This window comes from Pleurodeles waltl, chromosome 2_2, assembly GCF_031143425.1.
Source record: "Pleurodeles waltl isolate 20211129_DDA chromosome 2_2, aPleWal1.hap1.20221129, whole genome shotgun sequence".
NCBI classification, from domain to species: Eukaryota; Metazoa; Chordata; class Amphibia; order Caudata; family Salamandridae; genus Pleurodeles; species Pleurodeles waltl.
The window spans coordinates 441,141,488-441,213,576 of record NC_090439.1 but is presented as its reverse complement, the minus strand read 5'-3'; positions in this window follow the sequence as shown (position 1 = coordinate 441,213,576).

The window sequence follows — 72,089 nt, the reverse complement described above, 5'->3', positions numbered from 1 at the left end:
TAGTCTCTCCCTCTCTCTCAGCCATGCTACCACAATAGCCATTCTTACAAGGTAGCTGCTGTTTACCCAGCCACTGGGTAAATAGATGAATTTCTGTGGCTATTTACTCACACAGGCAGGTTGCTGACTAAATAGCAGAGATCGTATATTATTTGTCTGGATGTCACTCAAACAGCAAAGACGCTTCACCATTTGGGCTGCTAGCTATATAGCAAAGCTCACGTACTACTTGGCCAGTCACTGTGTGAACAGCAAAGAAACTTCCCTTTTTATGTAGCTGACAACTAAAATAATAAATATCATAGGCCATTTTACCAGTGATTATGCAACCAGCTAAGAGACATCACATTCCTCCTGGCCTCTGAATAAACAGCAAGAATTATGTACTATATGTCTAAATAGCTAAAAAACTTCACTGTTTACCCGGTGACTGACTAAGTAGCAGAGACTCCGAACAATTTGACCAATGGCTGTTCAAATAGCAAATGTAATTCACTATTTAGCCAGGCACTGACTAAATGGTGGAGATCATGTGCTAGTTGACCAGCAGCCATGCAAACACCAAAAAAGCTGCACTATTTACCAGGCCAAAAACTAGATAGTAGAAATCATTTAGTATTTGACTGGCAGCAGTGCAAACAGAAAAGAAAATTCACTCTTTACCTGGCCCTCAACTATAGAACTAAGATTGGGGACGCAATGTCAGGGGATTTCGAATCCCAGGCTTTTGTGAGATCCCCAGGAGGCAGGGGAACTAGCTGCCCTGCTGTGTGGGTGCATTTAGAAGGCTGAGGGCTTCTGCTGCATGGGGATTGGCCAGCTCATGTGCCTGGGTGAAGACAGGGCCAAGAGTGGGCCCAGCTACACACATTTGAGTCCAAAGGAGGCCAGCCATACCTCCCACCATTGCATGTCTTGTGCTGTTGACTCAGACATAGGTGACTCTAACCTGTTTGACCTGTGACTCTATGACACTTGTGTCACTCCTTTGATGTGTTTGGGGCCCTTACTCTTGGATATTTTCATTTTTTATCTTCTCACCATCACAATTTATTCCATTCTATAAAATGGAGAAAGCTTGAAGGGTTGAGGACATATTAGAAGCAGAAATCACCCCACTTTGAATGGCTTTTTTGAGTGGACAGTGGGGGTCATCGACAAGGAGATCCAGTTGATTTAGAGACATTTGTTCCTTACTATGAACAATGCTGGGGGGTCCTTCTGGTATTTTACAAGGATGGGCCACTACAATGGCTGAAGCAAGCCCCTCAATTAGATTACTACATTCAAACCAGTAGGGACCTCGTATTTATTGAACCGCCCTGTCACCCTCAACTCGGGTCTTACGTGGGGGAGAGCTGCCATAAACCAAAAGATTTGCAGTATTGGAATGACGAAACCACCTGCTCTATCTTCCATTCCATTCCATCTCCCACTGTTTCCTTGGAAAATAAGTTTAAGGATACCCTTATTTTGGACTTGCATGAGCAAGCAGCTTAAACAGTCTCTAGAGAACTGTCTTAGCCCCATAGTATTGCACATAGATTCAATTGAACATAAACTTGCTTACTTGTCCCTGGTCAGACTGAGGTGGGTGATTGAGGCCTACTTGTTGCTACTGAGCAGCCCACAGTCAGTATTCCACCCCCATTTTCCCAGTGGCTGTGGCTGTGAGGCTTTATTGTGAAATGCTTGGAGATGCAGTCCGTTGCCTTGGATCTATCAGCCTCTTTGTGGCCTCTAAAAGTTGTGTCCACTCTGGGCTCTGAGGCATGTCTGTCTTTAGCCACTTGTGGAAGCATAATTAACAGTTGCTCAAATAGTGCAAAATCGTGGAAAGAGAAAGACCTTAGCCTCCCACCTGCCATCTCCCATCAGTTTGGGCAAACAGGACACAGAGACAACATGCCAGGTTATTAACAAGGTCACATACTGGTTTCACACCCACCTGACATGTAAGGATAGGTTGTTTAATCATATTTGTTTTTGGTCATTGAATGGATAACGTTGTACCTCTGACAAAATAATTTTCCGGGTGATTGCATCATTGTTAACTTTGAAAATGCTTCTATTGCAATGATATCCTACAAGCTCTTTGCCTTTACAGCTTCTGGGATTAGGGCCTTGCCATTGGGTTATTTCTACCAGCATCACAGGATCAATCCCTCATTTGAGCCAAGTCGACCTGCAATCACACATCTACCTGTCCCTCAAAGCTGTGCCTTACCTGTTATTACTAGTTATTCAGGGTTGCTTCAGTTATCAGGCAATAACTGACTTTAGAAGGACTGGTCCCCTGAGGCAGGATATCAGCAGGGCCTTTATCAATTTTAATTCTCGTGCTCCCTTTAGCCCCTGTGACCTAAGTAGTTGTTTTGGGCCTGTGATTTTGAAAAAGGCATTTGATATGGCCATTACTGAGACCCAGACAAAGTCAAAATATTTAGCTGGAACATAGCAAGAATTGAAGTCAAATTAGCTATGAACAGTTGGGTGATGCCTATTTAGCCATATGGTTTTGCTCTGCTGCTGGGAACTCGGGCTACAACCAATGTTTTTTGTGATGTTGTTTCCTGTATTTCTATTGCTGCAACCCATATTGCGACTGGTCGTGCCAAAGCAGGGCTTGCTGTCTGGTTCAAGGGGAGTCTTCCCTGTAATATTCGTCCCATCTTTCACTCCTCCAGCTTCATCCAAGCCTTTCATTTACGCTGGTCAAAATTTTAGTGTTATTGTTAAAAATGTATATAATGATAAATTTAAGCACACAAACAACCCCAAGTATGTCACATTGTTCACATTTATTAGTGAACTCATCTGCAAATACGCAGAGGCTAATTTGAGGACTAATTTAATTCTAGATTGGTATTTCATTGCTAAACCTGTGAATTCCCTATTGGATAAAAGGAAAAAAATGTTTAAGCTCTCTTGCGTCGAGGTGGCACCTAAAGGTCAAGATAGAGAAGGTCTGAGCTTTCTTCTCATCTGTCTGCTCTGGTTCACTGTAATGCCAGGGAAACATCCTAAACAACGCATTTTAAACAACGCAGACATTTCCCATGCAAGAGGAACAACGCTTGCCGAAACAATGACTACCATTTTCTCTGGCACTGCCTTAACCAAGCATGTGCCAAACTATGCACATGCATGGTTAAGGCGGAGAACAAGGCAGAGAGCAGTCTAGTGGATTGGGAGAGGATGCGGTGCAGGAAGTGGGGCTGTGTTGAGGGGTGGTTTTTAGGGATAGAGGGTGGATTAATGGCTTACGGTGGGTAGGGGAATCAGGGTTGTTTTTTTAGGGGTGGGGGTAGGTTTTTTTTATTTTTAGGGCTTAGGGTGGATGGGGTCTGGGTAGATTATTTTTTAGGAGTGGGGGGGCTAGTGGTTTTTAGGGCTTTGGGTGGGGGACAGGGTAGTTTATTTTTTATGGGTGGGGATCAATCAATCAATCAGTCAATCATTAAACTTGTAAAGCGCACTACATACACGCGAGGGTCTCAAGGCGCTGGGAGGAGGGGCTTAGGTGGGGTGCTGCTACTGCTCGAAGAGCCAGGTCTTGAGGTGTCTTCTGAAGGTGAGCAGGTCTTGGGTCTTCCTTAGGTCGGTCGGGAGGGTGTTCCAGATCTTGGCGGTGAGGTAGGAGAAGGATCTGCCGCTGGAGGTTTTTCATTGGATGCAGGGGACGGAGGCGAGGGCAAGGTCGGAAGAGCGGAGTTGTCGAGTGGGGGTGTAGAAGCTGAGTCTGTTGTTCAGGTAGGCTGGTCCGGTGTTGTGGAGCGCTTTGTGTGCGTGGGTGAGGAGCTTGAAGGTGATCCTCTTGTCGACGGGGAGCCAGTGCAGGTCTCTCAGGTGGGGGGTGATGCGGCTCGGTATGTCGAGGATAAGTCCGGCGGAGGCGTTTTGGATGCGTTCGCGGCGTTGCCAGTGCTTGGACGGGATACCTGCGTACAGTACGTTGCCGTGGTCGAGCCTGCTGCTGACGAGGTCCTGTGTTACTGTTTTTCTTGTTTCGATAGGAATCCACTTGTAGATCATGCGGAGGTTGTTGTAGCAGGAGGAGGAGATGGCGTTGACCTTTTTTGACATGGAGAGGGATGAGATAAGGATGAAGCCAAAGTTGTGTGTGCGGTCAGTTGGTGTCAGTGGGGTCCCCAGCGAGGTTGGCCACCACGAGTCGTCCCAGGCGGAGGGGGTTGGCCCAAGGATGAGTACCTCCGTCTTGGCTGAGTTCAGTTGGTTTTGGCCGTGTGTGGGTCCTTGGTGAGGGAGAGGATGAGCTGGGTGTCGTCAGCGTAGGAGATGATGTTGAGGTTGTGTTGGAGGGCCACTTGAGCGAGGGGGGCCATGTAGATATTGAACAGCGTCGGGCTGAGGGATGAACCCTGGGGTACACCGCAGATGATGTTGGTGGCTTCGGATTGGAAGGGGGAGAGGCAGACTCTCTGGGTTCTGCCGGAGAGGAAGGATGGGGTCGAGCATGTTGTTGTCTTCGAGGTAGCGGGTCAGTTGTGTGTTGACAATTTCCTCGATGACTTTCGCTGGAAATGGGAGCAGGGAGATGGGCCGGAAATTCTTGAGGTCCGTGGGGTCCGCATTTTTTTTTTTCATGTGGTTGGCGCAGTCGATGATTCATTGCCTGAGGCTGTGGGCAGCGTTGTTAGGGTTGGTGGGGTCTGTGGGCGGTCTCTGGGCTAGGGCGTTGGTCAGCTGATCTTCGATGACTTTGCTCCAGTATCGACGGGGTGGTCGCTCGGTGTGGTGGTGGTTGGTTTGTTTCTTGAAGGTGAAGTGGATGCAGTGGTGGTCGGTCCAGTAGAGTTCGGTGGTGCGGTTGAAGGTGATGTGGTCACTTGTGGAGGAGATGGGGTCTAGAGTGTGGCCGGCGGCGGGGGTGGGTGTGTTGACAAGTTGTCTGAGACCGGGGTTGGCGAGGTTGTCGATCAGGGTGGTGGAGTTAACGTCGTTATTGTTTTCGAGGCGGAAGTTTAGGTCCCCAAGGAGGATGTAATCTGTGGAGGCGAGTGCGTAGGTGCTGGCGAGATCGGCGATAGCATTGCTGAACTGAGCCCTGGGTCCAGGGGGCCTGTAGACGAGTGTACCTTTGAGGGTGGTGTTGGGGTTGGTTTGGATTTGGAAGTGCAGGAGTTCAGCAGACTTGAGGGTGTAGTCCAGGTGGGTGTGAACTTCGAGGGTGGCCTTGTGGACGATGGCTATGCCTCCTCTGATTCCGTTGACGCGGTCCCTGCTGGAGACCTTGTACCCGTCCGGAAAAGCTATGGTGATGTCAGGCATCGAGGAGTCGATCCACCAGGTTTCGGTCAGGAAGGCTACGTCGGGGGTGGTTGTGTCGAGCAGGTCCTAGAGCTCGATGGCATGCTTGCGTGTAGAGCGGGTGTTGAGGAGTATGCAGTGGAGGTGGTTGATTTCGGTCCTGGGAGGTTTGTAGGCTCTGTCGCAGGTGAAGCTACAGGTGTGGCAGGAAAAGGGCCCATATGTGCATTTCGGAGTGGCCTGGAAACAGGTGGTACTTCGACCGGTGTTGAGTGCGAGGAGGGTGCTGGCGTTGTTACTAAGTCTGGTGGTGTGGCTGTTGTGGGGTCCAGGGGTTCTGGCGCTGGGCGCAGTCCAGGCGCGGACGGGCGCAGACGGGCTTGCCTCTGGTTCGCCTCCGGTGCGCCAGCGGTGCGCCCGCTGCGCTAGCACAGTGACCACAATTAAGAAGGGGAGGGGGAGGGAGGAGTAGCTGGGAGGTGGGAGGCATGGGCAAATGGGGGTGCGAGGGGGGCGGGCCGCAGGGACACAGCGGCGGGAGGGGAGAGCGGAGCGGAGAGTGAAAACAGGAAAGAAAGGCACAATGAATGAAAACAGGCAAAAAGTGCAAAAAAGAGATTACAGGTTTACTATTTAAAAAACAGAGAATACAAGGAAGAGAAAAAAAAAGAATAAAAAGACACACTGGCGCTCACCACTAGACACCAGGGAGGATCGGGTCCAGGAGGGTATCGATCCCTTGTAGCAGAGAGGGCGAGGTGGGGGAGACACGGGCACGGCTCGGTGGTGCTGTGCGCGCGGGGGAGTGTGTACCTGGCCAAAACCGGTCAGGGATGGTTTAAGGACGGGCGGGAGGAGAGGATGAAGGATCGGGAGAGGACACAGTGAGATAAGTGGGGCTGGATTTAATGCATAGTGTGGGGGGTCGGGTAGTTTATTTTTTAGGGACAGGTTGGGGGTTGGGGTAGCTTTATTTAGGGCTTAGGATGGGTGGGGGTTGAGATAGTTTATATTTTAGGGGTGGGGGTGGGAGGCAGCGTAGTTTCTTTTTTAGGGGTGGGGAACATTTAAGGAAGGGTGGGAGGAGGGAGGAGAGAAGAAGATGAAGGATTGGGAGAGGATGCTGTGAGGTAAGTGGGATTGGGGCAGGGTTTGAAGGTAGTTTTTAGCAGTGGGGGTGGATTTAGTGCTTAGGGGTGTGGGGTGCTCGGGGTAGTTTATTTGTTAGGGGATGGAGTGGAGGGGATTTGTGTAGTTTATTTTTTAGGGCCTAGGGTGGATGGGGGTGTCCAGGTAGTTTAGTTTTTAGGAGCAGGAGTGGGGGGTTGTGTTTTGGCTTTTTGTTTTTGGCTTAGGGTGGGTGAGTGCTCGGGGTAGTTTAGTTATTAGGAGTGGGGGAAGGTTTTAGGGCTCAAGGTGGGTGGGGGTGTCTGGATAGTTTACTTATTGGGATAGGGGTGGTTTTGGGCTTCAGGAGGTGGGTGGCCACTAAGCATGCTTATGCAATGATATTTTTTGTAGAGGCATGCATGGTAAAGGCATGTGGGGAAAAGACATGTTGTGATTCCGACCGCATTGTCATGAGTAGTTCCGGCATGCATCATTGCATCATACAATCTTAATGCCAAAAGGGTGGTTGTTCCTCTCCATACCACAGCTGTTACTTACACTGAACGAGGGCATGCCACTACAATTGACTATATTTGTATCTTGAGCTTCCTTTTGGATAGGGTTACTGAAGGATTTGTTGAATATTTTCTTTTTTAGCAATCATAATGCTCTGACTATCTATTTAGTGGAGTTTGGGGACTGCCACGAAAGGCCCAGGGTTGTAGCTGGTACTTACGCCACACAAGATTGGAGAAGAAGAATAGCCTTGTGCTCAGTTAACAAGAATTAACTTATAAGGAAACTGTGTACTGATCATCTGGCTTTGATTTTTAGCTGTGCTCCTGTGCCCAGGAGTGCCTAAAAGGTACACATGACTGTGTTAGACTTGGCTTCATAATTTAAGGGGCCCTTACTAGTCATCTGGGACTAGGGCCTATATACAACCTGCTTGGGTTGATGGAACATGCAGGTCAGGAAATAAACAACTCAATGAGACCTTACACTCCATCTCTAAAACTAAGGGTCTGATTACTGATTGCTGCAAGGCCTATAAACAGGCCCTGCATAAGATGAAAGTGCAGGCAGAAAATTGGTATCAATTGGTCTCTGCATGCAAAAGTAGAACCATTGGTATGTATAGGCAAATTTGTAACAATAAACATCTTTTGATGGGCAACAAGCATAGTATGTGCATGAACAATAGGGCAATAGGTGGATCACTTTAAAGAACTATAAAACCCCACTAAAGATTCTACTATGACAACTGGCACCCAATTTCCTTCTATCCCATTGATATAGTTTTTCCTTGTCTGTGGTCCATGAGGCTAATTCTGCTAGTCCAGCTAACAAAGCCCTGGGCCTGGATGGCATCCCTATGGATTTTTACAAGGCCAACCCAGACATGTGGTCACCCTTTCTGACCAATTATATTAACACTGCCTGTGCTTCTGGGTTTCCACATTCCTGGCACTGTGCCTATTTAGGAAAGAAGGCAATTGTGCCAGTCCTAGTTGTTACTGGCCAGCTTCATTACTGAATTAGGTTCTGAAGGTCACAGGGAGGGCAGTGCTTAATTACATGGGTGGACAACAAACTATTCATCTCTATGATTCAGTATGGATTCTGTGAGGGCCTTGGTTCAATGGAGCAGTGTCTCAATCTTCACCTACTCTCCTACTACTCAGTGAAATCTTGGGGGGTTTGAGGGGTGACAAGGGTATGGCCACTTTTTTATGTGTCCCTCACGATCCCTTGGAAGCCTTTGTAAAATACTGCCTTAATGGTGAATGCATAGATCCCTTTAATAAATCTCACAGAGGGAGACAGGGTTGTGTGGTCATTCCCATACTTTTCTTTGTATATCAATGAGCTAGAAGACACTTTGATTAAGCACGGCAGAGAAATGTAAAGGGTGAAATACAAGGCGGTTTCTTTCCTACTGTATACTGAGGATGTCGTCCTGCTGGACAGTAACTCCAATGGGGTTAAAATTATATTGGACACATTTGTTGATTTTTTAGTCCAAATTGAACCTTGAAGTCAATTTAATCAAGACTTTTGTCATGGTCTATGCTAAGAATCTCAAGTGCCACAGTTTGGCTCTACAGGAAAAACCTATAATTAGAACACACAAATTCCCCTTACTGAATGTGACTTTTGATTCTAAAGGTAGTAAGGATTCGTGCCTCTCTAAACGTGCACTGAAGTTTTCTAATGCTATTATTTTCTTTTTATTTAATTTGGCTTCTGATAGGTCAGATGCTAGAAATATACAATACCATGTGTGTACCTGTTTAACATGTGGCTCTGGGGTTTGGGTTTGAAAGGATGTGAGATCCCTGTAACTGGAGGAAAACAGGATTTGCAGATGCCTCCAGGGTTTGCCCACTATTCACACTTTCGCTGTGCTATTCACAGAGGAGTTGGGGCTTATGTGGAGGACGAAATCAATCTTGCAGTATTACTAATAAGGTGCTTTATTTGGTGCAACCGACAGGCGTCTCTTAATAAGTAAATCATTGATGATTGTCTATCTTGTGACCTTGGGCTTTGAGTCCCATGGTTCGCAGATATTCAACTAGTTGCTAATAAACTGGGCAGTCCATCAATTTTTTTAAATCCCCGAAGTCTAATCTCCAAAGACAGAAGATGGTTAAAAGTGATTTTTTTGCCACTAGGAGGAAAGAGAGGGAAGCCACAGAACTAGCCAAGGGCAGAGATTCTGAGCACCTTACATCTGCACTGCTATGGGAGGATAACCATACCTGGATATGGTCCCTAATAGCTGGGACCAGATCCCCCTTACCAAATTTAGATTTGCTATTTTTCAATATTATTTATGCTTTCTCTTGAGGCAGTTTGATTGGTTGTCTATCATGATTTGTCCATGTGATGAGTCCTCTACTCAAAGGCTATTGCACTTTACTTCCATTGCAAATTTTATGTTACATATACTAAACGATGTTTAATTCTTATCATGAGAATTCTTGACTTTGTTACCTGAATACCCACTTTATTATTTCCCCAGCAAAGTAACTCAACCCCCTAAGTTCCTGTGTTAATTCTTTTTTTTTAATCTACTACTTGTCACAGGAAAAATCTGCTGTTTTAATTTTATTGACCTCCTAGCATGTACTATTTGTCGACTCATGATTTAATCTTTGTTTTATTAGAGATTTATGTTTTTTTATACTCAAGTTTGTATGTCTTGTTTGTTGATATGGTTTTTTTAAATGATCAATGAAAGCTATTACTGACTGATTCACTATTTAGCTGGGAGCTGTACAAACAGCAAAGCAAAGAAGCTTCACTGGTTACCCAGCTATTAACTAGATAGCAGAGATCATGTACTATTTGGCTGACATCCAGTCAAATAATAAATACAATTGACTATTTTCCCAGTCGCCAACTAAATGACAGAAATCATGTACTATCTGACTGGCAACTGTGCAGATATCAAAGAAGCTTTAATATTTGTCCAGATATCAACAAAATATCAGAGATTAAGTGCCATTTGGTGTAGGCATGAATCTCCTCCTCACAGCCTCACACTTGCCACCCCTCCCCATGCTGGTGAACCTGATGGTCATATCAGAGGACATCCCATTCTGAGGTGGATGGCAGATGCTCATGTTGGCCAGTGAGAGTAAACATTTGTCCAACAACAGACTGATGTGAGGCCGGACATTCATGCAATGGGGTACTTTGTCTGACATTTCAGACTCACTACAAGAAATGCCTCAGATGACTGAAAGGTAGACCTGTGTCTTGAACAGTATTGTAAAATGTTGCCATAACATGAGGATGCACCATGACCAAATAATGTATAGGGAAGAGAGGACAAGAAACTTTGCCTTGACCATGAAGATGAGGAAGGGCATATTGAAAATGTTTCAAAGTCTTTTTTAGAGTCAATACATGTAGGGGACCCTATACACCTACCTGCACCCCACCCCACCCAGCCATCTATACCACCATCTGTCCAGTCCTCCACCTGCACAGGCAACCTCCCACCTCAACAGGTACCCCCAAACTGTACAGGTACCACTTCAACTGTACAGGAAACCCCACCAACTGTGCAGACACCCCAACTGTCCAGGCACCCAACAACTGTACAAGGCCAATCTCCTCAGCTGAGCAAGCCAACCCACCTGCACAGGCAGGTGCCACCCACTCACCCACACATCAGTACCAATGCAGAATGTGCGCTTACTCACAGAAATCCTCCCCATCAAATTTGTGTAGTTGTAAGAGATATCCCCATGACGTCTGTAAATACGTATTTGCTTAAATTATATGTAAATAAACTTAGTAATGTGCACCAATCAAAACTTCTATTTTGATTGATGTATATTTGATTATGTTCAAATGGTTTCTCTGGTTGTAAGACATATATGTGACTACAAATGTGTGCAAGTACTATATGGTGATTTGTAGGACCATCGGTTTTACAAGGTATTATGTTTAAAGTATAGCAAAACACCGACCGATGTAGACTTAACCATTTTAAATCCAACTTATATAATGGAAAATACAAGATAGATCATTTGTAAAAATATTTTCTATGTAGCTTCAAATGGTAAACTAAAAAGTAATGGTTAAAAAATATTTTTTAATAAATACTGTTTGATGGAAAGGGAAAAAGGAAATATAATAAATTATTGCAGCCGAATGGGCAAGGGAACTTGGAGGGGGTTGGGCAACATAATAAAAAAGCACATCAAGAAGCATCAGGGGCACCAGTCTAAGCACAAGGGTTAAATAAAATTAAGTCTACAGTCAAAACATTGTCCTAACATAAGAGTCTATGGTTAACGTAAAAAACTATGCCCAACCCACCGAAGCCACAAGCACTTTTCCTACGAGTGTCCAGGCTTAAGAAGATGCAGTCACTAGCCAACCTCACTATCCTCTTTGACCGACAATGTTAAGATCCTCTGCAGATATGCACACATTGAGGCTGGCTGATGCAGGACCAGACACCCCTTGACAGGCAACTACATAAGGGATAGCAGGGGAAACAGAAAGGGATGGCACACACAGGGTCACAGCAATAGTGGTCTGGGTGGGTCTTTGGGACAATGCAGACAATATATCTGCACCCAAGTAAGTGATGTGGGCATTGGTGTTCTCTGAGGGCCTAGACTATGACTCTTGGATCAAATGGAGCTCATCTCTGATCTCATTTAAGACCCCAGAGAACACAGTCCTCTTACTCGTACATTTACTCCTCTAGGGCAATGGAGCCCTTTGAGACTTTGCCCGGGATAATTACTATCATATGCAAGAGTTGAGTTACATAGCCTATCTTCTGATTTTTGACAACAGCTATTGTTTACATATTTTACATATGACATTGCTGCTTGGAGAAAGATTGTGTTCTCTCATCAGGTTGCCTGATGCCCTACAGTGATGAATGGCTCAGCCTCATCAAGCGACTCATTCTTCCCACAACCTGAAAGAAGGAGTTTGCAACATATTAAGTATTTGCCATAATATCATGTGCTACAACACAATGGTTTGATCAGTTCTTTTTTGCATTCATCTGAAGTTACACATTATCTAGTTTGTGTAAACCTACATGTGACAGGTCAGACTTTAGCATTGAGGTTTTCTATAAAGATGTGACATGCAAAATCATACTCACCAACTCCAGGGACAGATCTGTTTGGGTTTTCATTTTCCCCATGATGTTGGCTGCTAAGCCTTGCTCCTTGATTGCGTAGTGGAAGATATGATCCTCAATCCAGCATTTTTTGAAGGGACACTTGGCAGTATGGAAAAAGGGTTTTTTGTACCAAAAAAGGACGTTAAGCCGGTTAGAGTAAAAAAATGATTTTAACCTGCCTAGAGTCTTTTTCTGACCCAAAATCATCCATACCACATGACTCCTGTCTTATAAAAGACAGGAGTCATGCCCACCACCCCATTGGCCAGCACAGGGGACCAGGGTCCCCTGGGCATGGCCAATGCACCAAGTGCCATGTAGGGGGGCCCATTTTATGGCCCCAAATGGCACTTTAAAAGAAAAAATAAAATACTTACCTGGGATGGGGTCCCCCATCCTCCGCTGTCCCTCTGGTGTGGGTGTCCCTGGGGCCTGGGGAGGGCATATGTGGGCTTATTCCATGGTGTTCCACCATGGAACTAGGCCCACAGGTCCCCCAAGGCCTGCCCTGACGCAGGTGTTAAAAGGTGGGCCGAAGCAAGCTTTGCACCATTTTTTGACCCCTCCTCCCTCCCGAGCACCATTTTTGCACAGGAGTATAAATATGGCATTAATGCCATAGCGTCATTGTTTGCACAGGAACGCCTACCTTGCATCTCATTAAGGCAAGGTAGGTTTCCACTTCCAAACAATGACTTTAACTCCATAAATGTGGCGCTAGACGGGTCTAGCACCAAAGTTTGTTTTCCACAGAATTAGAGTAAAATAAAATGACGCTAATTCAGTGCAAACAGAATATAAATATGCCCCTTATTTTGGGTGTGTGTGGAAATTAAATGAAGAAAGTAACAATCAAATACAACAAATGATGTCTACAACTTTTAAAATAGTTACTTATTCAATTTTACAATTCAAATATGTTTTTGACAAATGTTACAAACCTTCATTGAAATTACTAGCAGAAATGGTCAACTGTTTTTGAAGATGACAGTGCAAGTTAAAATTTTCAGAACTTAGGATTCTGGGACTTGTAGGGTGATAGACAAAATGAAACACATGAGTGTATAATTCAGCATGAACATCTGCACAAACTTTAGGTGACTTCCATAGTCAAAATTCCACTTAATGTTAAACAATTTTCAAATAAAGGTATTGTTTAACCATTACATCTTTCCTTCCACCACAACAAGATCATCAGTCCCAGGCAGCCTATCCAGCTGGTGGGGGTGCCTGGAGGAGAGGATGTCCTTCCAAGTGGTGTGAGACAGAGATGGGTTCCAATTTGTCCACCAGAGAGAGCTCAGGCCACCTCTATCCTGGTGAACTTCTCCTTCACCCATCTCTTTTTATTCTGCCACTTCTTTTTAATTTCAGTGATAGTTCAGACATCCTCCCCCAATCCAGTGACTGCACTAGCCAACTGCTTCCATAGCACTGTAAAGGAAGCTGAACAGAAGAAACCAGCTGTCAAAACACGATGTAAGTGGAACAAAACGTTGTTTAGTTTTTCTTGCTTCAGCCACAGCATAAATACAAATGTCCAAATAATCACCCCAGTGCCGTGCCGCAGGTCTCTGCCCTTCCGCTCCAACAACTGCTGTCTTCTCGGCGTCCTAGATCCCTCACGCCCCACACGCGTGTCAGGAACACCGAGAAACTGGCTCGTGCGAGCGGATCCGCTGCACGTGCAAAAAACTAGAGGAATTCTAGTTGCACGCGCGGCAGACACTACACGCTGCCGTCTGTGTTGCACTGGTGAGGCATGGAGGTAGACAATTGAGCTTTTTGTTAGTTTTTCTCTACAAGTTTCATAATCTTTTGGGTCTCCTCCCCTGTGAACTTTTTCTTCTTCTTGAAATTCAATTTGTTGACGAGGTGATGGACAAGACACAGCAAGATAAGGCAAGGTGCAAGCTGCCAGATAAGAGAATGTGTTTGGAAAAAACAGAGCCTTGTTGGATGTGTGCTTCTTTTATGTGGTATGCAGTGCGTGTGTTGCAGGTAGCATTGTGTATGTAATACCACTTTCCTCACTCTAAGTTGGACATTCCACACCGTGGAAGTTCGTCTCCAAGTAGGGATGTTCCGCTTTGAGCGCAGCAGTCTGCCCTAAGTGTGGAACCTCCTCGCTGAGTGTGGAACCTCCTCAGGCCTGAAGATAATACTTGTAAATCCCTCTGTGAATACTAAAAAAGGAGTACAGTTAGACATTTGCTCTAAGTTAGTCTTTTGGTTTAATATTACCTTTGTGAATCAGTTCCCTGATAGCGGCTACTTAGCTGGCCACTAGGTGAATACTGAATGTTATCTGCTATTTTTACCATTTGGCTACAGGCCTTGAAAAGGCCGGGGAAATATTGCTAACTACCCTGTTGCTGTCTAAATAATACTAATTCTGCTTTCTTTAGCTAGCAGTTGTGCAAATAACAAGGACAGTTCACTATTTACCAGGCCACTTGCTAATTAGCAGGGATAATGTACTATTTGGAATACAACAAAGAAGGGTGGTGATGCCTTAGATTTGCACATCCAATCAAATGTGTATGTAAAGTTCTAGGATGGAGACTTTTGTCACTGGGTGATGACCTGGTAGAACACCCAACCACCAAAGGTGTTAGAGGTACTAACTAGAATAGTCAGTAGCAACAATTATAAATATAAAACAGGGCACACCAAGAAGTAGTCCATAATAGTTCATCCAAGTTGAATTGACTGAAAGTCCAAAGTACACGTAGTAGGTTAGGATGAAGCTTTATTTTTATTGGCAACAAATAGGTCCAAAATACCGCTTACAGCCGACACGTGTTTTGTCACATTGACTTTATCAAGGCTGAAGATTGAATAAGCAATAAAAAACGACAATAAGAAAAAAGAAAAAACAAATCTAGTGATATACAGGGGTCATAACATGACTGATGGGGTGAGAACACTAAAGAAAACACTGTACGAGATCAAGCCAACCGAAAGGAAGAAATAGTGGTGTCAGTAGATAGTGTAGCCATTCACACCAGAGTCTATTATGGGGTATAGACCCATTGGAAAAAATGAAAGACTGTGCACAATAGAATAAAAGTATTTAAAGTGCTTAACATGAAACCCTTATATACCAAACCATGATTTACAGTGTAAAGAAAAAATTATTTCAGTGAAAAGCGATCAAGAAATAATGAAGAGAACATACCAACAACTGTTTTCGGCAGTTGTATATGCCAAATGGGGCAATGTTAATCCGTAGAGAACTGTTGCGGTCGAAGATAATTTCAAATTAGGTCATTAGGAGTGATGGCCATGAAAAGCCTAAAATTAAAATGAGAATGAGAATAGACAGAGGAAGGGAAAGACATTGCGTATGCAATGTAGAATGGTTACAAAGAAAATACTCTTTTGATTGTTCAAATGATTGTATTTGCGTTTTACGGCATCACTTCAATTAAGGAAAGTGAACCCGATATGCAATTGTTAAAAACGGAACAGAGAGTCCCTTTCTGCATATACGGAAAATTGTTGTTGATAGAGCGGCTATATTTCTTTAATTTAGAATAATATTATCTACTGACCGTGTGTGAGCGATAGCTATAGAAGCACAGCAGTTGTGAAGGGCTGAGCATGCTGTCTTATGCAAACGAGAATGAAAAAACAGACAGCGACCCAACAAAAATTATTCTTGTTACACGTAAGTGTGGTTTTGAGCAGAACGTGTGGTGAACAGTAACGGTCCTGTACACTGAATTCGGGAAAGCTCAACCTTTTGTAAATTTTATCCAAAAGGCCAAGAAAACCCAATAAGGGTGTCACGGAGTATTGGACAGTGTAAAGAAAACTAATGGAAACGTGCTCACATGTTTGTTTGTTGTCCGTACTGTTGCAGCTTCCGGTTTACATTGTTTCTAGAACGTGATGTGAAGCGAGGCAGTTTAAAGCGTTGATGATACCAGAAATCAAAGTAGTACTCATTATAGAGCGTGAGACGAAAGTAAGAAAACAATGGGCGCCATTTTGGAATGGAAACTAAAATTGTGCAATCAACAGTGCAATCATATAAAAGACAAAAGGGTCAAAAAACGTTATACAGAAGAAACACAGGTTTGCATACAGACTCATATTCAACAACAAATGTTAATAGCGTTGATACAAACTGCAAATTAAAAACTAGATATATACAATTCTGTGAAGAACTGAATGAAGCTTAATGGAAAACAATAATGAACATGTGACTAGGTGGAGCGGCATGAGTAAAAAACGAGGTAAAATCAACTACCATATAAGCATGAACTTGTGGTGTTGAAGAGAAAAAGAAAAAAAGGAGACTTGTCTTAGTTAATGTCCTTGCAAATGTATATAACGAGGGAAGAAAAAGAGGTTTTAACAGTAAGTAGAGAGATATTATTATTGTTGTACAAGCTATGCTAATCCTGTATTCATAGACTTGAGTAAGTACAAATAAGACATTGGAGCTGACTAAGAAATAGTTAGGATTGCAACAGAGAAAACTTAAAAAAGATTATTATGATTACAAAAAAACATGTAGGTCCTTTTCAATATTGAGTCCCTTCTCCACTGCCCTCAGTTTGATGATCCAATTGCTCTCCAAATGTCTGAGAGCCAGAGTTCTGTTCCACCCCCCGTCGTGAGGCGGTGGCCACATCTATCCCATGTGCGGTAATTCCTAAGACTTCCCATTTGCCACGACTGGTGTTGTAATGTACAACAAATGGGTAATTGGTGTTGTTAGTGCGAATGGCCCTGATATGCTCCTGGATTCTTTCTTTTAATGATCTGGTGGTACTGCCAATATAAATGAGACCGCAGATGCATATTAGACAATATACAACAAATCTGGTATTACAGTTGATAAATTTGTAGATTTTGTGTAAAGTGTTGGTGGTATATTGGAAGCTGACCAACCTATCTTTGACATAACAAATATTGCCGTGGGCGCATTTGAATGATCCCAGAGGTGGTTTGGGTAGCCATGTGTCAGTGGTGTCAGGTGCTAAAAAACGGTGGCATAGAGAATCACGTAATATGCAGCCTCTACTGAACGTGATACTGGGATGCGTGGTAAGATCCATTTTTAGGCAATTATCTGCTAGTAGAAAAGGCCAATGCTTGTGTAGTATTTTGCAAATTTGTGGATTTAGTACACTGAATGAGGTAATTAGGGATAGTTGTCTATGTGTTTTATTCCTTTTGGATGTAGTCAAAAGTTTCTCTCTTTTTATGCAACTGATTTTATTATTAGCTTTGTTCAAAACACTCTGACAGTAACCTCTTTGTGTAAAATACAAATACATTTTTTGAGTTTGTGTTGAAAAACATCGTCCTCACTGCAGTTAAATCTAATACGAGTGATTTCTCTAAAAGGAATGGCATTGACTTGTGAAACAGGATGGGAGCTAGTTGCATGTAGGAGTGAATTGCAGGCTGTAGGTTTCCTATAGAGTTTGGAGCAGATTCTGTTTTGGTTGATATACATTGTCACATCTAGAAAGTTTATTTGGGCTGTGCTGTGTTCCCAAGATAGATTGATGTTGAATGTATTAGTATTGAGATGTTGGAGAAACTGACTAAGTAGGTCCGAGTTGCCGGACCAAAAGAGAAGTATATCATCTATGTATCTACCCGAGTATAGAATGTGTTGGGGGCAACGTTTCCAAAGATGTAATAATTTAAAGAACCCCATGTAGAGGTTAGCAAAAGATGGTGACAATTTCACCCCCATAGCTACTTCTTGTATTTGGCAGTACCATGTGCCATTAAAAAATGTTATTGTCCAGAACTGTTTCAATGAGATCAATTATCATGTTGGAGTGTTCCAAACAGGTGGCGTCTTGTGTATTTAAAAAATGTTGGATGGCAACCATACCTGTTGCTCTAGGGATGCTTGTATATAATGATATTACATCTAAGGTTACTAAAAATGTCCCTCTTTCCATTCAAAGTCATTGATTTTGCACAATAAGTCTTTAGTGTCCCTAATGTAGGAGGTAAAGTTACTGACGAAAGAAGTCAAACTAACAGCAGAGAAACTTGACTCATAACCAGCCTGCTGTTAAACAGGAGACATTATTTAAAATTTGGCCAGCAGCTATGGAAATAGCAAACATGTATTTTCCTGACTGCTATTTAAGTAGTAGATATTATATACAATTTCCCTGGTAGCCTAAAAAATAGTAAATAAATGTCAATATTTACCTGGCTGCTGTCTAAATGAATACTGTTTGACCAATGGTTTGCATATAGAAAAAAAAACGTCATTATTCACCTGGCGGTTTACTAAATAGCAGACAACATGCACAACTTGGTCAGCACCATTACAAATGAGAAACTTCACCATGATGTCTAAACAGCTTAGATATTGTGTTATCATGTATTATAAAGAATTCAGCAGGAAATTACTATCACGCAGAAGTGCAAGCAATCCATCCATCTCTGAATGAAATTAGGTTCCTTATGTATTATTTTTCATTCGTAAAATGTGGTTACAAATTGCACACATACTTTGTGTGAATGGAATAGTATTTTAAAAAACTGACATATGAGCTATTAGATTGGTTGATTTAATATGGGGATCCAGAATTACCCGTCTAATTAATATTCACTAGGCAGATGTCAATTAGCCACCCTCAATTAGTGACTACAATCACAGGGATATGCAGGCCATGGGACAAATCACCATCATTCCTATGACTGCATTCCGAAATAGGAAAATATGTTTTTATAGCAGCTTGTACTCCTTAAAGAGACAGAGGGGGTCATTCTGACCCTGGCGGTCATGGACCGCCAGGGCCAACGACCGCGGGAGCACCGCCAACAGGCTGGCGGTGCTCCATGGCATTCTGACTGCGGCGGTACAGCCGCGGTCAGATACGGGAAACCGGCGGTGTACTGCCGGTTTCCCGCTGCCCAAGGGAATCCTCCATGGCGGCGCTGCTGATTCCGACCCCCTTACCGCCAGCCTTGTTCTGGCGGTTTTGACCGCCAGAACCTGGCTGGCGGTAACGGGTGTCGTGGCACCCCTGGGGGCCCCTGCAGTGCCCATGCCAATGGCATGGGCACTGCAGGGGCCCCCTAACAGGGCCCCACCAAGATTTTCAGTGTCTGCCACGCAGACACTGAAAATCGCGACAGGTGCAACAGCACCCGTCGCACCCCTTCCACTCCGCCGGCTCCATTCGGAGCCGGCATCCTCATGGAAGGGGGTTTCCCGCTGGGCTGGCGGGCGGCCTTCTGGCGGTCGCCCGCCAGCCCAGCGGGAAACTCAGAATTACCGCGGCGGTCTTTTGACCGCGCAGCGGTATTCTGCCGGCGGGACTTTGGCGGGCGGCCTCCGCCGCCCGCCAATGTCAGAATGACCCCCAGAGTTTAAAAAAAAAATGTTTTCCGTTTTCGAAAACGTCTTCCCCCTTAGAGTGCCAACATAAATCCCAAAGGGGAAAGGCCCCTATGGACACCCTTTGCATATGAGTTACCACACCAACTAAAGGGCTGTTAGCTCATCAAACGTTTGTGACAACTACATAGACAATCAATAAATGCCTTTCTCAATTGGAAAGGAGAGTAAGGGAAACACCTTTCATTATCGCTTCTTTTTGCAATTCAAAAATAGTAACAAACATCATTTTACATGTCAAAAGAATACTCCATCTTGAAAAAAAAAGATTTTTGCATAATGATAAGCACTTTTGTGGTGAAAACTCTTGGATTTTGTGACATGAGACCATCAGTGCTAAATATAGGTTAGATACAAGCACAAACTAATAGGTAGGCATGGGTAAAGTTTTTATTATGCCAGAGAAATCAGAGTAATATCAGTATCTCTGCATTACTCTTGTGATGCAGAATTGCCATAAATTGCACAATTACACCTGTTTGTGTAATTACGAGTAATTTGTCTCATGCTCCATAAATGTTCTTACTCCTTTACGTTTACCTGCAGAGGTTGCTAATGATGACAATTATTAGAACCATGTTGAAGCTGTTTACTCATTTACAGCTATGTTCTTGCTCTGCCTTGCAAAGCCATGGGAATGTACAAGGCCAGGTATAGGATTATCAAAAGGCTTGTGTTATCAGAACCCCTTTTTAGAGCAGCACATTAGTGTACTCTGGAAAAACTACTTCTCTGTCAGTTCAGTTCACCAAATCAGACTAAAGCATCTGAAAGCAATGATTAGTGAAAGCAAAGACCAGAACTAGAAATGTTGTATTCTAGTGACATAGGCCCTCATTATGACCCTAGCAGTAAGTGATAAAGTGGCGGTAATAACACCAACAGGCTGGCGATAACTACCGTCATTTTATGACCATTGCCATGATAACTCCCATAGTCAGCCAATGTACCACACCAACTGCCAGGGCGGAAACAACACTCACCACGGCGGTAGCCATCAACAGCCAGGCAGAAGATAAAGCACCGTCCACCATATTAAGGCCCGTATTTATACTTTTTTCAAAAAAATTTGCGCCGGCTAACGCCATTCTGAAGCGCCATGCGGGCGCCGTATTTATTGAATGGCGTTAGCCGGCGCTAGCAGACCGGCGCTGCCTGGTGTGCGTGGAAAAAAAACACATACACCAGGCAGTGCCGGCGTAGGGAAAAATGGCGTTAGGGCGTCTTAAAAATGGTGCAAGTCCGGTTGACGCAAAAAAATCGCCTCCACCCGATTTGCGCCATTTTTAATGACGCCCAGACGCCATTTACATGACTCCTGTCTTAGTAAAGACAGGAGTCATGCCCCCTTGCCCAATGGCCATGCCCAGGGGACTTATGTCCCCTGGGCATGGTCATTGGGCATTGTGGCATGTAGGGGAGCACAAATCAGGCCCCCCTATGCGAGAAAAAAAAATATTAAAAAAAGAAATTATACTTACCTGAACTTACCTGAATATCCCTGGGGTGGGTCCCTCCATCCTTGGGTGTCCTCCTGGGGTGGGCAAGGGTGGCAGGGGGGGGTCCCTGGGGGCATGGGAGGGCAGCTGTGGGCTCATTTTGAGCCCACAGGTCCCTTAACGCCTGCCCTGACCCAGGCGTTAAAAAGAGGCGCAAATTCGGGGTTTTTTGCCCCGCCCACTCCCGGGCGTGATTTTTGCCCGGGAGTATAAATACGACGCATTTGCGTTGCAGTCATTTTTTTGGATGGGAACGCCTACCTTGCATCTCATTAACGCAAGGAAGGCGTTCACGCAAAAAATGACGCTCTTTACTCATACTTTGGCGCTAGACGCGTCTAATGCCAAAGTATAAATATGGCGTTAGTTTTGCGCCGAATTTGCGTCGAAAAAAACGACGCAAATTTGGCGCAAACAGAGTATAAATATGCCCCTAAGACTCTACAACCCACCATGTTTTCCGGGGCAGTACCAACACCATCAAAAGCCTGGCAGAAACGCATTACAGAAGAGAAGAAACTCACCATCGGCGACACAGGGAAGAACAACGCCGCCATGGAACCCGAACAGCAAGTTTTTCCGATGATCTTCTATGTTATGCTCCACCATGTACTAAGGAGTGCAAGGCCTTAGTCTGTCAGGTGGGGGACTTTCCCACTGGTTCTGGAGAGTGCTCCATGCCCAGTTCCATGTCCTGGGGAGTGCAAGGCAACAGTCTCTCAAGTAGGGGACTTTCCCATTAGTTCTGGAGGGGGCTCAATGCCCAGGTCTCTGTCCTGTGAAGTGCAAGGCCACAGTCTCCGGAGTGGGTGACTTTCCCATTGCTTCTAGAGGGGGCGCCATGCCCATTTCTATGTCCTGGGGAGTGCAAGGCCACAGTCTCCGGAGTGGGTGACTTTCCCACTGGTTCTGGAGGGGGATCCATGCCCAAGTCTCTGTCCTGGGGAGTGCAAAGCCACAGTCACTGGAGTGGGTGACTTTCCCACTGATTCTGGAGGGGGCCCCTTGTACAGCAGCCCCTGGAGGGTGGCCTATATGGCTTCCGCTGGTGGTGCAGATTGATGGCAGATGGAGGTGCCTACTGGGCATCCCCTGCTGGTGATGATGGCTGCACGTTGGTGGTAGATGGAGGTGCCTCCTGGGCAGCCTCTGCTGGTAGTGATGGCTGCACGTTGGTGGCAGATGGAGGTGCCCCTGGGGCAGCCTTTGCAGGTGGTGATGGCTGCACTTCCTCAGCTGGTGGTGCGGGCCCCATGACTACTGGTTGGTGGTGGAGGTGTTACCCTGACAGCTTCCACTGGAGTAGAGGGCTTCTTCCTCTACATGACATAGGGCGTCGAATCCTTACCCTTCCTGGCATGGGTTGATGGCATTTCCCCTTCATCGTAGGTTATACTTGTTTCTTAGCCTTCCAGGCAGGAGTCGAGGGCTTTTTCCTCTTCAAAGCAGGAGGTGCAGGCTCCTTCCCCTTCATGGCAGGAGGTGTGGGATACTTCCCCTTCTTGGCTGGTGGAGTGGGATCCTTCACTGACTTTCCACCACGACTAGGTAGTACCAGCACTGTCTGGATGGACTGGTTGGCTGAGGTGCTGGGTTGGATCATTAGGGGCAGGGGGAGGGAAAAGGGCAAGTTGGGCAAGGAAAAAGCTTCTTAGGGATGGTGGGGTGGGATGAGGGAAGAGGGATGGAAGTGGAGGTTGAGGGAGTGATTGTAGGAAGTGTATGTCTGCTGGATTTGGGTGCAGGTGCATGGGCAGTATGCTGATGTGGGGTGGATGGGTGTTGGGTGTGTGAGTGCTTGCGTTTGTGTCCTTTAGGGGGGGACAGACAGGGTGGGAGAGGACAAAGGGGACGCGTGCATGGATGTTGTGGAGGTGCCTGCTAGTGAGGTGTGTGTGCTGTTTGGCGTGGTGATGCTGGTGGTGGGTGTTGGTGCAGTGCATGCAGGTGTGAGTATGGAAGTGAGTGGAAGGGAGGTGGAAGAGGAGGACCAGGAGGAGGAGGAGGAGGAGGAGGAGAGGGAGACAGTAGAGGAAGGGGATGTGGTTGTGTTTGCAACTGTCTGGTGTTTGCATGAGTGCTTGTGGGAAGAAGTGTGGTGCCTGTGTTTGCCTGTGCCACTCCTGGGTGTTTTCTTGTGTGCATGCTTGTCAGTATGTGTGCATGGGATGGGTTGGGGTTGAGAAGACTGGGAATTGGTAGTTTGAGGGGGGACGGTAGAAACAGGGACAATGACTGCCATCAGGGAGGAGGCCAGAGCCTGGATTGATCTCTGTTGGGCCGCCATGCCAGAGTGAATGCCCTCCAGGAATGCATTTGTTTGTTGCACATGGCCTGCCAGCCCCTGGATGGCATTCACAATGGTTGACTGCCCGACAGAGATGGATCTCAGGAGGTCAATAGCCTCCCCAGTCACAGCAGCAGGGCTCACTGGGGCAGAGCCTGAGGTGCCAGGGGCGAAGGAGATGCCCACCCTCCTGGGTGAGCGGGCACAGGCAACTTGCTGAGGGGCTACTGGGAGGGTGGTGCTGGTACAGGGGTGGTGGCTGTACCTGCAGCAGGGTGGTCATAGAGGTGTCCACCACCACCAGGAAGCTCCCATTGGAGGAGGTATCTGAATCTGTGTTTTCACCTCCTGTCTCCTACGTGGTGCTCTCGTCACCCCCAGTCCCACTAGTTTCCTCTGTGTCAGTGGACTCTGCCTCCAGGGTCCTGTGGGATGCAGCTCCCTCTGTCGCTAGTGCCCCTGCTCCTCCACCAGATGATGCTAATGTACACCTGGACAGGATGACAGAACAAAACAGGGGGGAGAGATAAAAAGGAAACACTGGGTCAATTACTGCACCAACACCACAGTTGAATACACAGCACCATCACACACATGGATCAGGCTTAAGCACTGTGCATCGCACTGCTAGTAATCTGGCTAGATGCTACGGGAAGATGAGGGCATCATAAAGGCCACATACCGTCAACTGCACCCCTCCGGGTACCCACAAAGCCCTGCCTGAAATGGAATGCTGACAAGCTAGGTTAACTGCATTTGCCATACACCCATTAACCTAGAGTTGACCCACACTGCAATGTCTGGCCTGGCCTTGCATTAGGGGCACCCACTAACTCACATCCACCACCCAGATCCCACCCCACCTGCCAAATTTAAGAATAATTCCCACTGTACTCCCCCCTTTGTGGCTGCTATGATTCCCTCAAGCGCCCATCCAGCTCTGGGTAGGCCACCGCCAGTATGTAGGCCATCAGGGGGGTCAGGTTCCAACAGGCCCCCCTTCTTCGTTGGAAGGCCATTCCCAGCTAAGCGTCCTCAGTCTTCTGTGCCCAGCATCTCTGGTCCTCCCACCGTTTCCGACAGTGGGTGCTCCGCCTGCCATAGACCCCAGGGTCCACACGTCCTTGGCGATGGCACACCATAATCCCTTCTTTTGATGGGCACTGACCTGCAGACGCAATACAGACAGGAAAACAGCATTAAGCAAACAGTCCAGCCTGTCACACAAATGGCCCACCAATCTCGTTTCCATTCCCATTGGCACACACATCACACACATCACCCGGCGCACTCCATGTACACCACCACAAAACATTCCCACAAGCTCCCCTGAGGACACGATGCTTGCACACTCATCTCCATGCATCCTTCCCACATGTATCGTGCCCATAGTGTACTCACCTCTTGGTCTGTCGGCCCATACAGCTGTCCATACTATGGTAGGACCCCAGCCACAAGTCGCTCCAACTCCTCCGAAGTGAAGGCAGGGACCCTTTCCCCGGTCACACGGGCCATGGTAGGTTCTGAAACAGGTCATAGCAGCATATGCAGTGCAGGTGTTCTCCTGTTGAACGTCAGGAAACAAGTGAGGAATCAGATAGAAAAATTGCTGTCACGTCCGTGGCGGTGTACACCGTCACCGCAGGCGCAGATTCCAATTGCCCACTGTACTCCATAGAGCCCCATATTATCCAATGAGGAATTGCATGGCTACACTGCTGGACAGGCACATTATCCTCACCTATAGAATGGACAGGGGCACAATAACAGAGCTGTGTGTCCAATTGGAGCCTCACCTGATATCTGCTATCCGTCATCTGACTGGGAACCCCACTCTTGTGCAAGTGCTATCAGTGCTCCATTTCTTGGCAACTAGTTCTTTCCAAGTGACAGTGGGCTTGGCAGCGGGAATGTCACAGCCAATTTTCTCAACCGTGCTGGCAAGATTCTTGTCTGCACTGGTAAAACGCATGTGCAGTTAACTTTCTTTATTCCAGGTGGAAGATTTGGCCACTGTTAAGTCTGGATTCTAAGCAATGGGACATATCCCCAATATTATTGAGGCGATTGACGGGACACATTGCGTTATTCTCCCCCAAAACAGAATAAACAGGTGTTCAGGAATCTTAAGAGTTTCCACTCATTGAATGTGCAAATGGTGTGCCTGGCAGACTAGTACATCTCCCACATCAATGCTAAGTATCCTAGGTCGGTGCATGATGCCTTTGTTCTGAGGAATAGCACTATCCCAAATGTGATAGTCCAACTACAGAGACACAGCGTGTGGCTAATAAGTGAGCCTTGATCCTCACCCACTGTATGTTAGTGTATGCCTTCAGGTGTGATCCCCAAATCATTATGTGAGGCTAAGTGTGATCCCCCAATACTTGCAGGTGACTCTGGCTACCCAAACCTATCGTTGCTGCTGACCCCTGTGATGAATGCCAGGACAGGGGCAGAGTAACATTATAATAAGGCACATGGATGAACGAGACAGATCATCGAAAGAACCTTTGGCCTCCTGAAGGCCAAGTTCCGGTGCCTCCATCTGACAGTTGGATCCCTGTGCCATTCACCCGAGAAGGTCTGCCAGATAGTAGTGGCATGCTGCATGTTGCACAACCTGGCCCTCCAACGGCATGTACCCTTTGTGCAGGAGGAGGAGACTGGAGATGTCCTTGTGGCAGCTGTAGACCCTGAGGATAGTAAGGATGAAGAGGCTGAGGATGAGGATGAGGACAACAGAACATCAGTTATCCCTTAATACTTCCAATGACACACAGGTGAGACAGAGCAACTGACCATTCCTCTGACTATTGGTATATTCTGTGTGGCTGTAGCATGATGGCATAACCTTCCTATACATCTCAACTTACTGTCACCTATGGCATGTCATTTTACAGATGTTGGTGATACAACAACTGTTTATTGATTTGCTGATTACAGACAGCTACAGGTCCTTAATTCTAGGCTCTCATAGTGTTCAGGTCATTTGCACTAGATGTGACTGTTTCCATAAATACACATTTTCAAAACATAAAACATAAAACATAAAACATAAAACACTAGTAGTCAAGTTGTGTTCAAGGGTGTTTATTGTGGTGCTAAGAAATTGAGGGGAAAGTACAATGGAATGGGGTGATGATGGAGGAAAGTCCAAGGTATTGTTCCAGTCTGTTTGAAGCACAGGCCCAGTGCCCAAGTGGACATAGGAAGGGGAGCAAATGCAGTTCAAAGTGGACAAGGAGACAGTGTGGGACACAAGGGGGACAGTCAGGAGAGTCTCATTTCTTGGTGGTGGTCTTGGCAAGTGTCTCTGGCTTCTGTCTGGTTCACAGGGAATGTTTGCGGCTGGTTCACCTTCTGCAGGAGGAGGGATGCTAGCGGCTGTGGGTCCTATGGAAGGCATCCTTCCCACTAGCTGCAGCAGAAGTGGAGGGATGGTCAACGGACTTGCTAGTGGTAGGGGCCCACTGCTGTGCTGTTACCTCCCTCATGATGTTGGCCATGTCTGCCAGCACCCCTGCTATGGAGATCAGGGTGGTGTTAATGGCCTGTAAGTCCTCCCTGATCCCCTGATACAGTCCCTCCTGCAGCCGCCTGTCCTCCTGCACGTTGTCAAGGATCTGGCCCATCGTGTCCTGGGAATGTGGGTATGCTCCCCGGATCTCAGAGAGTGCCTCCAGGAGAGTCAGTTTCCTGGTCCTGTCCTCCCCCTAGCGCACAGCAATCCTCCCAGTATCCCTTATGGCCTGTGCCTCTGTCCCCTCAACAGTGTGCCCACTGACCCCAGGTCCCTGATTGTCTTGGGTATGAGGTGTGGACTGGGGTCCCTGTACAGGTGGGCTCACGGCTGATTGGTGTGTCCTGGGGATGGAGGTGTGGGTATGCTGGGTGGGTGCTGTGCGGTTGGATACTGATGGGGGAGGCTCTGTGGTGGACTGTGAGTGGGCTGGGGTGACCGACTGTCCAGTGGTCCCTGATGGACCAGGTTCTTGGTGTAGATCCTGAACTCCAGAGTTACTGTCATCACTTGGGGCATCTTCTGTTGGGGGACTGGTTAGTCGTGGCACCTCCTCTCCGCTGACATTGGCTGGGGCACCTGTGGGGATGTAAGTGATGTATTATCCTTCATGTCTGTGACATATTGTACATCCCTGGCTTCCCCTCTATTATTGGTGTTGCCCTGCCACCTTTTGCTTGTGTATGGTGATTTATTGAGTGATTGTTAATTTCCCTATGCTGTGCATGATATTGTGATGGTTGTCCATGCAGGACTGGGAGGGCTGTCCATGCATTGGTATAGCATGCAGGATTTGGCATTGGACTTAGTCATATGTGTGGGTGCAGTGTGTGGAATGTAGTAGAGTGATAGGAGAGGGGGTGAGGGGGTGAGGTGGTGATAAGTAGTCAATCTTGACTCACCAGTGTCCAGTCCTCCGGCTACTCCAGTGAGACCCTCAGGATGCATTATTGCCAATACTTGACCCTCCAATGCTGTGAGCTGTGTGGGAGGAGGTGGGGGTCCACCGCCAGTCCTCTGTATTGCGAGCTGGTGCCTTGCTGCTATGGAACATACCTTCCCCCGTAGGTCGTTATACTTCTTCCTGGTGTCGTCGCTTGTTCTTGGGTGCTGACCCACGGCTGTCCACGATTCTCCGCTATAGCTCCATTGTCCTTGCAATGGATGTTTGCTGTACCTGTGCTCCAAACAGATGTGGCTCAACCCTGACCTTTCCTCCACCATGACCCTTAACTCCTCATCAGTGAAATGGGGGTGCCTTTGTGGGGACATCGGTGTTGTGTGGTGTATGTTGGTGAGAGTGTGTTGAGTAATGTGGTGGGGTGTGTGTTGTGGGGTGCGTGAGGGATGTATATGTGTAAGTGGTGTGTGTGTCTAGTTGTCGCAGTGGTCTTGGTGTCAGTCTGGTGGCAATAATTTGTATTCATAAAGGATTGTGGGTAATGTGGGTGTGTGTTTTATAGTGCTGTGGGTGTGTGGATGTGATGTGTGTATGAGTGTCGGGTGTGTGTTTTTCATATTGGCCAATGTAGTGTTGTTTTGTATGTGGGTGTCCATTCTGAGCGCTGGGGTATGTACCGCCAATGGTTTACCACTGTTGAATGTCCGCTGTGGTGATTCATGGCTCATAATGTGATGAGCGTTGCTTTGTTGGCATATCAGTATGGGTGTTGGGACCGCCTCTTTATCACTGACTTTGGGCTGGCGGATTTGTGTATGTGGCTGTATTCTGTCGGATTGGTGTGTGTGTGTGTGTCATAATATGGCGAACGGATATTCACAACTGCAGCAGTATATTGGTGCCCGTCACCTGGTGGTAAGTGGGATTAACCGCCAATGTCATAATGAGGGCCATAATGTAATCTGATATTAAGAGTGCTATTTATGCCCATATTTATACTTTTTAGCGCCGCATTTGCGTCATTTTTGTATGCAAAAACGGCGCAAAGTTGCAAAATACAATCGTATTTTGTAAGTTTGCGCCGTTTTTATATAAAAAAATCTGCGCAAATGCGGCGCTAAAAAAGTATAAATATGGGCCTTAGGGTCTTATCAAAACCGAAATAATTGCATGGGGCCTCTTACAAAGTCACCAGATGCAGTAGTATTTGGAGGTTTCATTGCAATCTCATGACAGAATTAAAAAAATTATTATGGCATGGTTCACTATTTGGGGGCAGAGTTAACTCTGTCAGGATTGTGGAGGACAATACCTCCGCCATCCTGAGGGACCTACCCCACCAAATATAGAGTTGTCTGCTGGCCCTATAGACAACTCTCTTTAGTGACAGGAACTGCTATCATGCTGGTTCCTATCCATGCAGGAAGCGTTTGACAAACAGTACCGTTAGACATGATGGCCAGCCAGCCATCAAACTTTTTAGTTTTTCAAAATCAAACTGCCAAAGAAAACAAAAATCTAACATCCACCACACATTGGGAGTTTTCTCTGAAATTCTCAGTGTGATTATCTTTTTTCCTGTCCCTTATTGTCAGGGTTTACCCTTAAAAAAGGTGGATGATATAAAGTCTGTCCTCTGAACACCCTTAGTCGGTAAGGTCAGGAAAAAATACACCAGTGAGCCACAAGCAAAGAAATGGGACTAAAATTGATTGTGCTGAATGTTGTTCAAATATGAATACATATTTCCAATGAAGCATTGAAGAACATCTAAACAACAAATACAATGATAAAATGAAGCTCACAGAGATATTTTACTCATTGACTTTATTAGCAATAGTATAAGAAATAACACACTGAGTAAACATAGGTATTCTGCTGCCTTCATTTTACCGACCTAAATAACAATCATGACACGGTTCAACTTTTATCCTTATTTTCCAGACAGGGGCCATGGATCCACTGTTGAGGTTTCAGAACTAATTTGGGATGTTACTCTTTTAAATTTATGAAAAGTTCTGACTGTAGCTCAGACACACCATTTGTACTAAGTATTGGATTTGACAGAAGTAGCAATGACGCTATCTCCAAGCAGGAGTACACAAAACAAGAACACAAAGAAGCATGAGATCTCATCACCTGGCTGTGTTCAGTCTTCCGCTAAACATATGATAAAAATCCAATGTACACGCATATAGAATATCAATTCAAAGGTCTGGAGTTACACAGTCTATTCTGCCTGTCTTGTTCTTTTTGCTGGCCTTCTAAATACATCTGCCACATATGTATCTCCATAACCCTTCATCTAACCGTTGGAGATTTACAGGCCACTAGCCTAATGCTGAAGCTGTCACTGCTGGCCTTGTTATCCAGTTCTAACACAGCTTGCAAGCAAAGTCTTTTGTTCCTTGGAATCCTTCTTTATGCCATCTAAGACAATATGGAGCCTTCCTTGCCCTCTCTTTTGCTCATCTGAGCCTTCTTATGATCCTAAACTCCTCTTTGCTAATTGGCCTTTGAGCCTCAGTGGTGGCCATTAACCATTTCTGCTGATGCCATCTGAGTGTCTCAACCCCCTTCTGCCACTTTTCACAGACCACACGTCTTTTCACCCATCCACCCCTAGACCTCTCTGCCAAGTTTCAGCCCATGTGCTTGGGGTCCACACTCAGACTACCGTCCCAACATCAGGCAACATCTGAGTTCACCCAGACATCACAATAAAACAATCCTGGCTTTTTATTCCCTTTGCTTGGCCCACTTTTTCATACAATACTTTCCAGTTCTATTTGGATCAACAGCATAAGAAGCATAAATAACACTGTTTACAAGACGGCTATCTTAATACATGCGGTGTTAAATCACATAGGTGCCTCCATGCTCACCATCTTTTCCCTTCTCCTCCTAGTCCTTCTGTGCCTTCTGATGTTGGCCCTCCCCCTTCTCTTGTTCCAAGTCCTTCTTTTCTGGGGTTTGTTGATCCTCCTGATCCTTATCCTGTCCTCATCCAACTAGTTTTGCTCACCCTGATACTGATTTCTTGAATGTGTTGCTTTTGGTTGTAGGTCTTCCTGGCCTTTGTCTTTCTGGTACTAATGCTCCTCACACTGATATTGCTCCTACTTCTACTTTTCCTAATTTGGGTCATCCCGAGTCTCCCTTTCCCAGTCCTCGTCTTCACGGTCCACCTGGTACTGCAGCCAGGGTTTCAGGTCCTTTTTATTAGATCCTCTTCGTTCATTTTGGTCCTGGTCTGGTTGTCCCTATCCCCTGATCCTCACCAGCCTGATACTGATACCTCAGTTTCTTGTCCTCATTCTCAACTTTGTACTTCATGTATTGGTCCCCTCTGTTGTGACCCTGTGGTCCTCGTAGCCCTGTTCCTGCTTTTTCTGATCCTTCTAGTTCACTTAGTCCTCCCCCATCTGGTCCCTGTACTAATGGCTCTAATCCACCTGCCTCTGCCAAGTAATTTTCATGGTCCTTTCCTATTAGTCTGGATGCTCTTGGACTGGTCCTCCTGCTCTTTTTCTTCCTGATTTTGCACTATCTTGTCTACGCAGTCTTGGTCCTCTTTGTTCAGGTCATCTTCTTCTCAGCCAACTCCTGTCATCCTGGGTCTCTTTGTCCTATTCCTCCTTCTCCTCCTCGTCCCTATCCTCCTTACCATGGTATTTCAGGTTATGATACTCCTGGGCCTCTGTGACTTCATCTGCCCTTTCCCCTTGTTTGTGGTCCCGATTGCCCTGATCCTCTTAGCTCTTGTTCTGCTGGCTATTGCTGCCTGGCCATCTCTTTCTGATCCTCAGGAGCTGTTCTCCTAGTCTTCCTCATGCTCAGTCTGGTTTGCCTCATGCTGGTCTTTCTACTTTGGATCCCCACAGTTTGTGTTCTCTTGCTGGTTTTGTGTCCACTAGACTTGAATATTTTGTTTCTGGTCTGTTGACTCGGGTCTTTGTATGCGTTTTCTTCTTGGATCTGGTGCTCTTGCTTATCTTGGTCCTTCCAGGCCCTCTTCTCCTATCTCCTTCCTGAACCATGTACCCTTGATCTGGTCATTCTGATCCTTAACACTCTGCTCAACCAATTCATAGGACATCAGTTCCTGGTTCTGCAAGTCCAATTGGGCCTCTTTGCCATTCAAGTCCTGGTCCTCTTAGTCCTTGTCTTCCTGATTTGGACTATCCTGGTTCTCCTAGCCCTGTGCATTATCAATGTGATCGTTCTGCACTGAACCTAATGGTCTGTGCCCTCTTGATCCTGGTTTAAATTGTCTGGGTCCTTCTGTGATTGTTATTTTGGCCCTGGTCATCCTGGGCATCCACATCTAAACCCCTTAGTCTTCCAGGCTCCAGCTCATCTGGTCCTCCTGATCTTTCTCACCATGGTCCTGATAGCCCCATGTCCTGGTCTTTCTGTTCCATGTAGTACTCTAGGTTGTTGTCCTATGGTCATGATCCATTTGGCACTCCTAGACCTGTTCTTGGTCTCTTTATTGCTTATTCATCTAATTCTCCTTGCCCTGGTCCTCCTGGTTGTGGTCCTACAGGTATCCTTAGTACTGCCTCCCATATCTTTCTTGCTTATTCTGGTTCCCTGGTCCATGTGGCCATAGTCTTCATGCTCCAAATTGTCCTACTCTCCCAGGATGTTGTCCTGTTCTTCCTGTTCTTGGCCACCTTGTTCTTAGCCCTGTGGCCTAGATTTCCATGGAGTGGTTATCCCGGTCCTGGTCTCTCTGATCTTGATACTCCTTTTCCTCTTCATCCTTTTCCTCCTTCTCCTGGTACTCAAGGACCTGTTCCTCTTAGCCATGAACTTCCTGCCCCCCTAGTTCTTTGCTTCATGATCATTTTAGAACTTTTATTTCTGACTCAGGTCACCTGTGTCCCTGGTTTCACCACCCTGGCTCCCCTGAACATGGTAGTGTTAACTTGTTTTTCATAGCCCTTGTCCTTCTTTAGAATATGGGACTATTGGCCCTGATTGTCTTGGGTCTGATCCTTACAGTTTTGTCTCTCCTAGGGCTGCTTCTTATTAACCTAGTTCACCAACCATCCTAGCCTTTGACTCTTTGGTCCTGGAACTTCTTGACCTACTGTGCTTTCTATCATGTGCTTTCCATAATAAACATTGTCTTTTGGCCATCCTGGCCTTCTCAGTTCCTTAGTCTTGGGCCACCTGCCTCTGTGCCTTTATGGCTGTAATGGCCCTGCCTTGATCTGCATCTTCTCACCCTGAACATCCATTTCCTGAAACTGCACATCCTGGCCCATTTGTACACTTCTGTCCTGGCCCTCTTAGTCTTGGTACTCCTTGTGTGGGTTGTCCTGGACCTCCTGGATATGGTCCTATACTCTTAGACCTACTAGCAATGCCATTGAATCAAGCTCTCTTGATCCAGGTTCTCCTTGTGTGGGCCCTACTGAGCCTGGTCATGTTGGTCCTGATTCTCCTGGCCACCACTGTCTAGTCCCCATGCAGTGCCCTACTTGGTGATCTTATCCCTGGTCTCCTAGGTCCTGTTTGCCATGGCTCTTTTAGCTCTATTTCCTGACCTTCTGGTCATGATCCTTTTAGTTCATCTAGACCTCGCATGGTCTTCTGGGTGTCCTTGGTAGTGGTCTCCATGGTCTTCTTAGTCCTTGTCTTGATTATCCTGGTTTCCTGGTACTACTGGCCATGCCCTCCCAGTCCTGATCTTTGTGATCCTTCTCAATCTAGTTCTGAGCCTCTTAGTCATAGTCATCCTACTCCTTACTCTCATGCTTCTTCAATAACTTGTCCTTACCTATTACAGATCATTCTAGTGCTTTCCTAGTTCTTATGTTCCTTGACATCTGTTGCATGTTAGCTTTAGAACTTCCTGGTCCTTTATTTTCTGGTTTGTCTGGCCATTGTTCCTACGATCTCCTGTACCTAGTCCGTTACATCTTGAGTCTCCGGTCTCATAGGTTCCTGGCTCTTGACCCTTTTCCCTGACGTCCTAATTCTCATCCACCAGTCCCCCTGGTTTCAGTTCTGGTACTTCTTTGTTTGGTCCTCCTATTGAGCCTTCTGGTGCTGGTCCCACTAGCCTTGGTTTCTCAAGTTCTCCTGGTCCCACAGTCCTCTTGTCCCTTCTTAGCACTACTAGTCCTCCTGTTCTCCTGGTATGACTGTTCCATCTTGTTATTGCCTATCTGACCTTGGTCCCTTCTGTTGTAATCTCCCTAGTCATGATCCTCCTGGGAGTGGTCTTCCTCATCCCTCTGGCACTGATCATCCTAGTTCCCTTGTTGAGGGTCACCCTAGTTCTTGAAGTCCTTGTCGCTCTTGTTTTGGTTTCCACTGAGTCTGAATCTGACCCTCATGGACCTTCTGATCTTGGTCCTAATGGGTCGAGATGCCCTGGTCCTTTATATCCTTCTCAGTCATTCTAGTTTAGGGTCTCCAAATCCTACTATCCCTGGTCCTCTCTGGCTGTCTTCTTTCCAGAATTGGTACATTCGCTTCACGTCCCTTAGCTGTCCATAGATTTGATTTCTGAGGTCTTGGCTCTCCTGTCTTTGGTCCTTCTTTAGCTTGTCTCCTGGATGTGGTCTTTCGTCTGTTTACATGGGTCTGCTACTCCAGGCCCTAATTGTCCTCGTCCCTATTGTCGTGGTCGGTGCACTCAGGCCCTCCTAGCCTTCTTGTTGCTATGCTCCAAGGCCTTATGTTCTTTGCACTCAGGTCCTTCTGTTCCTTCAAGCCCTTGTCCACTGGGTCCTGACCCCCGTGTTCCATATCTTCCTGGCCCGCCTGATCATTTTCACTGTGGTCTTGGTAGCCTAGTCCTTTATTTACTTTTCCTGTTCCTCATTATCTCTTTGTTCCTGGTCCCCCCTGGCACTAGTATCCCTGGTCCTCACAGGTTACCCCTTCTTGGGACTCGCTTTTTTTCATTCTCGTGCTCGAGGCTCTTGTCATCCTAGCCCTCCTGGTGGTCCACATCCTGGCCCATATTTTCCTACTTCTCATCATCTACCTCCTACTGATCTTACTTCTTCCTTCTGCAGCCTGTCCCACAATGACTTTAGCCAGGTACATCCTCCAAGCCTTTCCTCAGATTTCTATTATTTTTATTTGGCTTCCAGATTTCTCTTGTTTAGACAGCACTGTCCAGGAAGGAATCAAGGGCTCGGTAGAGGCAGGTCCTTGCCCATTGAAAATACTGCTTAACACGTTTGAAATTAAAAATATAATTCTCTTCCTAGATTGAGCAGGTCACTTAAATGTCAGTGTGGCTGAAGGAGCCCCTTATGAGATGGTATCATAAGCATACATATATGGAACCCACTCTGCTGGATGAAAAGTGTGAAAAAATGTCTTTGTTACAGGCAGCAGAATTCTCCTGTGAACTACCCAGACAAATGACTTATCTGATTCTTGGTTTCATTTGTCTATTCCACAGAATCCCCATAACTGTACCTCACTTAATTTACCTCCAGCAAGTGTCCTAAAACACTGCACCCCCAAGCAACAATTGCCTATTGTATTTGTCTCTTCCTCTGGGGCCCAGACACTATCTGTCTACATTTCCTATATTTCTGCTGCTTGTGGACTACAGCTGTGTTGCCATGATTGAAATACTAAGCATGCACAACTCCACTTAAAAGGAAGCCTAATGCTAGCATAAGGCTTTCCAATGAAAGCCTAAAAAAGAGCCCAGCCTTCAGAAATCATCAAAAGGAGGTTTGTGAACATTAAAAAAGCTATGAATCCTCATGAGTAAATAAAACATATAGAAGATGCTTTAAAAGCAAAATTAATTATTGTCTGCAGCCAAAAGCTCATAGCTTGCAGTTCAAAATACCTGTGTGCTAAATTCTTGAGCTCCTGAAATGGAAGCTTGATTCTTTCATTTCATATTTAAATATTCAACATTTATTTTACTGTTTTTTTTTTCAGTTGTGAACAGCTGGCCATCACCCTCTCATTGCCGGTTGTCACTTTTTCCTTCATGGCTAGCTTAATAAAGATGTCCTTCAAACTATCCATCCAGCTGATGGTCAAATTATACATCATTTCTATTTAGCCCGTGGCCGGCTAAACAGCAGAGATTATGTACTATTTTGCCAACTGCTAGGTAAATAGCAGAGCTTGTGCATTGTTTGGCTGGGGCCAGGTATATAGCCACTTCCTTGTTTACAGAGATTGGAAGGGCAGGAGCCACTCTCCAAAGAAACACTTTGGCCCATATTTATATTTTTTTAGCACTGCATGTGTGCCGCTTTGTGATGCAAAAATGGCACAAACATCCAAAATACAATTGTAATTTGTAAGTTTGCGCCATTTTTTCATCAATAAGCGGCGCAAATACGGCGCAAAAAAATTATAAATATAGGCCTTTGTGTATACCTTGAGCTCTGAGTGTTAAACCCGCATGAGGGAAATCATTTAGATAGCTCACATCATTATCTCTCTGAGGAACAAAACAATAGAAATTACAATGCTATGATATATGGAAGGATTGCATGATATCCAAAGCTATGCATTGGCATTTCCATACTAACAATGTTTGACTGTAACCAAACAAAAATGAAACCTGGTCGTAATGTTAACAAATTCATGTCTAGCACTGAAGGAAGGTCTAATTGACTGGACTGCATGAAGCAATACATACAACCCCACTCTGACTCATGAAAAAAGACACACACTTTTCCTCCTATTTCTCATCTATAAAGGCCCATAGTACAGAAGTTGTCACAGTATCACATCCAGTATCAAATGTACACAGACAACAACCAAATTCACGTCTGGACAGACAATGAAGAACAGTATAAAAATATATCTACATGCTTTAGTCACATGTACTAGAAGAATAAGGAGAGCTTACTCTGCCCAAATGGTTCTAAAATGGAAATTTTCAGAACATCTCAGTCCTGACAGGAGTCTTTCATTTGCCCGGCCGAATGATCTAGAAACATCAAGCCTACAATCAAGGAGTATGAAAATAGATATCTAGTTAATTTACATTCTGTCTTTTAACCACCAATTCATCTTAGTGCTGAAAATTCTCTTAGATGACTAGAGAAGGTGCAATGGAAAAGTAGCTTGTAAAAATTGTGGATATTATATGGTGCATGAAGGCAATATAAGATTTTAAACGTTTACATAATCAATTTTTTAACACCAACTACTGCTTGGAGAGTTATGAAGAGAGAGCTCTCTGGAAGATAGTGCAAGATGTTATTTAGAACTTTAAGATAGAAGAAACAGGATAAGAAAACTTCCCTAATTGTACCTTTATGTATACCTCTTCATCAACTTCTACCATATTGTTAAGGGGTGGGGGCTACGACCCATGGTATGTGGCCACCATCTAGAAAACGAAGCTGAGACACCTAATATCCTAACCTCAGTTTTTTCTAAGTTTAAATTTAAACAGTGGCTAGACATCTAGGGGGATATTACAACTTTGGAGGAGGTGCTAATCCGTCCCAAAGGTGACAGTAAAGTGACGGATATACCACCAGCCGTATTACGAGTTCCTATGGAACTGGTAATATGGCTGGTGGTATATCCGTCACATTTGGGACGGATTAACACCTCCTCCAAAGTTGTAATAACCCCCCTAGTCTGCAACAGCCATCAGGCCTTTATGAACATTATGACATGTCAGGAAGTTGTTATGGTCATGCTTAAAAATTAAAGAGTATCATGATAACAGCACATGGAGGCAGCTGTTGTGAATTAAAAAGGCAAGTAAACCACAAAAAGATTATGGGGCTCATACCGCCGCCCGCCAGACGGGAACCGGCATTTGGCCGCCATGCGGCCAAAATACTGCTGCCCCCATTCCAACATTCCCGCTGGGCCAGCGGGCGCTAACCATGTTAGCACCCGCCGGCCCAGCGGGAATGGGGGCCGCAACACAGGAGCCGGCTCCGAATGGAGCCGGCGGTGTTGCGGCGGTGCGACGGGTGCAGTTGCACCCATCGCGCTTTTCACTGTCTGCTAGGCAGACAGTCAAAAGCTTCATGGGGCCCTGTTAGGGGGCCCCTGCACTGCCCATGCCAGTGGCATGGCCAGTGGCATGGGCAGTGCAGGGGGCCCCAGGAAACCCCTTACCGCCAGCCTCTTCCTGGCAGTGGAAACCGCCAGAAACAGGCTGGCGGTACGGGGGTCAGAATCCCCAGGGCAGCGCTGCCCTGGCGGATTCCACAAGCCGGGGCAAAAACGGCGGATGACCGCCGGCCCCGGCAATCCGACCGCAGCTTTACCGCCGCGGTCGGAATGGGGATTGAAGCACCGCCAGCCTGTTGGTGGTGCTTCCATCATTCGTGGCCCTGGCGGTCTTGGACCGCCAGGGTCAGAATGACCCCCTCTATAATGCCAGGCTCAACTGTGAGCTATGAGGAGCCACAAAAATAGTTTCTTGGCTAAAGATGTAAATAAATGCAATACAAGTGTTTGGCTATGATCTAATAAGAAGGAACTGATCTAGTCTACAGCCTTCCCTCTAACTCTAGCTCCCCACAGAATCTCCACAAGTGTGGCATGACACATTAGTTCAAAGACAGTAGAGAGGTCATAGAGAGTGAAAGCAAACACTCTGCCCTTAGCTACAATGATCAGAAGTTCATTTTGCACAGCTTCAAGTGACACTTCCATTCTGTGCTCTGTCTGAAATCCTTCTTGAACTGAGTTAAAAAGGGAATTGTCTGCCACAAACTCACAAAGCTGGCAATATACCTAGTTTTCAGTGAGTGTGGAGCTGAAGAGGAGCAAGGATATAGGACATTAATACGAATAAGAATGTAATGAGTGAGTCTTCAAAAGAGAAATAATGAGTGTATTTTTCAATCAGAAGGGAGAAAGCCCTGTCTTAAAAGATGACTTCACTGAATTAAACAGACCTGGCTGTAACCACATGTAAAATAAGGGTTGGGTAAGGATAGTTGAGAAAGCCCAATTTAATACATTTAACACTCTAAAGAGTGTCACCTCTGATAATAATTTGCAAGTCAGACAGGATCTGCACAGATAGATTTGATGCCATCATAGAAAGAGGTCACAGAAGAGTAAGCTGGAAACGATTCATAAATGGATTTAATCACTAAAAATGTTGATAGAGATTCCCAAAGGACAGGTGTAGAGGTCTTAACTTGTTGTACACTAATCGAGTTGGAAAATTCCTTAATCAGCCTGAACATTTTTTGGGAGACATACAGAGCTTCTCATAAGTAATTTTTAAACGTAGTGCTTTGAGCAGGCCAACTTAATTGCTTTAGTGTGGTAATTATAGGCACTCAAGCCATTTACAAGTTTACTTGGCAATAGGAGGTGCGGGGATACAAGAGGCAGCTGATGGGGAATTGCAATGTGAGCCACGTACTTGTAAGGGAGCAATCAGATCAAGAGTGGAAAAAAATCCAATAATTAAAATTAGCACTATTAACTTGTGCATCATCTAATAACTCACTGTGGGAAGCTTCAAGGGAGGAACTGAAAATATTGTTTCAATGCTGGAGAAATTACGCTTCGGTCACAGAAGAGACAGGGTTGAACATGAATAAAGAGGATCCCTACTTCAACTCAAAGAAAAACACCAGGCTATGTGATCTGAAATGGTGATTATTATGAAAGAAACATAAGGCATCTGAAACATACAGAAGCTCAAAGAGATGTCTGCCTACATGACTTCTCCCGCCTCCCCCCTCCCCCCTCCTCCTCACTGTCCTTTTCTTTTTCTCTGTCCAAATTCCCCGGCTGCTGTGTCCCCTGCGTCCCCTGCGGCCCCTTCCGCCTCCCCCTCCTCCTCACCATCCTTTCCTTTTTCTCTGTCCAAATTCCCCAGCTGCTGCATCCCCTGCGGCCCCTCCCGCCTCCCCCCTCCTCCTCACCGTCCTTTCCTTTTTCTCTGTCCAAATTCCCCGGCCGCTGCGTCCCCTGCGGCCCCTCCCGCCTCCCCCCTCCTCCTCACTGTCCTTTCCTTTTTCTCTTTTCTCTTTCCAAATTCCCCTGCCGCTGCGTCCCCTGCGGCCCCACCCCCCCAACCTACCCATTCGTCCAGCCCTCTCTCCACCCAGCTGCCACTCCCTCCCTCCCCCCATTTATGGCAGCCGCGGCACGTCTGCACCCGCTCACGCCAAGACCGCACCCACCGCCAGTCCCCCTGGCCCTCTCAGGCAAACCTACTCCCCCGTCACCCTCCAGTCACTCAACCTAGGCCCTCGCCCCACCTCCACCCTTTCCAACCCCACACACACTCATGGCCCCTTCACTTGCCTCACCTGTCATTTCTCCTGCTCCTTATCCCTCACACCACACACCAACCATAGCTACCCCCCGACAACACACACAACACCCCCAACGCAACACACACCTGCTCTGCCCCCACCCCCACCAACCAGCCCCGCAGCACACCACCCCACAACCAGAACACACCCTGCAACAACACCCTCATGCACCACACCAACACCACCCCACCACAACCACCTCAACTGCCTGCTCCTCAACACCCGCTCCCTTCACAAACATGCCATAGAACTCTGGGACCTCATCACATCACACTCACCTGACATCGCCTTCCTCACGGAAACCTGGACCAACCCCTCCTCGGAACCTGACATAGCCATCGCCACCCCCAAGGGATACAAACTCCAATGCAAAGACCGCCTCAACAGGCCTGGCGGTGGCATCGCCATCCTACACATGGACACCATCAAAGTCACCACCAGCTCCCAAGACACTATCGACAACACAGAACACATGCACCTCCTAATCCACATTAACAACAACTCCACCTCAGAGGTACACTAATCTACAGACTACCAGGACCATGCCCCGCCTTCTGCGACACCATCGACGACACCATCAACTCGCACGCCCTCACCTCCACAGACTACATCCTCCTCGTTGATTTCAACTTTCACCTGGAGAACCTACAAGACCACAACTCTACCTCCCTCATAGACAACCTCACCAACCTCGGACTCAAACAACTGGTCACCGCACCCATCCACTCGGCAGGACACACGCTCGACGCAATTTTCAACTCAAGCCAACACAAAGCCTACACCCACACCACCGAACTCCTCTGGACGGACCACCACTGCGTCCACTTCTCCTTCACCAAACCCCCCACACACCACACCATACCGCATGTGGGACAAGATCCCCACAGAGCTCCTGAACTCCCAACTGGCTCACAACCCCCCCCACACCAACGAACCCAACGCAGGAGCACAAAACCTCTCAAAATGGATCACTACCTGTGCAGACACACTAGCCCCCTCAGAAAACACATCGCCACCCGCAACATCAAGAATGCCCCATGGTTCACCCCCGAACTCCAAGACTCCAAGGGCAAATGCCACCAAGCGGAGAAAAAATGGCGACAAGAACCCTCTACAACCAACTTCTTCACCCTCAAAGCCATCATTCGCACCCATCACCAACTCATACGCACCACCAAAAGAGATCACTACAAGACACGCCTTGACAGCAAAGAACTATTCACCATCATTAATGAACTAGCCAAACCCAAAGCCAGCAGCATAGGCCCCTCACACACACAACCCCTATGTGACGCCCTCTCCAACCACTTCCACCACAAAATCCTGGACATCCACAAAAACTTCATACCACACACACCCACCACACACACACCCTTCACTCACCCAACTCAACCCCCACTCATGACCCCCCACCACACTCACCACTGGGGCCCCCACCACACACAAAGAAACCAAAAACAACATGAACTCCATCAACTCAGGATCCCCCTTCGACCCCTGTCCACATCGCATCTACAACAAAGCCAGCCCAACCATCGCCTGCATACTCTGTGACATAATCAACTCTTCTTTCGACTCCACCACCTGCCCAGACCCCTGGAAGCACGCGGAAATCACTGCTCTCCTAAAAAAAAACAAAGCTGACCCAGAGACCCTCTCCAACTATCGACCCATCTCCATCCTCCCTTTCCCCGCCAAGGTTGCAGAGAAACTAGTCAACTCCCGCCTATCCCACTTCCTCGAAGAAAACAACACCCTTGACCTCTCACAATCCGGGTTCTGCAAGAACCACAGCATGGAAACCGCCCTCATTGCATGCACTGACGACATCAGGACCAAAGTCGACAAAGGCGCGACCGTCGCACTCATCCTCCTAGACCTCTCTGCAGCCTTTGACACTGTCTGCCACCACACACTCCGCACACGCCTCCACAACATAGGAATTCGCCACAAAGCCTTAGACTGGCTCACCTCCTTTCTCACCGACCGGACCCAGAGAGTCCGCCTTCCTCCTTTCCACTCCACTGCTACCAAGATCATCTGCGTAGTCCCCTAGGGTCCTCCCTCAGCCCCACACTCTTCAACATTTACATGATCCCCCTAGCCAACATCCTCCGATCACACGGAATCACTATCCTCTCCTACGCAGATGACACCCAACTCATCCTCTCCCTCACCCGCAACCCCACCACCGCCATAACCAACCTACACGCTGCTCTCCTCGACACCGCCAACTGGATGTCAAATAAGCACCTCAAGCTTAACTCCAGCAAAGCTGAGATCATCATCTTCGGCCCCAACAAAACCATATGGGAGGACTCCTTGTGGCCCAACGCCCTAAGCCCCGCACCCACCCCGCAAACCACGCATGCAACCTTGGCATCATCCTGGACCCCTCCCTCTCCATGACACAGCAAATCAATGCTCTAACCACCTCCTGCTTTCACACACTCCGCACTCTAAAAAAATCCTTCAAATGGATTCCCCCAGAGACCAGGAAGACAGTCACCCATGCACTCATCAGCAGCAGACTAGACTACGGTAATGCCCTCTACGCCGGCACCACACTCAAACGCAAACTCCAGAGAATCCAGAACACAGCTGCACGCCTCGTCCTTGTCCTCCCCGCCACGATAGAATCTCACCACACCTCAAATCCCTTCACTGGCTCCCCATAGACAGGAGAATCACATTCAAGATCCTCATCCACGCACACAAATCCCTCCACAACACCGGCCCAATCTACCTCAACGACTGAGTGAACTTCCACACTCCCACCCATAACCTCCGATCAGCCGACCTCGCCCTAGCCACATTCCCCCGCATCCAACGCACCACCACAGGAGGCAGGTCCTTCTCCTACCTCTCCCCCAAAACCTGGAACTCCCGCCCCTCCAACCTCCGCAAAACCAAAGACCTCCTGCTCTTCAGAAAGAACCTCAAGACATGGTTGTTCGAACAGTGACCCTCCCTGCCCCCCCCTTGACCCCTCCCCTAGCACCTTGAGACCCTCACAGGTGAGTAGCGCACTCTATACATTTTTTTGATTGATTGATTGATTGATTGACTCATTCACCTATTGTCTAAGGCCAAACATTTCTTCATAGAGATTAATTCAAACGTCTTTTTACATCTTTCAAATTATGGAAGGCTTTAGCTTCACTTAGTTATAGGATTTGTTTCCCTCTTACCTGCCTAATTGGGTCCTTAGACCACGCAATGGAATTCACTTCCTCAAGACTTCAGAAGGTCATAAAAATACACATAAATCTATTCTATTCAAATATGTTTTCAGCCCCCTTTAAAGCATATGTGTCTTGTTTTGTGATACAACAGAGCCCAGGAGAGCACAATGCTTCTTTCAAAGAAATCCACATGAATGTAACCTTCAGTCAAACTTGACCACCCACTGTCCAGATTCATCTTTCTGGACATAGTTAGGAGCGTTTCGCAAAAGCTCTCCATTATAACTTCAAAACTTCAATCGCACCACTAAATGGCTTCTGTCACAAGGTGTCATTTTACAAAGCAAATAATAATTGATTGTCCATTGATAAACAATTGTTTAGTTATTGTGTCCTAGTGTCTTTTTATCCGCATACTACGTCAATATCCAAGTTTATTTATTCCTCTCTCTATGTCACATTTCTCAATGCCACTGTATTCCCCTCTAGCATCATTATTGTTGCCTCTCTTTATCCATGCCAGTATTTTACTTACTCTCTCAATGACATTTTTGTTTTCTCAATGCAACAGAATCAGCTTGTCTCTCACAATATCAATGTGCGTGTCTCCCTTGGCAAGTGTTATTGACCTGCTGTCCATGAGTCAATGCTACATATCCCTACCCCAATATTGGAGTCAATGTTGAGCATCTCTGACCAGTCATGGTATTCCTCACTGTAATACATCAACTTCAATGCCACCTGATCCCAAGTCTCAGCATTCAAGTTTACCTCACTGCAAGTGATTGTGCCTCCATGGCCTAGTGTTAACATTTGATTCCTCCCTTTCCACTGGTAGTATCTTCTTAGATCAATTCTTCTGGTTTCCTGGCACGATCACAGTAGCCCTCAGTATCAGCGTGCCCATGTCTCTTTTGGATGTGTGTGTTTATTTCCCAGTATATATGTTTGTGTCTCCCCGCCCATTGCCATTACGTTCCTTTCCCATGTACATGTCTGTTCCGTCACTTCAGTCTGTCGGTGTTTCAGTATCTCTTAACCAATGCTTCTATGTGTCTCCGTCACTTACTTCAGTGTTTGAATTCAAGTGTGCCTGCCTCGATGTGTCCGTATTTGTACCTTGTTTTCTTATCATCCTATACTGGAACCAATAATTCGACATCTATCAATGCCAAAGTCACCATGTGCTTATGTATATTTTTGAGTGACTGTTTGACTCCCTGCCACAAGGTTAATGCTCAACCCCAATTTCATTGCTGGAATCTTTCTGTCCCATGTTGATTCGTGTGTCAGTGCTTTCAATCATCCGTCTAAGTGCGTCTCTGCTCAAGTGTAAATGAGTGCTTGAAATAGCATTATTTTCTTCCTTCTCGTGGGTAACGTCTGTACCTCTCTGCCAAGTGCTAGTGTTTAAGCCTTCGTATTGTTTTATGAACGGTGGAGTCCTCCGGTCCGACTGCTTGTGTATTTATGCACAGATGTTGGTGTCTGCGTCACACCAACTGCTCTCGTTGTGATGTTTTTGCCTCCATATTTATTGTTAGTTTCTGAGCCTGCTTCTCTTGCTGTCTGTGTCTCTTAATTGCAATGTATTGTATCGTATGCAGCTTGGCGTGGGTCATCGGGGGAGTTAGAGTTTTGCTATAGGTCATTAGGTTTTGGAATAAAAAAAGAAGGGAGTGTGATGAATGAAGTAAATGTTTGGTTGGCTCTGTAAAATCAGTTCAATCAGCCCTGCAGACAAAGAAGTCTGCTGTTAGAAGGTAAATTCATTGTTGAAACATTGTCGTTAGGCCTTCATTTTTTTATTTAATAAAGCGGAGGAAACATTGTCATCTTTCTTGTCTTTGCCAAACAATGGACATGGTCTTGAGTTCCATTGAGATGCAACGCTCGATGCCACTTCCCCGGCCAATGCAGAGAAAATTTCCAATTTGAAAAGCACAGCTGTCGCTCACACTAGGCCATCGACTCATTCTGATCGACCATTGCCCACTAGCAGAGCCCATATTGTGTACGGGTATTTCAAGGCACGTTTCTATTGTAAAATACATTACAGCAATTTGCACCGATAACCTGTGTAATGTGTTTGACTAATCAATTCGATAAACAGTGAAGTCATGTTAATTATTAAAGAGAGTTATTTTAACTAATTGGCATTTTAATAAATGTTCTTCATTAGAAGAGATTTATTATACTTTTTACTGGTGGCTGGGGCATTTCACAAGTCAAACCATGATAGATGCACCTTTCTGGAAATCTACAATATTAATTTTCCAACTGATATAAATCGACTTTAAATAGTGACCTAATTCAAATCAAAACCCAAATTGTTGTTTATTATGTGAAGAACAGCATTATGTGAATCTTTTTTTAAACGTTATTTAATATATAAATTTCAACATAAATTACAAGAATCATCCCCAATTTCAACTTAGTGAGCTTTGGATCTGTGAAGCCTAACTGCGAAATGTTCGTGCCAAGTTTGCATTATCCGCACTAATGAGAAGGTAAATTGTGTTGCTATTTTTAATTTAAATATTAGCATCAATATTGATATTTTCGTATCAATTAGACTAATTTACAAAGCACAAGCTATATTATATTATTGAACACGTGTTTACATTTAGTGAGTTTCCTTTGAAGCTTGTGGGAATGAATCACTGTAAACAAAACTAATAGATTTAGGCCCGTATTTATACTTTTTGACGCTAAACTGCGCTAACGCAGTTTAGCGTCAACATTTTTTGCGCCGGCTAACGCCATTCTGAAGCGCCATGCGGGCGCCGTATTTATTGAATGGCGTTAGCCGGCGCAAGCAGACCGGCGCTGCCTGGTGTGCGTGGAAAAAAACCACGTACACCATGCAGCGCCGGCGTAGGGAAAAATGGCGTTAGGGTGTCTTAAAATGGCGCAAGTCAGGTTGACGCTAAAAAATCGTCTTAACCCGATTTGCGCCATTTTAAACGACGCCCAGACGCCATTTACATGACTCCTGTCTTAGTAAAGACAGGAGTCATGCCCCCTTGCCCAATGGCCATGCCCAGGGGACTTCTGTCCCCTGGGCATGGTCATTGGGCATTGTGGCATGTAGGGGGGCACAAATCAGGCCCCCCTATGCCAAAAAAAAATAAAAAAATTATACTTACCTGAACTTACCTGAATGTCCCTGGGGTGGGTCCCTCCATCCTTGGGTGTCCTCCTGGGGTGGGCAAGGGTGGCAGGGGGGGTCCCTGGGGGCATGGGAGGGCAGCTGTGGGCTCATTTTGAGCCCACAGGTCCCTTAACGCCTGCCCTGACCCAGGCGTTAAAAAGTGGCGCAAATGCGGGGTTTTCTGCCCCGCCAACTCCCGGGCGTTAATTTTGCCCGGGAGTATAAATACGACGCATTTGCGGCGCAGTAATTTTTTTGGACGGGAACGCCTACCTTGCATCTCATTAACGCAAGGAAGGCGTTCATGCTAAAAAATGACACTCTTTACTCATACTTTGGCGCTAGACGCGTCTAGCGCCAAAGTATAAATATGGCGTTAGTTTTGCGCCAAATTTGCGTCGAAAAAAACGACGCTAATTCGGCGCAAACGGAGTATAAATATGCCCCTTAGTTGTTTTCAAAATGATTATAGGTCCAGGTGACCCATAGCTCTGAAAGATATAGAGAACCAGCAACATACCTTCGAGTGGAGCAATTTTAAGAGTGAGCTGAGTCTAGTGATGAGGAAATGGATGCCCGGCCCTAGACTTGATATGTGGAAGGACTATCTGTACATTCACTTAGCGCATATTTGAAACTGAAATCACCAGGGATATGTGGAGCAGTGTTTCTCAGAGCTAGTGGAAAAATGAAATCTGAACATTAAACTCCAAACTCTGCTACTGTACCAAGATGGTGCTATATAAGTATACTAGTAAAATTTATACTGGTGTTAAGGGTCAGGGTGAACATTTAGCCCCAGAAAAAGATTCTGTCAACATTTTTGCACATAAGTTCTGACCGCCATAAAAAACAGGTAGTGTTCACATTACAAACTCACCCATATTTGAGGTGATACTCTGAATGCTTTGGTTGGACAACACAACCACTTTATAGAATGTCACTCTGAGGAAATAGGCTTTATGCAGGTTCACCCCCTCTTCTTGCCTCCATTTGATGGCAATGCACTGGTATAATGACTCTGAAATGCCCTGAACCTTGCAACAATGCATGGTTGAGTGGCTTATTCCCAATTGGCAAAGCTTGACTTGCTTGCAAGTTCCTAGTACATGGTACCAGGGGTACCTAGGACATGTAAGTTGAAGTGTCTCTCAAGGACTGCAGTACTGGTTGTGGCACCATGAGTATGATGAGTGGAAAGCATGACTCCCAGCCTTCCATTGCTGGTTGTCAGAGCAGTTTAATACTGCTAACTCAACTTTGCCATTCCAAGCCATGGCAAAGTCCAAGCCTTCCTTCATAATATTTGTAATATTTGTAAGTCTCTCTAAAGCAGGCCTCCTGAGCCCTAAAGGCAGAGTGCATTATATAAAAAGGTTGTACCTGTATTTTCATGTTTTTAATGTCCTAACAGTAATGACTAGTAGACAGGAAGAGGGTCTGATCCTTAGTTTAGATAAACAGAAGGGTGTCAGGGACAGCAAGGGGGACACATTGGTGAGACTGGTTTTCCAGTGGGTTATAAACCCTCTGGGTTGGGCTACCCAGCACCACAATTTGTGAGAGGGTTTCTGACATCTTGATAGTGGACAGAACATGACATTCAGACATGGCTAGATGCCACACTCCACAGAAAATTATCATCAAGTGGGAGGAACCCAAGCTGTCCATTGGCTATTGAACACCAACTCCCCTGAGGGCACTTTCTGGGCATAAGAGTGCCACCCCTGGCCTCCAGACCTAAGGTCACTTCTGTACTGTGGAGAGGACTGAAGCAAGACCGCCGTGCTGATCTTGGAACCAGCAAAAGACGCTGTACTGAAGATTTGAGTAGACTTGCTCCTTCTTCTAGTGAAGAGAGGTCTCTGCTTGTAGAGTCTGACTCAAGGAAAAGTCATCCCGAGCCCCAAGCAGAAGAAATGAATCCAACATTGGGTTTGCTCACTTCCTTTTGCATTACCAGGGCTAGTAAAGCTGAGGAAGACTGCTTTGGTAAGTAGTAGATGAGATTACTGGATAGTTGCTCCTCACCGGACTCCCTGTTAGACAGAGACCTAGGGCCAGATGTAGGAAGCCTTTTGCATGTCGCAAACTGCGAAAAACGCAGTTTGTGGCATGCAAAAGGCCGAACGCGATGCTCATCCTCAAATTGCGAGTCGGTACTGACTCACAATTTGAGGATGCGACTCGCAAATAGGAAGGGGTGTTCCCTTCCTATTTGCGATCGCATCGCCATGCTGAGTTGCTTTGTGACCGCGAATGCGGTCGCAAACCAACTCACAGTTACCACCAGTGTCACACTGGTGGTAACTCATTTGCAAAAGGGAAGGGGTCCCTTTGTGAATGCCAAAAAATATATTTTTTCAGAGCAGGCAGTGGTCCTATGGACCACTGCCTGCTCTGAAAAAAACGAAACCAAATGGTTTCGGTATTTTTTTCATTTTGCAACTCGTTTTCCTTAAGTAAAACGGGCTGCAAAATGAAAAAAAAAAACTGCTTTATTGAAAAAGCAGTCACAGACATGGAGGTCTGCTGACTACAGCAGGCCACCATCCCTGTGAGTGCAGGGACTCACTATGGGGTCGCAAATTGCAACCCACCTCATGAATATTGATGAGGTTGGTCTTTGCTACCCCATAGCGAGTCGCAGAAGGAGTCTGAGACACCTTTCTGCATCCCATTTTGCGAGTTGCAAATTGCGAGTCGGTCAGAGTTGCAATTTGCAAGTCGCAAAATTTTACTTTACTACATCTGGCCCCTACTGTTCAAAAGTTGCACCCAAGTCTGCCAATCCCGAGAGCCATTGAAGTGCAATATAGTCACATTGAGGAGAAGCTATCGGCAAAAGAACGGAACCGCTAAATTAATTGTAGCAGGAAACCAGTAGACCAGATTCCTTTGCACCATTTTTAGGCCCTCCCCATTGCCGGAATGCCACCCCTTGCATGCATTATGGCTGGCACAGGCATAATGTGGCACAAGGGTTTACAAAGTGGCACAATGCAAGACTTGCCCCACTTTCTAAATATGGTGCATGGGAAATGCCACCTTAACGCCACGTTTGCGCAGACATAAATGCTGCAAATGTGGCGCAAGGTGGCGCTAGGAGCTCATAAACATGTCCCGCTTTCTATTACAAATGTTGAATACATTTGAGAAAAACTGCGAACTTTTAAAAAGATGCCCTAACTATCAAGGGGCTATATCTGGATGTAGATATTAATTAGAGGGTGCACAACATCCCATCACAATTTCTACTGATTAAAGGATTCTTTGATTATTTAAAATTGCCTGAGCCTGCAACAATCAGTTGGAGTCACTTATTTTCCCACATTCACTTTGTAGTCATCTTTAAATCAAGTTAGCAGAAACCAAGCCAATGGCTTTTATCGAGCCACATGGAAGGAAAAGAAAAAAAAACTAAGGAATTACATATTTTTCACCTGATAAAATCTCATCTGTTATCCAACCACGATTTCAGAAGGCAAAGATATTGACAAGGTACATCAACTAACCTTTAGTCATTTGTAAAGTTTTAAAAGCACCACTTGTCCAAAAAGTGCCATTGCCAAGACATTTTGTGACAGTGTTGTGACTCTCTGCTATTGTTTGATTCTATAAAACGTCAATACACATTGGTCAATCTTTGGCACTTCTCCCCTTAGCGCAAGGATACTCCTTGGGGAGTGACAGTTTGCACTCTATAATTGCCCAATTAAAAAAATTAAAATATTGACTTTCACAAATACTGGCTGTGGATAACTAAGGTACAAAATCAACGACAACTCATTGATTGATGCCAAGTTAGACAGATTCCTGGGAATCTTTCTTCAAGCAAGACACAGTACCTAATTAGGGAATGCAGCTAGAGGCTACCCTGACAAGAGATGTAAAGTATCATGTAGGAACCCCTTTTTTGTTCTCAAAATCTGGATAAATCACAGGCTTTGCTGCTGAAAATTAATATATCACAGCCTAGCAAAGGCATGTTGCAAGTTGGAAAAATCTTTTTTATTTTCAAGATGGTTTTTTGGGATTCTGAATCACAAAAAAACAATTATGAGCGAAATGTTAAGGGTAGTTTGTGAAAGTTTCTGATTGTGAACTGTGTTGGGGTGACTTTATGGGGAAGGAAGAGTACTCAGGGCGACACTGCGGGCCTTATTTCTACTTTTTGGTGCCAAACTGCACTAGCGCAGTTTTGCACCAATAAGTTTTGCACCGGCTTTGCATAATTTTTTAGCACCAGCTGGGCACCACATTTATGGAATGGTGCAAACCGGTGCAAAGGGTAGGCTAGCGTAAAAAAAATGACGTTAGGCAGGTTAGAGTCAAAATAAATGACTCTAACCAGATTAGCGTAATTTTTTTACGCTAAGGGGCATATTTATACTCTGTTTGCACTGAATTAGCATCATTTTTTTTTTTACTTTAATTCAGTGCAAAACTAACTCCATATTTAAACTTTGGTGCTAGACCCGTCTAGCGCCAAATTTATGGAGTTAAAGTCATTTTTTTGAAGTGGAAACCTACCTTGCCCTAATGAGATGCAAGGTAGGCGTTCCAGTGCAAAAAATGACTCTATGGCCTTAAGCCATATGTATACTCCCATGCAAAAATGGTGCAAGGGAGGGAGGAGTGGTCAAAAAATGGGGTAAAGCTTGCTTTGCCCCATTTTTTAAAGCCTGGGTCAGTGCAGGTGTTAGGGGACCTGTGGGCCTATTTTCATGGTGGAACACCATGGAATACTCCCACAGGTGCCCTCCCCTGGCCCCAGGGGCACTCCCACCCACACCAGAGGGACTGCGGAGGATGGGGGACCCCATCCCAGGTATGCACAGGTAGATTGCATTTTATTCTTGAAAGTGCCATGGGGGCCCTGAAATGGGCCCCCATACATGGCACAGGGTGCAATGGCCATGCCTAGGGGACCCTTGTCCTCTGTGCTGGCCATTGGGTGGTGGGCGTGACTCCTGCCTTTTCTAGAGCAGGAGTCATGTGGCATGGTAGGTTTAGCACCATAAAATGATGCTAATCTGGTTAGAGTCATTTTTTTTTACTCTAACCTGCATAGAGTCATCTTTTGGTGCCAAACCCTCTTCTTCTATACTGCCAGCCCCACCCGACTATAGTCATTTGTTTTTACTCTAGCCTACCCTTTGCACCTGCTTGCACCATTCCATAAATATGGTGCCTGGCTGGTACACATAAATGGTGCAAGCTAATGCTAAACTTTTCAGTACAAAACTGAGTTAGTACAGTTTTACAGCAAAAAGTATAAATAAGGGCCAATATTTTGTAAGTTTGTGCCATTTTTGGGTAAAAAAATGACGTTAATGAGGCACAAAAAAAATATAAATCAGGGCCTTGGTGCTAGACGGGTCTAGCACCAAAGTATAAATATGGAGTTCGTTTTTCACCGAATTAGAGTAAAAAAAAATGATGCAAATTCGGTGCAAACTGAGGCCCATATTTATACTTTTTGACGCAAAACTGCGCTGGCGCAGTTTTGCGTAAAAAAAATTACCGCTGGCTAACGCCATTTTGTTGCGCCATGCGGGCGTCATATTTATACTTTGACACACGGTGGCACAAACAACTGGTGGGAGTGATTATTTTTTACGCACACCGCGGCGTCAAGTCATAAAGGAAAATTATGTTAATGCGGCGGAAATGACTGTGGGTCGATTTACGACACCGCAACCCAGATATGCGCTGTTTTTTGACGCAATAGCGTAAAAAAAAAAACGCGAACACTGCCAGTTCACCAGAGGAGAGCCAAAATGGATCCCAGATGCCACTACAGACCCCAGGAAGATGACAGCAGACGAGGAACCAGCCAGGAGGATCCATACAAGAACCAGGACATTTATAGAAAGAAAAGAAGGTGTCGCTTCAGTGGAGAGGAGCAGGAAATCCTGGTTAAAGAGGTGACAGAACACCAGCACCAACTGTTTGTCACCTCAAAGTTGCCAATCAGTAGGAGAGAGGCTATATGGCAACAAATTGTTGACAAGATTAACAGTGTGGCTGAAGTACGCAGAACAGTCACCGAGTGCAAGAAACGCTGGCATGACTGCAAACGCAGGACCAAGGAAAAGATGGCCAGGAGCAAGAAGGCAGCACTGAAGACTGGAGGGGGGAGTCCAGCACACCAGGAGGCCCTGGACCACATGGAGGAGATGGTCGCAGCCGTCATCCCTGAGGAGATCGTCACAGGGATTCAAGGACAGGACAGCGCAGACTACCACGAGACAACGCACATGCAGGGTAAGTCGCATGGGGAATTATAATGCAAGAATGTCAACTGTGAGCAGGGGGGGAAATACCTACTACACATTGCATGTAAGTCATCATATACATGGAGTGGCATGGGTAAAGGGGCACAGCAGGGGGGCATGGCCTGCACAAACATATGCTGGGGCACACCATTACACTACACCAACAACAGTCCCATAGGGGCATGCTGTCATGCCAACGATGGAGCAAAGGAAAAGCCACGACAGGAGGGAAGGCCACTACGTCAAACTTACATCCTGGCACTCGTCAGCCAACATATCTCCTACATTAACTAGGGCCCTATTAGCAATCCTCTAGCCAAACCGACAACTGCAATGTAACTGCAGTAACAGTTGCCACTGCCACCTCTGATCTGTATGCAGCTCAAGTAGCCAATGGCAGTAACCTCCCCATGGAACATACCTACCTAAATTAGGGGGTGCGGATGACAACAGCAACAATCTCCAGAAACAAGACAAAGGCCCCAGTACACTCAAATGTCAATGCCCATAGTTGTCACAAACATCAGCCAATGTAAACAACAATAGGAGTGACACAGCACTAAGGACACACCCATGCTGCATATGTCAGGGTCCATCCTGTGCCTGGCTAACAATGCAACATCACAAATGTCATACTGCTCAGACAACAGCATTGAGGAGGGGACACATGTAACTGGTCACTGAAATACACCTGCACAGTCAGAGAACGAAATAAGACACTGATAGGACTATCAGGGCAATCCAATGTAACACACATTACCCAACATCAGCAGGACACATCAACAATGTCAACATCCATATCACATCATAACATTGCCATGCATAGGATATGCTACGTGTCAATTATAATTAAGTCGATGTGAAAGATCAGGGATTGGGGCAGGTCCTGATAGTTAGGTGTGCTGCCAGGGCCATCAGAACACCCACAGCCAGTGAAAGGTCTCACCATGAGAATCGATATACATGGAGGGTCGAGTAGGACAAAAAGGTGGCTATTCTCTATTTGGCATAAAGCAACACCTAGAGGCAATGAGGCTGACAAGTCTGATAACTCAATAACATACATGTAACCCACAGGTGGGCCATAGGCCTGAAACAATGCCCATCTGAAGGACTGCAGATATGAATACAAAACAAGATTACAAAGTGAATTCATCAAAAGGCAGGCACGTCACGTCAAAATTGTCACAACACAGACACACTAATTGTACCCTGTTTCATTGCAGAGGAAGATGGATCTCCTGCCGATATGCCTGTCCCAGATTTCCCTGATGACATGGATGACGAGCCGATAAAGATTCCCCAGGAGACCATCCAAAAGGTCCTTGAAACCCGCCAGACCCCACCTTCAGTCACAAGGAGGAGCACAGAACAAGCAGCCATCGCCGAGGATCCACCCACCACCCCAATTGTAAGACCTGCGAGCTCCAATAGAGCTGAGGACTCAGATGACACTGGCACCAGCTTTGAGAGAACTGTAGTTGGAGTACAGCGGGAGCTGGCCAAGGAGGTATGGGTGGGGATGCAAACTATGGCAGCCAGCCTTGAGGGGGTGCGTTCGTGCATGATGTCATCTGCAGATCAGGCAGCAGCTATGCAAGCCCTAACATCTGTACTGCAAGGACTACAAGAAACTGTCAAGGAATTCACCACTGCAGTAAGGGAGTTGCCACAACACCTCGCACCCCAAACATTCCACTGCATGCACAAATGCAACCATGACTCCCTCAGGGCCGACCTGGCTGCCTACCATCGTGATGTGGCTGCTATTCTCAAGAACCAGTAGATCCTCCTTGCTGCAGTACTGCCCTTAAGACCTTCACAGAGAGCAGCGACCGGGATGTCTGACTCCACGTCTTCTAACACTGAGGTGTGTGTTGCCCCTTCACAACCAACAACAACAAGGACAAAGCAGGCAACACACACATCAGAAGAAGAAGACATGGAACAGATCACATTCACATGGAAGAGTACCCGGAAGCACTAGTTCCTGCACCATGGCCAACTTTTACCAAGGTCCTACGTTTTGTCAAATGCCAGTCTTACAACAACTCTACTCAATGACTGTTCTGCCAACCACTGTATATCTTGTCAGCATGCCCAGTGAATGTCTCTCTTCTACAAATCGGCAAATCCTGTCCCTCTGCACTGTCTGTAACATCACCCCAGCATGTCAGTAGCATTACCTACACCCCTTCTGTAGGATCACAATGTAAGATTTCACCAGAACGGACTCATCAAACATGGACAATGTACATATTGCACTACAGCACTTTTCAATAAATAGCACTTGCACAACAAATATGTCTCTGTGTATTTTGACACATCAACTGTGCAGTAGATAACACAAATATGCCTGTGTTCTAATCATGTAGCTTGTCAATACAACTGTCCTGACATCATGTAGTCAGATCCATCTACACAGGATTGCATCATAGCCTGCCCATCCTGAGGAGAATAACTGATGAAGTGAGAAACCACACACGATCATGCTGTGTTGGACAGAATAATGCTTCCTCAAGGGATATCAAAGTCAACTAATAGTGGCTGATAAATGTTGTCACCATGCAATACTAACACATAGAACTGTGCAGTCTAATCTAAGCAAACACTACAAAACACAGCATGAATGAATCTTTCTGAGTTAACATCCAAATAGGTAATCATGCTGAATAGTGACACAAATGATCTATGTGAGTCATGAAGACAAGAAGACAAGAGTGTTTACAAGAACTCATCTTAGGAGGGGTCCCTGAACATCACACTGCAGTCAGACCTAAAACTGTCTCCCTAATACCAAGTCTGGAAGCACACTTTGTGACGTAGAAAACATACTCATCGACAAAAATACTTTGTGATCCATGGCAACTGTGATTGGTGGTGCAAACAAATGGTTGATTCTTACCAAGGTAGCTCTGGGGTAGCTGCCATTTTACACCTCAGTTTGTATTTGTTTGTAGCATGGGACACAAATGTCATAGAACAACAATCATCTACACTGATGCCAAGGCCATGATCAAGTAGCAGTTAACACATAATGTAAAGGGTTATCTAGATATTTATTCAAAACTAATCACACAAGAGGAAACTAAGGGAAAAGTCATACCTACCCTAATCCAACCTGACTCATTACCCACAACTGTCCCTAACTAACCTAAGCTAAACTTACTCATCACATGTAACAAATCGTTCTAAGCATCAACCCCCCACCCCTCCTTATGAGACAGGACACATAGAGGACAACACATACTAACCTACACACATACCATACTATCCTAAACAATCATATATATATATATTTTTGTTTTTTTCATATTTTTTAATTTTATTTTTTTGTTTTTTTTATGAAACACACAGGAAACCCAACATTGCCCCCCACCCACCCACCCACACACTTAATAAGTAAAAGTAGAAAGAATCAGGACCCCCCACACCCCTCCCTAACACTAACTAAACTAACAGCCTATACTAACCTAACACTAATCCCCCAAGCCCACTAATCATGAGAACAAGGAAAGAGGAGGGAGGGGAAGGAATCATGTACATTGCAAAAATATATTTCTAGAGGCTGGCCCTCCGGAGTGTCCGTCTGATCGATTTGACCCGCCTCCTTATGTAGCTGACATCCTGGGTAAGATTGTTCACGCTCTTCAAAACTCGGTCCATCTTATGTTCCAAAGCCAGGAATGCCGCTGGGTCTACTGTTGGTGCTGGTGCCGTTTGTGTCCCGGCCGAGGTGCTCTGTGGCCGTGTGGAGCCTAGCTCACTGGACTGTCCTGCAGCTGTCACACTGCTGGGGCCTGGGTGTGCTACAGATGTAGGGACAACTGTCCCCGCTGTGGGTGGGGCCACCTGGGGAGAACCAGTGGTTGTGGTGACTGTGGTGGGCAATGTTGGGCCACCCTGTGGTGAAGCCCACCATGCTCCGGAGGCCCGATCTGACTGGTATGTACGGGCCATCCTTCGGAACCCCGACTGCATCTGCAGGATGTGTCTGTACCTCATGGCCCGCCTCTCAAATTCATGCTTCTGGGCGGGTGTCATGTTTGCAGCTGTGAAGACAAAGGGCAACTATTTACCACAGGAACTGCATTGTGTGAAATAGCACAAGTGGTCAATCTGACAATACATCTACTGTACTTGTAACAGCTCATATCACCATACAGATCATTGAAATTCTCAGAGGAAGTACATGGAAAGCCTGCCTAAAAGGTCATCTCACACATAGCACATCCAAAACCTACATGATGGGTAACAACTGGCAATAACTTGCCATCAAATTACTGACAGTTGTCAGCTAAAAATCATGCTGCACATCCCCCGCCTATTACCTGGACTACATATGTCAGTGTATGTGATGATAAACACAAACCACAAGGTCTGCTATTTGTAATAGGATTTGCTAGTACAGTACTCATGTGCCATACCTGAGTGTGTACACTAGGTTCAAAACAAACTTTCAAATAGTCACAAGTATGTGTAACATACTGGTTGCTTCAGTCCTAAGTACCCTATTCACAAACCCATGCCTGTGTTTGAGGGGGGTGAAGAACAACAAACAAATCCAAACTACATGCACACCCAGGAGTGTATAGAATGCTCAACATGTGTTTGGCTCTACACACACACCACCAGTAAGGGCTATCAACAAATCGGAGTCAGCTAAACCTTGACCTATCCAAGGCCCACACATGTCAGAATGTACTGACCTAGGTCAACATCACATACTTCCAGTGAGGCATTATTTTCAACAGACACAGAGTAGCAAGAACACCCATGATCATGGTTAGCATGCACACCTAGGCCTTTGCACTCTAGTTCCACACACTTATAGTACAACATGTGGAAGTACATGTTCCCAGAAGGTTCAACCTACAGTGTACTCAGTACATCGGTGAATAGGGAAGCAGCAGTCTTCAGAAAAGCAATTTGCAGAAGCTATCTGGGAGAATGTGAGTCTGACATGCAGACTCAGTCTGAGACGAGTCCCAGTGCAACTCTTATTGTAACTAGTGTATTCCACATGACTCCCCCTAGTTCTCATAGCGGGGCCTAGAGGAATGGTCTACAAACCCTAGATCAGACAATTGGATAAGCATTGGTCAACTCAAACTTTTATAAGAACTGAAATCCCACTAATGGAACAAGACTAATGATTGGGCAGCGCATCACACCTTGCAATGTGTTCAACACACAGGAGTCCATCACACATCACCAGCAAACACAAAACATAACACACATGTCAACACTCACTGTAGGTGTCGGGGTCCTCAAAACGAGCCACCTCTCCCACTGTGTACGGCGCAGGTCCACCTGTAAAGCATGGAAGGAAGAATGTGCTCAGAATCAGTGCACTGACAAACAATTTCAATAACAAAAACAATGTGTAGGCTGACATAAGTAATGAAACCCTTTCAGACATGCTCATACTGCATGGAATATCTCACGGATGGGTCTCCTGCTACAGTTACACACACTTCTACACACATGCAGTGGCCCTGACTGTCATGTGGTGGCAAACATGCACCTCCATTAGTGAGCAGCAACAATATTGGTGTGTATTCGTCTCATCATGTGCATCCAAGAGAGACATCCAAAGGCTGGTTACTTGAGGACTGCATGACCTGTCAAACAGCCTATGTGGTCATGACACATTTGTGACAGATAGGTACATTGTACAGAGGGGCAGGGACTTTGGCAATACCTCATGTTGTTACAGTTTCATAAATTGATGTGTCACAACAATGGTGATTGGCACCAAACATAGATATTTGTACCCTAGTCCATACTTTTGGACTACCATCCCTAATCGGATTTTGGCACAAGAAACAACAAATACCTGTCTAAGATGTTAGCTGAGGGCACCTGACTCCTTTCAAAAAAATTGTTCATGTCCAGATCTGGCATGTATCAATAAAATATGAAGGAGCACATTAATCCCTAACAGGCATAGCACTTACGTGAACACTTTCCTTACACACTCACCAGACACACATGAGACATATGTCTGGGCCACATTGCTATCATCAATTGACGTGAAGACAGCACTCATTTTCAGCATCATGTAGGGTTTCCAATGTCAGTCTAGCTATAGCGTCAACATATGTAGGTATGATGTTAGTACATCCATACTTCACTGTCAATTGTGACCTGTAGAGTCATGATTGGCGCATTAATGTTTAGCTTGTCTGACACAAAGGCGGCACTAAATTACATTAAGCAACAAGCATCCTGTAATTTTGCAGAGCATGAGCTGCCTGACTGCTAGCATTTGTCATCCTTCACATAGTGCATCAGTTACCCTGTATGTTTCCTCAGCATTACACACAGTCAGCAACTTATCAGGCAGATTTTGTACTGATCATCTCATGTCACTACCCAGCTTTTAATTGATGCACATTTACATGATCTGTACTCACCAACAGGGCCACCAATCATGATTCCCAGGTGGTCCAGCAGATCTAGCTCCCTGGAGATCAGGTCAGCCCGGCGGTGCTTCAGCTGCTGGTCATTGCGTAGGCTCCCATACACACGCACCAAGTGATGCCGCACCTTCCCCCACCGGACTTTTTGGGCCTCAGTGTGATACCCCTGTATCACCCTACTCCCAGCCTCGAGCATCAGTGGGAGGAAATGGCATACCAGCCATATGAACCCCCCCAATTCCTCCTCACCCATCCTGGCAAGACGTGGCCTACCCGACATCTCAGCACAGAAAAGGGGAAAATGTAGTGAAAAAAAAGAAGAAAGGTGAAAATGGGGAAAGTAGGAGTAAGTAAATACAAAGTAAACTTTACAATTAGAAGAGCCCAACTATCCCCTATATAACAGTACCCACAACAGACTCCCACAGACAATAAATACAACACAGGACTGGACAAATGTAAACAACACACACTCAGACAGTATTCTACAACAATATTTAAATGACAACACAACAAGTAAGATAGCACTCAGGACACAAAAGCACAAAATCACAGGACAACACTCTGCACACAGCCACACAGTCTAGAAGAATCATAGACTGCAAAGTGAAAGTGAAAGTACACCCACTGTACAGATTCTGTAAATAGGATATCCTATTACATCACATCCTGCATAACATTGCCACCGTTTTTTTCCATTATGCGTCATATTTTCATGCATACAGCTTGTGCGTCATATTTTTTGACGCACAGGAGTGAAATTAATGCCGCCTCCAAATATTATTAATAAATTGTAAATATATTTTGGATGCAGCATCATTTTCAATCCCAGAGGTGAAAAATATGCTGCATCCAAATATTATTTATCAATTATTAATAATATTTGGATGCAGCATCCTTTTCACTCCTGTGCGTCAAATAATATGATGCACAAGCTGTATGCGTGAAAATATGACGCATAATGCAAAATATGTATTTGTTATGTCCAGATGATTCATGCAAATTTGCTTTACCTAACGGTGCTAAATGCAAAATACTGGGCTTAGCGAAAGCAAATGTGCCTTTCAGGATGTATGGAAGGCATTCACAGTGCAATAGTAAGGATTGGCCAAAATGGACATTACTTATAATTGCGCACACATGTAGATAATTGCAAATTGAGACTCTCCAAATATGAAAGAGCTAACAGGGTGTCCTTATTAGCTAATTTGGGAGCACATGTATCAAGCTTTTCTTAATTGCAAAATGGCCATTTAGGTAATGCAATTGACGCCTAAACAATTTTTGGTGGTAACCATGTGCTAATCACCAGATAATTTAGAAAAAAAATGTATTACTATAAACATGTAGCGCACACATGCCCCTTCAGCATGTGTGTGCTTCACGTGTCCGTAAAAAGATTTTAATTGGGCTGCAGCAGAGAGGGACTTAGGGCCCCAGCACCCTGGGATTTGCTCTTGCTGACTTGCTAATTAATCAACGGTTTTCCCAATGTCTGTACTGCTAAACCATTGGCAGCAGGCCCATAGATGCAAATTGAGTATGATTCTCTTTTCGCAAATCAGTAATACCATTAGCCCATTTGAAGTTTTCCATATTACTGCTTTAGAAAAATTAGACATACCATTTAGCATTGATTTAATATCAAATTCTTAAAGTTCCATATGTTTTAATAGCAAATAGGTTTTTGATGCATGTGGCCCTTAATGCATTACCTGGTTTAGTGGCATGTTTCAATCTTCATGCTAGGTTACAATTGGGACACTACTGTGATAGGCTGCTTGCAACAACTTTGGTGATTGGTGGTATATGTTCATATGTGAGACATCATACTGCAGCTGACAATGCACCACTACTTCCTTAGCTGGAGTTTGACGGTTGGCTGATGCACTAGTTGACCAAATGTGTGGGCTACATATATGTCTTGCAGAATTTGGCCATGTTTGCCATCAGGAGAAAATAGCAGTGTAACGCACATGGGTATGATACCTCAATGCCTATGACTCACTGTGTGTGCAGTGGCCACTAATGTAGTTGTAGGCCCAGTGTGTGTGCATCACAAGATGCATTATAGCAAATTTGCTTGTACTATATGTAGTCAATGTGTCCATACCATAGATGCAAGTCAATGTGGAAATGCATTAGGACATGTGTCAGTCATACATGTGGCAACATCCATTGTGTGGCCTACCAAGGTTTTGGATAAGGTAGACACCACAAATGGAAAAACATGCACCAGATGGATGGCTGACATTTGGTAATGAGAATTGCCCACAGTCGGACCTTCCTATTGTCCTGGATATTTGTAAACTGCTTCTAGGGCACTTGTTGGTGACTCTAACAGTGAGTCAGGGAAAAGCCTTGACGAAGTGGGTACCTTGTAATTGTGCCAGAGAGCCAAAGGTAGAACAGATATGTATTATGAGGCCACAGTTGATGACATATAACTGAGCCACACCTCTCCAGTGGCTGTGGTGTACCAGCATCCGAGGAAGCCCGTGTCCACATATTTCCTGTGCTCAATTGCACAGAGGTGTCATGTTCATGTGTGTGGTCCAATGTTGATCCTGTATCAACTGTTAAGGTGTATGTTGTCACTGTTACGTCCAGGTCTCATCATGAGTTAGTGACAGCTAATCGTGTATCTAATGAGTATCCTTTGGAGATAAATGTGAGTAAAGTCATTAAGGACATGGTAACCTACACGTGGATGGTCCCACCCTGTCACTGAAGACGTGTAATGAGACTTACAACTGGGCAACCTTGGTGTGCTGAGTGAGAGAATGTCTCAGGTGTCAGGATCCGGCATGTGTCATTGCAACATTTGTACTCAAGTTGGCCTCTGTGAATGCAACTGCATCTGGGAACATCATAGCCTCTGTGCAGAATAATATGGCTGCTATTCACCACACACGGGCCATTTCTATTATTTGGACATTGTTACTCAGTGTGTGAAATGTCAGGGTCCTAAAATGTGTAGACTTTTCATGGACATTATCTGAGGTTGCTGGTTCTGCTGGAGGCCGCGTACACCATCCCAGGCTATGGCCCAGGTACACTGTCACACTTTGTTGTTTAGCCATTAATGAGGCCCAGACAAGGGATGGGGCATGATTTAGCTATTCAAGGGCACTGTAACAAATATGGTACAAATCAAAGTCAGATGAATCAATACAATGTATTTGAGTATACATTGATGAGGCAAATGACAAATTAGCCTCTGAGGAATGAGAGGTTTTGAACAGCAAGTTTGGTCCATATGTGGCCACCGGGAATCTTTAGGGTGACCCACGGACAGGTGCCAGTCAGGCTGACAGGATGCAGGGTCAATCAGGGTCCAGCTCTTTCACAATTGACATGATCAGTGGTCTGACTAAGACTGGTCGGAGGGAGCAGTAGACAGTTGACATGTCAGACTGTGTATATCCTGTGTTGTTTTGAACGTGACACATGAACCCAGATACAGTGTTACACGGCTACATTAGTAGCAATGCTTAACGGTGTATTTGCCAAAATGTCAACATCTATGCTGTTGGAGGAATCAGCAGGGACGGTGTATGTAAATTTGGGTGGTGTGCATGGAGGTGATCACTGGTGTGGCCTCCATCAGTGTCTCACAAGTACAAATATGCCCCTAAATATGACGTCAAGGCCATGGAGTCATTTTTTGCAAAGGAATGCCAACCATGCATCTCATTAAGGCAAGGTAGGTCTCCACTTCCCAAAAATGACTTTAACTCCATAAATGTGGCGCTAGACGGGTCTAGCACCAAACTATAAATATGGAGTTAGTTTTGCAATGAATTAAAGTTAAAAAAAAGACACCAATTCGGTGCACACAGAGTATAAATACTCCCCTCAGTTTGCACCGAATTTGCGTCATTTTTTTTAACTCTAATTCAGTGCAAAACTAACTCCATATTTATACTTTGGTGCTAGACCCGTCTAGTGCCAAATTTATGGAGTTAAAGTCATTTTTTGGAAGTGGAAACCTACCTTGCCTTAATGAGATGCAAGGTAGGCGTTCCCGTGCAAAAAATTACTATATGGCCTTAACTCTATATTTATACTCCCATGCAAAAATGGTGCACGGGAGGGAGGAGGGGTCAAAAAATGGGGCAAAGCTTGCTTTGCCCCATTTTTTAAAGCCTGGGTCAGGGCAGGCGTTAGGGGACCTGTGGGCCTATTTCCATGGTGGAACACCATGGAATAAGCCCACAGGAGCCCTCCCCAGGCCCCAGGGGACTCCCACCCACACCACTGGGACTCCGGAGGATGGGGGACCCCATCCCAGGTAAGTACAGGTAAGATTGCAGTTTATTTTTGAAAGTGCCATAGGGGGCCCTGAAATGGGCCCCCAAACATGACACAGGGTGCAATGGCCATGCCAGTGGACCCTTGTCCTCCGTGCTGGCCACTGGGGTGGTGAGTGTGAATCCTGCCTTTTCTAGAGCAGGAGTCATGTGGCATGGTAGGTTTAGCACCATAAAATGAGGCTAATCTGGTTAAAGTCATTTTTTTTTTACACTAATCTGCCTACACTCCTTTTTTAGTGCTAAACCCTCTTCTTCTATACTGCCAGCCCCACCCGACTAAAGTCATTTTTTTTTACTCTAGCCTACCCTTTGAACCGGCTTGCACCATTCCATAAATATGGTGCCCGGCTGGTGCACAGAAATGGTGCAAGCCAGTGCTAAACCTTTTGGTGCAAAACTGAGTTAGTGCAGTTTTGCAGCAAAAAGTATAAATAAGGGGCAATATTTTGTAAGTTTGCGCCACTTTTGCGTCAAAAAAAGACATTAATGTGGCGCAAAAAAGTATAAATCAGGGCCTTGGTGTTAGACGGGTCTAGAACCAAAGTATAAATATGGAGTTAGTTTTGCACCGAATTAGAGTAAAAAAAATTACACTATTTCGGTGCAAACAGAGCATAAATATGCTGCAGAGTATAAATGTGCCCCTAAATATGGTGTTACGGTCATAGAGTAATTTTTTGCACTGGAACGCCTACCTTGCATCTCATTAAGGCAAGGTAGGTCTCCACTTCCAGAAAATGACTTTAACTCCATAAATGTGGCGCTAGACAGGTCTAGCACCAAAGTATAAATATGGAGTTAGTTTTGCACGGATTTAGAGTAAAAAAAATGACGCTAATTCTGTGCAAACAGAGTATAAATATGCCCCTGGATGCTTCTGCACTAAAGTCATTCCCTGGATTTAAAACTTTTTAACACTTTTTTTTTTATAAAGCAGACACTGTTTCTTTGAAGGACATAGGACAGTTAGGCCCATATTTATACTGTTTTAGCGCTGTGTTTGCCCTGTTTTTTTATGCAAAATTGGCACAAATACAATTGTATTTTGTAAGTTTGCGCTGATTTTGCATCAAAAACCGACGCAAACGCGGCGCTAAAAAAGTATAGATATGGGCCTTAGTATAACCATTACATCAAGGGAATATGAACACAGAAACCTACCCTTACATTTGCAAGCATCCAGAGAAGATGCCAAAGTGCATCCTGGCACATAAATACTGATATGGTAGGATGTTTTGTGACCACCTGCAAATGAACATTTTGGGATGTGACTGATTAGTAAATCAGGTACAATGCAACATTAATCTAGGTCACAATCCAGTCCATGGAATCCAACTATGCTAATCATCTGCTTATCGTCTTTGTGCATGGCAATGTCAAAAGACCAATCAGACATTAAGCATAATTACTATTGTTTTTGTAACAGGACCAGAATTGAGGATTGTTCTTCTGAATATCAAGGCCATGATTATCATGGTACAAGAATATCTTGTGTAATATGTAAAATTCCAAAATATTAAAAAGCAAATGCATAGAGGAAGTATAGATTTACTATACTTAACACTACATCTATGTAAGCTATAAATGCTTATACATATACGTATTGTGAAGGTACATATATGTGGAGTTAGTTATACAAAATGTATGGTTACTTACTTTTCAACATTTTGAATTTTAACTTTGTCCACAATATTTCCCTTCCTCAATATTCTGGCTTCATCTTTCAGCGTGCACATTAAATTGAGTTGATATGATAACAATGGCTGCTTTGGCCTGAAATAATAATGCTCATTCAGTTGAGTATCATCCTTCCTTACATCTACTACATATCTTCCACTTATGGTCACTGTATCATTTCCTTTGTTTTCTACTGTACCATACAGAAGTGATTTATTACTCTCCCTAAAGGATAGTTGCATTGAAATAACATCCTTGTAATAAAAGTCTAAACAATGTATAGGTATACAGTTGTCCAGCCATCATCAAAGAAAAGAACACACTTTCATCCTGGACAATTTATTTGAACATCAACCACAAGCCTGAGCTATCGGTCCTGTCAAACTAAAACTCACATATATAGAAGTGTAAAATTTCAAAAGACTATACACTTCACAGTGTTTAATGCCATCATACAAGGAGTGGGAGAGTTGCATTGTTTTCTTCTGCCTAACATGTCAAATTAATTAAAGAACTGCAGTTTTATCAATGCTAAATTAGGGTGGATGGCCATGTGTAAGTCAAGACATTTGTGATTCCTTCCTTCACAAGGTCCCATTTTTTAAAATATTTCACAAACACAAATGAACTTAAGGATTTTTCCCAATGACAGTCCACTTTCCAGTTCCTGGAAGTCACAGAGTGAATTTTACTAACAAAATACACAATGGACACATCTACAGGCCCCACGATAAACATCTGTTACATCCAACTCACCAGTAAAAGAAAGAAAGCACAGTTGGCATAAGAGCAGGAAAAACAGGAAACTATGCATGCTATGGACAGCCTAATGATAGGGATCTTCCCAAGGTTTTGCTTGTATTATTTCAATTATGGACTTCCCCAGTGAATTGCCATCTGGTACTTCTTGTGTTGTTGCTGAAGCCTGTCTTTAAATCCAAGCACAATACCCTATTCCCTGACAAGCTCCCTCCAGTACAAGTGTCTTACACTAAAAGTTCCAGCAAATCGCTGATATCGTTTCATGGTTTTCACTTCATGGTGGATCTGAACGTTTGTGGCCTGGTAGACTGTCCTTGAACCAGAGAAAGGCATGATAAGTCAATCAATGCTTATTATAGTTTACACCCACATGCTATGCAGTCCTTGAGTCTGCAGGGTAGCCTTGATGGGAGGTAAAATGTCATTACGGCCAACTGTCATTACACTGATTCTATCATTTGCGGCCCACTTTTCTCAGACAGCATTTTAGCACTCAAACGTGTACCCCAGTTACAGAGGAAGTCATTTGGAGACAGAAGCAGTGAGTAAAAGTGCAATAGAATCAAGTAACATACACTTTATGATTTTGAAGTGTGGTTGATTCCATCACACTACCGCTATGTCACACACCTTGAGCCAGAACATCAGATGCCAATTAGTAATCAAGGAAAGGCCTTTACCAATGCAAAAAATTAAAGAGGTTCTGTGTGTCAGGTACTCTGTACAAGATGACATGCTAGGCTGCTCCAGCTCGCCACATTGGTAATGTATTCGAACATTTGTATAAATAATGGCTGACATAAATATTGTGACCTAAATCTGTTTTACAAAAACACTGCCTCTTTGGAGTTCCAATAGAAAATCTATCCCCATTTGGATGATATTTTTTAAAACATCACTCAGGACACAATGTTTATATCATACAAATTTCCTGTAGACAACATTGTGACTGCCCAAACTTGATTCTGCCTTCCTACCCGTGACTGACTAGGTACTTACAACTTTTATTGGCTTTTTTCAATTCCAGCCTTACTCTTTATCTACCAACAATAGATTTTCTTCAGGCTTTGCAGTCCCTTATTTCTTGACCGATCTAATTCTGACCCAGTGAAAATTGACGCTTCTCTTAGACTCAAACCACTCACCTTAACTTGTATAAGTTTCCCATATTCAGAAAAGGAGTGGGTCATCATTGCTCGGACATTGCTGCTGAAAATTCAGGATATCAGCAAAAGTGCATTGTAGATCTTTTAGACCACTTTAAAAGTCTTGCAAATAGGCAGAAATGGTGGAGTTGCCAAACGCCTTTTCTTGTCCTTTTACATCTCATTCTGTGTCACTGCTTTCTGTTACTATACCCCTCAGGTGGACACAATTAATACATGTTGTAGAATGGTGGTTCAGGGAGGCACTGAAAGGTGCTTCTTTGGATCTGCTCCTGAATGTACAAGTGTTTTCAATCTTTAAGGACCAGACTGCTTGTTAACCTGGAGACCTCACTTTCTCAGTGAGCAGCTTTTGAGAAGGGTCTAGAAGATGTGACACTGGCCTTAAACATCCTACTAGTAAATATAGCAGCCTTTTTGCAAAAGACTGTTGCATTACATCACAGCACGAGAGTCCTAGCACCCAGAAAAATATGACCATCTGATGTAGCATGGCTAGTCCTTGGATTGTACCAGCCTTAACACCCTTTGACCTTATCTGATAGGTTTCTTCATCCTTGATGTTGTTGCTTCAAGGATTGTAGTTTCTTTCTATCTGCTATTCCAACTAGTCCCTTCGAGTCTTTACATTTCCTAATACAATTTCACTTCAAGAACACTTTTAATTGTTTGGCATAGGGAAGGCCAAGGTAGAGAGAAATAACTCATAACAATTTGGGAGTTAAGTGCTATTATGGTAGGATTATTTGAGAATCATTTCCCTATGACCTATTCTTAGAGGAAGATAAGACTATGCTTTAAGTGAAGTATGTTCAACAGTTGATTCACAATTTACTCACAAATCTCTGCCTATTGATATTTATAAACTTGTGAGTAGTTGCCCTTTGATGGAGTAGGGAGGTCCCTCTTTGGATCTACTACTAAAGGTACATCTGTTCTACCAAAGCCACAACTGGACAATCTTGGCACTGTAGGAAGATTACTTTCTGCTGCAGATGTAGAAAGTAGTCTTCCTATTATCAAAATTGCCAAGTGGAGGCATGTAGTTGAATTGTGTTCTTTGGTGTTAAATTTGCCTCCACCTGTTTTACTTTGGAGGCTTTATTCTTTGTTTTTTTATATACAAATTTACCTAAACATAAATGTCCATGAATAAAGATGATGGGCCTGGTTTAGAACTTGGCGGAAGGATTACTCAATCACAACCGATGACAGATATCCCATCCACCAAATTCTAAATCCCGTTCTATATCTAATGGGATCTGGATTTCAACAGATGGGACAACCGTCACCGTTGTGACAGAGTAACCTATCCACCAAGTTCTAAATCAGGTCCGATGTCTTTAATTTGTATATAGTTCACTGTTTCTGGTATATGTATAAAATTGTTGTTTCCTTGGTTCCAATGGGTTTAACTTCTTCCCTCGTTCTCTCTAGGCCTCTTCTGCTCCTTTACCCGCTGGCACACTCTGAACAAGAAAACAACAGGTGAGTTTCTGTATGTCTTATTCCTATTAATTTTCTTTTTGTTTATTTGTTCTTTATTGTCATTCTTGCCTCCTGTTTTAACTCTCCGAATTGTCTTTCCCCCCCTTTTAGATGAGGTTATTTTCATCCCTTTGGTTATCCTTGTCTTTGTCATTTATCTTTCTCTAGGACTTACTTTACTTTTATTTTTAACCTTTCACCTTTTCTACATTACTTAGTCCACCTAGTAATTTCACCTCTTCCTCTCTTCAGGATTTGCAGTTTATGTGTCATTTTCCTCTATGATAGACAAAAGAAAGTGAAGAAGCCGAAAATGTAAATAATAAAAATAAAACTCAAAGTTTTATGGCTCATGCTGTTTTACACCTTTACCTTTCCAGAAAGAAGAGTTTGACTTATTTACATAAGGACTTCAGCTCTGCAGCTACCTGTATCTGTCTTACTGCCCTGCTGGTCTCCTTATTCCACCGCTCCTTGACATCGAATTTTAAATTGTCTTGCTGCCTTTGCTGCCCTCAATTGCCATCAGCTGCCTTCACCTCGCAACCTACCACCACCTACCCACCTACCTGCACTACAGACTACAGACTCTGCCGCTCTGTTGCTACTGCTATTTTCCGCCTCTGTGTCTGTTCTGGAGGTTGGTGGCAAGGGGCTAGCGATCATTTCAACTGCGTGGGCAGCTGGACAATCAGCATTAATAACAAGAAATATATCAACATTGGCCCAGCTGTCTGGCTGCCGTTTCAAGATCCAGCCTCACTAAGAACTAGCCATTTCCAGGAAATACAGGGCCATTAAATTTAAAGGCCATACAAACAAAAAGTTGCTAGGGTACCGCCTAGAAGGCCAATCTACAGCAAGTGAAGTGGGCATAGTGGCCCACTGCTGAGAGCGAGCCCAGGCTCACTGTGGAAGTGGCCCATCCAGGTTTGGATGTGGCGTGCTGAGAGGCCTGTGAGCCCCACTTGCACCAGTATCTTAGGACTATCAGAAACCCACAAGGCAATATTTGTCCCTGTGCGTTGAACTGGGAAGTGGTGGACTTCCTTGGAGGAACCCCAGGTGGAAATAGGGGGAATTTGCGGGACTAGTTCCAGATTAGGGAATGTAGCTTCCAACCAGGAAGTGGTGATAAGCCACAACAAGCCACAATACACCACAATCCCCTTCTCTCTTCCCTCCGTCCAACTCAATTAATGGTCTCCTGTGTACTCGTGCCCCTTGTCAAGGTGTGGCGGCGCATCCCAGTCCTTTCTAGTACTTTCTAGTACTTCTTACGAATTGAGTATTGCTCGAAATCTGTAAAGCAGCAAAGTCAACATAGGCGGATACCCTAGTCCAAAGAAAGTACTTATTCTTCTCAAGGTAGAACGTGTTCAAGGAAAGAGAGGACATCTCTCTAACAAGCCAAAAGAAACAAGAGGAGACATAAATCGCCTACCATGCAATTTGTGAAGTCAAAGTGACTGAACATCTCAGAGGAAGAGAGTTTGACCCTGACCTCCCCATTGCGCTTATGTTTCAGAAGGGAGCAAAACCACTAAATAAATTTGGCTTTTTGGTTGATCCCTTGGAAGCGATATTTTCCTCTACCAATGACCAAACAGCTCTCCCGTCTCCCATTTGACCAACAAAAAGCAAAAGCAGCATTGTAATTGGAAAGGGGGATAATGGTGGTCCAGATGCTGTTCAAATGGTTCCAACAAATGTCCAGGTTGATTTTCCCTCTCTTCAAGCTCCTGCAACTCGAGGGGCATCCCATATTTCGACTTCACCGACACTGAGTGAATCTACGGGGAGGCATTTGGTAAACTCTTACAGGAAAAAAGGTGAATTAGAATCAGATGGGGAAAGGGTAAAGAACTCCCCGGAAAATATTAGCAACCCATTGGCAAATAAAGGAAATGACTGGGGCTCGATTATTGATATGGATCTACTGGTGATGAGATCTTCCTCTCCTCAATTATCACCATCTCTTAATAGAGTCAATAACTTTTTGCAGACTAATGGTTCTACCCCTCTAGAAGTAGATGTCATCATTAAGAAGTCAATAGCTACTGAATATCCCAAAATTCTGGTTGGTAAAGAGTCAATGGGGGATTCTCAAAGCTATTCCGGCAGTCAGCAGCAATCTGTCCCGCACTCTACAGAAACAGTAGCGATAGTCCCAGCGCAGGCAGCGGGAGCCAATATAATGAGTGGCAGGTATGCTCCCAAAAGGGCCAAGGTAACTGCATATCCAGCAACTCAATAAATTATTCTAAATTAGAATCTGTGGATATGCTGCATATAGCACAGATTACTGCAACCAATTATCAGCCCAATTCATCACCACAAGGCAAACTGAGCCTAAAGGAGAAGGATCCAATGCTAGCACAACAATATGATTGCCTCATTCTTGAAGAGACCCAGGAGGGTCTTTTAGACCAAAACAAAGTTTGGGACATCTTCTTTAAAACTTCACAACTAACTTTGGATGCTTTATCCTATCAATCCTCAAAGACTGATGTGCAGGTGGACCTATTGAACATAACGGCACATTTGGTTGCTGGGATTGACCAAAAATTGGCAGACTTAAATGATTTGATCCAACGAGACCAGACCTATGTCGAAACAACAGAGCATGATCTCATCTGCACCCCAACAATCAATCAATTAGCCTCAATTCCTGAGCTCATAAACTCCTTCATGACCGATTTTAAAGATAAACTGGCCACCTCAAAAGGTTATGATATGGACTTAGTTAAATAAGGATGAACAGGTCGGTTTTGGAAACAGTGAAGGGGAAGAAGGGGGTGAAATAAGGGTTGGTAAACAAATGTGTCATTGTCCTGATAATAAAGGTCTTATAGGGTTAACAGAAGATGGTGGAAATAAGGTTTATCATAGCCCTGCTAATGAATGTATTGCAGTGCCACCAGTAAATAATTTAATAGAAGCATGGGTGGGCTATCCAACCAACGTCTTCTGCCCCATTCTTCTTCCTTCACCCTGCCTATAAAAACCCAACTTCGACAGTTATCTAAACCACCAGAAACTAAAAGGCAAAAGAAAAAGCAAATAAAGGTTAGAAAAAGGTTGAAAGGTCCCCTTATGACTAATGCTGCAGATATGCAAAAAATGCCAACTCCTGAAAGTATTAATTCTAAAAAAGGGGGAAGTGCTAAGAACAACCCAAATGACCAAGGGGTGCTCTTTATTCAACATTGAAAATGGGGGGCTTCCAATGTAGGCTCCTGTGTGTCCACCACTTGTTTAGAAGTGGCTGAGGATGATGCTATATCAAATATGGGTAATCTATGTTGTGGGGAAGTAGAAACCCAAGCACAAGAGGCAGGGTAGAATTATCAAAAACCAGGTCCCAAATCGGAAATCAAGAAAAAAGAAGGTCAAAGAGGGAATTGCAGAAGGAAGGCAGATGAAAAAGCTACAAAAAATGTTGCTGGTCAGGGTGGCGGGCTTATCAAACCTTCTACAGAGCCGATTATGAATGTCAGCATACGAATGGATCTTGATTATGACAAACTGCCATTGAATGCTAGAGAGTGCCCCTCATATACCTCAATGAGTGCTCAGCACAAACTGTCCTGTGAAGTAGGTCAGGACCGAGTAGCAGAGAGCCACCAGCAGGAACCAGCCGGGGTGGAAATAACCTAATCTTTCTTCTGAGAAAGCAGACTAGGGGTTCACAAGAAATTAAATTGTGGGAATATA